General features: G+C 43.0%; 1 protein-coding gene across 1 annotated transcript; it reads left to right on the top strand.

Annotated features, from left to right (window-relative positions):
* The first annotated feature begins 1,140 nt into the window (after positions 1–1,140).
* ipmkb (inositol polyphosphate multikinase b) lies at positions 1,141–24,373 on the top strand. The gene is made up of 6 exons (XM_014179330.2): positions 1,141–2,031; positions 3,408–3,493; positions 4,338–4,434; positions 4,836–5,008; positions 20,010–20,091; positions 20,315–24,373. The coding sequence occupies exons 1-6, from the start codon at positions 1,827–1,829 to the stop codon at positions 20,959–20,961; spliced, it is 1,290 nt and encodes a 429-aa protein (XP_014034805.1). The 5' UTR covers positions 1,141–1,826; the 3' UTR covers positions 20,962–24,373.
* Positions 24,374–60,948: the final 36,575 nt, after the last annotated feature.

Genomic DNA, 60,948 nt, shown 5'->3' with positions numbered 1-60,948 from the left:
CACACACGCACACACAGACACACAGACACACAGATACACACACACACACACACACATGCACGCACACACACACACACACAGACACACACACACACACACACACACACACACACACACACACACACACACACACACACGCACACACACAGACACACAGACACACACACACACCTTTAAATACCTTTATTCCAATTGCACCGTTGACACAAAACGAGGGACACAGGGAGGGGAAGAGAGAGGAGAAAAGGAGGGGGAACGGGAGAGAGAAAAGGCAAAGAGGTAGGGGGAGAGAGAAGTGGGGGGCTGGGAGATTGATGCAGCGTTTCTTCCATATTGATACAGATTGCCCTGGTCTCCTCTGCCACCTGGTGGACAAGACACCACATTGTTCTTTACGTGTTGTTTTCATGGTTTTTTTTTTGGGGGGGGCTATTTTGTGTTGTTCCATGATGGGATTGTTCAGCCTACTTGATTAAAATCCTTACATAATCTAAACATTATGATTAAATTAAATGACTATTATGCATTATGGGTGGGTCTATAAACAGTATACTAATTATCTCCAAAGTTATGATTGTTGAGTGGAAATCTCGAATGCAATTAACTTGTTTAGAAACCAACCATGTTTACAAGATGTGGCTCAATTACGAAGATTTTATAACAGATAAGGCCTATAATTACCACTATAGGGGCAGTGTGATTTGTTCTTGAGTCTTAGTTACAGGATGTGACGTCAATCAAAGCGCTGGAAAGAAAACTAGTGATAACGTACCATGACTCCTTTTACTTTATGTTCGTATTCATATATTTTATTATTTAGTTTTTGCATTGAAGAGAAGAAACCGGCATGTAAGCGTTTAGTTTACCATGAGTGTATATCATGCGTATCTCCGTACATACGACGAATACAACTTGAAGTTTCAGAATGATAAAGTCATCAACTACATTAAATTCATTTGTGCACAGTGATGATAAACCTCATGCAAATGTAAAACATTAAATCAAATCATGGTTTTACCTTACTCATCTAGAATGTAGGCGTAGTCTACATTAGAATTTGTAGGCATTTTTTTTCGACAGTGATGGAAAAGCCACTGCACTGAAGCTGTTGCCAGAAGTAGACAGAATTGCGACAGTAGGGGCAGTGTCGCAAGTGTAGGTTAGGTAGGTAGCCAGCAAGATGACATATTGATAGCCTCCCACATTGGGTACTGTTCGAATGTGAACGTCATTGCAACTATTTAAATATATCGATAGTGTGTCCGTCATTACATTGTTTCCCATGCTTGTTTTTGATTGAGAAACAATTTCGCGTTGAGGAGCCTGTGTGTCAGATGTGATGTTACCGCTAGCAGCCTGTATTTTAGCATTGTGGGACGTGCAAATGTAAGCAGACAACAACGGGGCTTGTTTGTGTGTGTATCCCAAATACCCAACGATACGGTCGCGCTCGAGGTAGTTTCGAAGAGACAAAACATTTTTCGAGATTGCATGCGGATATCGGTCTTGTGTCATCAGAACATTTTTTTTTTGTGAGAGGAGTGTGTACGTCTCCCTTGTGAGGAAGTGGGATGTGGCCAGAGTGTATTAATGTTGCCGACGAAGATATGAAAATCATTGTAGCAGTGCTTTTGGAGCCTCGCTACATTGTAAATACTAGGTTAGACTTGGCGCTTAACGCGAGCCCATTTGACGTATTCGATGAAGACATCCCTCGGTGTTCGGAATCGTGCTGGGGTCGCTCTGATTACATAATATCAACATGTGAATTATAGATTGACTATATTTTTATTTTATTTTTTTGGTTGAAAACCATTGAATTGCTAATGTCAACTCAACGTCAGATAGTGGACTCGTCTTTAGCTTTGGGAAGACTGGAAATCAATAGTCCCATGCTGAACCTGGGAACTTGCCTCTCCGGCTCAGTGAAAGAGAACACCGCTCAGGGAGGATCGCAGGCGGCGCACCTGAACGGATGTGTGCCACTCTCCCATCAGGTGGCCGGTCATAAGTATGGCGTTGATAAAGTAGGTCAGTGACTGGACTTATCAGATATGTTCTCCTTTCGCCGCCACGGTGCATGTTGTTTATCCACCACTGAGTTACATTTAATTGTGCAATCTTGGTCTGCATGGTAGAATAGCTCCCTTTTTTTTTTTGTTCAATGACAATACCTCAGAAAAGCTGACAGAAGTAGGCTAAACTTTCCCCCCAGGATTCTTTATCACCAGGACAACGCTATGGAGCAAACAAGCCATGGTGATAGTTTTCATAATGTCAGTCAATAACAGAATAGACCACCTGCTTGTAGCCTTTTGTGTACTTTAGTTGAAGCCTGTAGTATCTGCTCTCCTATTGTAATCAAGCAACTGAAATCCAGTTTGGCTTCTATCACCGCTATCACTCTTGATCATCCACTTAGTTGTAGCCTACAAACTCACCGAGCAACTTACCCGTGGCTATAGCTTAAATCATGAATTAGGCTCACAAATCCAATGTTTGAAGTAACACTCCCTTAGCTGAAAGGGCCAATGTATTATTTCTGTCCTTGGAGACAGTGACAGAGCGCCAGTGTCAGTCGGATGTAATCCTTGTTGTCTCTCTGCTAAGAGCCGTTCAGTTGAATCCTACCCTCAGCCAGGGCTTGGGTGTCAGACTCGTATTTAGGTCAAGACTCTTGACACACGTTTAACCTCTGCGTTGATTAAACGCTGACGCTCGGAGTGTTCGTTTCCTACCAGTGGGAAGGCCAGGCCGGGGTAAATTCTTTGTCATAGACAGTATCGCTAACTGTAATCCCCAATCCCACAACCAACCTGAGCGTATTCTAATCAGCATAGCCTACTGTATATGACGTAATGTACAGAAACATGCCGGTGCTTTCTTCTCAGTTTTTCAATTTCACTATTTCAACTGATTTTAGTTGGAAGGTTCAATCTGTGCCTGAGGCTGTAACATTTAGTTGAGTGGATTGCATTCTTTCCCCACTCCATTCTATCTAATATTGGAGCCAAGTCTCTGAGTGAGTGTAAAGTGTCTTACTATATATGATACTGGTGCCCAGGCGTCTTTGATAAGGTGCATCGTTTTTTTATGACTTCACGTTAAATACGAGTTAACCTTTGCACTTCTCAGCTGGGTATTACTGGCAAACTGTTTGGCCCTGTCTGAACACTTTAGAAAGGCCTCCTTCCTTTCTCTCTTGAAGTAACTACAATTCGAAAATGGTTGCACAATTGTGAAAGCTAGGGCCCTCTCGGTCACATTCTCCAATCCAGTCATGTCTGATCATTGATTATTTAGCTGGAAGGATGTCCTTTTGAGATATTCTGACTTGACCTTTATGCTGCAACCAGGACTAGATCTTTGCTAAGTGTCAGAATGGCCCACACCTTTTGTTTCAACAGGCATATTGCAACATCCTGATGGCACAGTACTCAAACAGCTACAGCCCCCTCCCAGAGGTCCTAGAGAGATGCAGTTCTACAGCATGGTAACCATCCACCTTTTAATGCAAAAAATAAATAGATATACATGTTATTGTCTGAAGGTACAATCATTTTCACTGTACAGTGTGCGCTCTATGAAATTGCTGTTCTGCATCACTTTCGATTCATTTCATTTTTTACTAGGGAGCAATTCTCCCATGTCAGTTTGAACAAAGTTTATGTTCAAGTTGACGTGCAGATTAAATGAGTAAACGAAAAGTGAGCGATTAGTCCTAAACCATTCTATCGTTCGATCGCCCAGAATAGTTCTTAAGGAAGCCTAGCAGTCTGTCCCCTTTACAGTGGCCCTGGGGGCCTTTGTTATGGCAATACTGGGCACAGTAATGTAGTCCACATCTCTACTAGCTCAATCAATGGGCAAGGTCAGCACACTCCCCACGTATAAACCAGAGGGCTATCTGTTTATTTAAGGGCTTAAGAAAGGTGTTTGCCTCAGCATGTCCACTGCAACAACATTTAGCCAAAGCATTATCAGAGATTTCCACTGGCACCGCTTACTCTACTATTGTTAAAGTGGACTGAATGTACACAGGATGAAATGGTTGCTTTGGAAATACTCTCTTACAGAGGAATCACGTATTACAAACTTGGCTACTTTCACCACCATCATTTCACTGTAGTGAACGATAAAAGGGAAGGAAAATAATGTTTGTTTTGTACTATCGCATTACTCTTAATATTTGTTCTACATGCGACATGTTGGTGAAACAACATCCCAATCAATGAAGACAGACATTCCCACATAGAGATGGTGAATAGTTCCCTCAACAGAGCTGATATGATTCTTCAAGTATAAAGTATGTCCTAACCATCCTTTGCTTCTGACAGGTCTACGCCGAGGACTGCTGTGATCCGTGTCTGTTGGACCTTCAGCGTCACCTCCCCAAATACTTTGGCACCTGGTCCTCTCCTGAATCTCCTAACGGTAAACACCGGCACATAGAAAAATCCTTAAACCTACCTGGGATATTATTTCAACATGTACCAGGGCCTGTATTCACAAATAAACTCAGAGGAGAAGTGCTAATCTAGAATCAGGTTCCTCCCTGCCCATAAAATGTTAGTCATTATGGTCTAAAGGGCTAAACTGATCCCAGGTCAGCACTTCATTCAAAAAGACTTCTGTCATTCTGATGGTTTCACAGCAGAGCTCTCTATCTGTTAAATGTAAACAATCATGTCAGTGTTCTGCTTTGCTACTAGAAACATGACACTGTAGTGGTGAAACAAAGCCTCGTCTATCATTCTGGTGGCCAAATGTGTTGATTTATTTCGAAATGTCTCTCCCACGCCTTATTTCTGCGCCGCCCTCTGATGACATCACAGAGCTGTACCTGAAACTTGAGGATGTCACTCGGCGGTTCCAGAAGCCCTGTATTATGGATGTGAAGATAGGCCAGAAGAGCTACGACCCCTACGCCTCCTACGAGAAGCGGGACCAGCAGATCAAGAAGTACCCGCTAATGGAGGAGATTGGCTTCCTGGTTCTCGGAATGAGGGTGAGTCTCCCTATTCAGCCTCATTATGAGCCCCTCCCATTGGGTTGGAAAGGCCTCTCTAACGGCTACTGCCATTCATGTTAATGAGAGGGGCTATATGAGACCTTGGAGGCAGTACCTTAGGCCGTTTTTACGCTGCAATTACATTTACATTACATTTTAGTCATTTAGCAGACGCTCTTATCCAGAGCGACTTACAGTAGTTAATGCATACATTTCATTTCATGCATATTTTTTTTTTTTCCTTTTGTACTGGCCCCCCGTGGGAATCGAACCCACAACCCTGGCGTTGCACACACCATGCTGGCGTTGCAAACACCATGCTCTACCAACTGAGCCACAGGGAAGCAGGGAGCCGGGAGCCACGGCATCGGAAAAAATACTCGCGACTACTTATTACTGAAGTGTAAAGCTGAGAAATTCTCCCGTCCTCTATGCCACCTGTGGAGGTTGTGGGTGAGACTCGGCCAAGAGTAACCCCTCTCCGATGTAAACATGATTGTCTCTTCAAGCGAAGTACTCGTACAGTAAAAGATCTTAATAGCAGAGCAATGTTTTTAAAACAGCTGAAATGTATTCCTTGTTTTATTGAGTTTGTACCTGAAATTGCAGTAAATGCCTATTCCGTTCTGAAGTTGACTGATGAACAGCACAGTTTGTGAAGGAGCGCATGCTTAAAAACATATTTTTTTTCTCCAAAAAAGTAACTTTTTCCAATCTTCCTAAAGAGCCACATGCAGTCCAAGAGTTTTGATTTCTATATACCACCGGAAAGAGCAGATAATACATTTTCTAACACCTACATTACCGTTCAAAAGTTTGGGGTCACTAGAAATGTCCTTGTTTTGGAAAGAAAAGCACTTTTTTTGGCCATTTAAATAACATGAAATTGATCAGAAATACAGTGTAGACATTGTTAATGTTGTAAATGACTATTGTAGCTGGAAACGGCTGATTTTTAATGGAATATCTACATAGGTGTACAGAGGCCCATTATCAGAAATCAATCACTCCTGTGTTCCAATGGCACGTTGTGTTAGCTAATCCAAGTTTGTCATTTTAAAAGGCTAATTGATCATTAGAAAACCCTTTTTGCAATTATTTTAGCGCAGCTGAAAACTGTTGTTCTGATTTAAAGAAGCAGTAAAACTGCCCTTCTTTATACTTGAGTATCTGGAGCATCAGAATTTATGGGTTCGATTACAGGCTCAGGGTTTTCTTACAGGGTTTTCTAATGATTAATTAGCCCACTTTTGAATGGTAGTGTACATTTGCCAAACAACTCAAAAAATGAGGGGTTGGGCTCTGTTTCAGAATATCACTTTTTTTGTAGAATCACCATGTTTACATGTTTTCAACATGTGAATACTAGCGACACTCAGCAATAGCTTGTTTGGGGAAAATATTCATTATATTTTTTTCTATTATATTGTAATTGTAAATTATATGTGTTGATTGTCATAAGGACGGGAATTTAAACGTGTCTTGGCTGCTAAATAAACTAGTTGATTTCATTGGCACGGCACAGCAATATAGCCTAGGCTACTAGCACAGACGTAATAACAGATCATAATTATACTCAAAATATGCTATTCTGTTCTTTTGAAATACATTTTCTTAACATCATAATGTTTCTTAATACATTTTTTATTTTTATTGAATCGTTATTTGACTAGGCAAATTCTGATTTACAATGATGGCCTACACTGGCCAAACCCGGACGACACTGGGCCAATTGTGCGCCGCCCTATGGGACTCCCAATCACGATCACCGGTTGTGATACAGCCTGGATTCGAACCAAGGTGTCAGTAGTGATGCCACTAGCGCTGAGATGCAGTGCCTTAGACCGCTGTGCCACTCGGGAGCCCACTTAAGACCCACCTAAACAAAATTATAATGGGTTTCTTTGTGATGGTGTACAGTTGACGTCGGAAGTTTACATACACTTAGTCATTAACACTCATTTTTCAATCACTCCACAAATTTCTTGTTAAACTATAGTTTTGGCAAGTCGGTTAGGACATCTACTTTGTGCATGACACAAGTCATTTTTCAAACAATTGTTTACAGACAGGTTATTTCACTTATAATTCAAATCAAATCAAATTTATTTTTATATAGCCCTTCGTACATCAGCTGATATTCTCAAAGTGCTGTACAGAAACCCAGCCTAAAACCCCAAACAGCAAGCAAAGCATGTGAAAGAAGCACGGTGGCTAGGAAAAACTCCCTAGGAAAAACTCCCTAGAAAGGCCAAAAACCTAGGAAGAAACCTAGAGAGGAACCAGGCTATGAGGGGTGGCCAGTCCTCTTCTGGCTGTGCAGGGTGGATATTATAACAGAACATGGTCAAGATGTTAAAATGTTCATAAATGACCAGCATGGTCAAATAATAATAATCATAGTAGTTGGCGAGGGTGCAACAAGCACGTCCGGTGAACAGGTCAGGGTTCCATAGCCGCAGGCAGAACAGTTGAAACTGGAGCAGCAGCACGGCCAGGTGGACTGGGGACAGCAAGGAGTCATCATACCAGGTAGTCCTGAGGCATGGTCCTAGGGCTCAGGTCCTCCGAGAGAAAGACAGAAAGAGAGAATTAGAGAGAGCATATTTAAATACGCACAGGACACCGGATAAGACAAGAGAAATACTCCAGATGTAACAGACTGACCCTAGCCCCCCGACACATAAACTACTGCAGCATAAATACTGGAGGCTGAGACAGGAGGGATCAGAAGACACTGTTGCCCCATCCGATGATACCCCGGACAGGGCCAAACAGGCAGGATATAACCCCACCCACTTTGCCAAAGCACAGCCCCCACACCACTAGAGGGATGTCTCCAACCACCAACTTACCGTCCTAAGACAAGGCCGAGTATAGCCCACAACGATCTCCGCCATGGCACAACCCAAGGGGGGGGCGCCAACCCAGACAGGAAGATCACGTCAGTGACTCAACCCACTCAAGTGACGCACCCCTCCCATGGACGGCATGGAAGAACACCAGTAGGCCAGTGACTCAGCCCCTGTAAAAGGGTTAGAGGCAGAGAATCCCAGTGGAAAGAGGGGAACCGGCAAGGCAGAGACAGCAAGGGCGGTTTGTTGCTCCAGCCTTTCCGTTCACCTTCACACTCCTGGGCCAGACTATACTTAATCATAGGACCTACTGAAGAGATAAGTCTTCAGTAAAGACTTAAAGGTTGAGACTGAGTCTGCGTCTCTCACATTGGTAGGCAGACCATTCCATAAAAATGGAGCTCTATAGGAGAAAGCCCTACCTCCAGCCGTTTGCTTAGAAATTCTAGGGACAATTAGGAGGCCTGCGTTTTGTGACCGTAGCGTACGTGTAGGTATGTACGGCAGGACCAAGTTGGAAAGATAGGTAGGAGCAAGCCCATGTAATGCTTTGTAGGTTAGCAGTAAAACCTTGAAATCAGCCCTTGCCTTAGTAATTTCACTGTATCACAATTCCAGTGGGTCAGAAGTTTACATACACTAAGTTGACTGTGCCTTTTAAACAGCTCGGGAAATTCCAGAAAATGATGTCATGCTTTAGAAGCTTCTGATAGGCTAATTGACATCATTTGAGTCAATTGGAGGTGTACCTGTGGATGTATTTCAAGGCCTACCTTCAAACTCAGTTCCTCTTTGCTGGACATCATAGGAAAATCGAAAGAAATCAGCCAAGACCTCAGAAAAAAATTGTAGACCTCCACAAGTCTGGTTCATCCTTGGGAGCAATTTCCAAACGCCTGAAGTTATCACGTTCATCTGTACAAACAATAGTACTCAAGTATAAACACCATGGGACCACGCAGCCGTCATACCGCTCAGGAAGGAGACATGTTCTGTCTCCTAGAGATGAACGTACTTTGGTGAAAAAAGTGCAAATCAATCCCTGAACAACAGGGATTGATTTGTGAAGATGCTGGAGGAAACGGGTACAAAAGTATCTATATCCACAGTAAAACAGTCCTATGTCGACATAACCTGAAATGCTGCTCAGCAAGGAAGAAACCACAACTCCAAAACCGCCATAAAAAAGCCAGACTATGGTTTGCAACTGCACGTTGGTACAAAGATTGTACTTTTTGGAGAAATTTCCTCTGGTCTGATGAAACAAAAATAGAATTGTTTGGCCATAATGACCATCGTTATGTTTGGAGGAAAAAGGGGGAGGATTGCAAGTCGAAGAACACCATCCCAACTGTGAAGCATGGGGGTGGCAGAATCATGTTGTGGGGGTGCTTTGCTGCAGGAGGGACTGGTGCACTTCACAAAATAGATGGCATCATGAGGCAGGAAAATGATGTGGATATATTGAAGCAACATCTCAAGACATCAGTCAGGAAGTTAAAGCTTGGTCGCAAATGGACAATGACCTACATACTTCCAAAGTTGTGACAAAATGGCTTAAGGACAACAAAGTCAAGGTATTGGAGTGGCCATCACAAAGCCCTGACCTCAATCCTATAGAAAATATTTGGGCAGAACTGAAAAAGCGTGTGTAAGCAAGGAGGCTTACTTGACTCAGTTACACCAGCTCTGTCAGGAAGAATGGGCCAAAATTCACCCAACTTATTATGGGAAGCATGTGGAAGGCTACCTGAATTGTTTGACCAAAGTTAAGCAATTTAAAAGGCAATGCTACCAAATACTAGTTGAGTGTATGTAAACTTCTGACCCACTGGGAATGTGATGAAATAAATAAAAGCTTAAATAAATCATTCTCTCTACTATTATTCTGACATTTCACATTCTTATAATTAAGTGGTTATCCAAACTGACCTAAGACAGGGAATTTTTACTAGGATTAAATGTCAGGAATTGTGAAAAACTGAGTTGAAATGTATTTGGCTAAGGTGTATGTAAACTTCCGACTTCAATTGAATATTAAATAGATTATTATTAGTTAAATTAGGCATTGGTGGCTATTGGTAGTGTTAAATAGGCTTACAATGCATTCGGAAAGTATTCAGTATTCTTTTTTCCCACATTTTGTTACGTTACAGCCTAATTCTAAAATGGATTAAATAAAACATCTCATTAATCTACACACAATACCCTATAATGACAAAGCGAAAACAGTTTTTCTTTACATTTCTGGGAATTTATAGAAAATTAAAAATCTTACCTTATTTACCTATGTATTCAGACCCTTTGCTATGACTCGAAATTGATTTGGAGTCCACCTGTGTACATTCAACTGATTGGACATGATTTGGAAAGGCACACACGTACAGTATCTATATAAGCTCCCACAGTTTGAGGGGGAAAAACTATTTCATCCATTTTAGAATAAGGCTGTAATGTACCAAAATGTGGAAAAAGTCAAGAAGTCAACTTGATCATCATGGCGCTTTGAGGTAGAAATGCTCAGAAAGTTTGTCGTTTTTATGCTGTTGGATCTCAAAGTACTGCTAGACTGTAAAATACAGATATTTAGGAAAAGTCAGCGACAGGTGGGTTCAAAGTTATTGACATTACTAAATTGCTAATCGTAAGTGGTTACTTGGCATTAGTAACCATTTTGAGAAAGTAAATGCAGAGAGAAGGGCAGGATATGAGGTTATTTCTATATGAAGGGGAGATTAGAGCGCTATTGATATTCACTGTCTTCATTATATTAATAGTTTATCTGTTATGTCAAGGTTGTCATGGTCAGAAAAATAAAGTTCAAGGAAAAAACGTTTGCCAGACCCTCAATACGCTGAGTGTACTGAACACTAGGAACTGACTAAGTGAATCCAGGTGACAGCTGTGATCCCCTATTGATGTCATCTGTTAAATCCACTTGCGTAGGTGAAGGGGAGGAGACAGGTTAAAGGAGGATTTTTAAGCCTTGAGACAATGGAGACATGGATTGTGTATGTGTGCCATTCAGAGGGTGAATGTGCAAGACAAAGGATTTAAGTGCCTTTGAACGGGGTATGGTAGTAGGTGCCAGGCGAACTGCAGCGCTGCTGGCTTTTTCACGCTCAACAGTTTCCCATGTCTATCAAGAATGGCCCACCGCCCAAAGGACATCCAGTCAACTTGACACAAGTGTCGGAAGCATTGGAGTCAACATGGGACAGAATCCCTGTGGAACATTTAAACACCCGGTAGAGTCCATCCCCCGACAAATTGAGGCTGTTCTGAGGGCCGAAGGGGACTGCAACTCATTATTAGGAAGGTCTTCCTACTGTTTTGTACACTGTTGTTTTGTACACTCACTAGTATTGAACAAGTAGAATCAATACCCGATGACCTCATCTCCGCCATCAGACTAGTTGTTTTCCGTTAACATTGTAATCACAGGAACGCAATGTCAATAATCCCTCCAAGGGCTTTCACCAGGTGTTGATAAACCTGCCTGGGCAGCCGAACCAGAGCTAGAAGGACGATTCAAAGATTGTTGTGTTTAGGTCAAGTGTTTTTGCAACAATGCCTTATGTTTGGAGTCAATGTAGAAGTGTGCCCTCTGCTCGCCCTTTTTGGTCTACCACCTACTGGTTTAATGGTGCCCGGGCAATGCAGGATGCAATCGCTTTTGCTAGTATCCTATCCAAGAGACGCATAGACTTTGAGTGGGAAAATGTTCACCCGCCATAACACAGTTGATGGCGGCAGGATTTGGTTCACTTTGTAAAACTAGTGAACCAAAAGTGTATTTCATTCCTTCTCCAGAGGCCAGACCTCCCCTTTCGACTTGTAAATTGCTTGCTTGACTGTTGATGCTGCTTTTGTTATTATTTATTTTTAAATATCTGATTTGCCTCCATTCTGTATGGCTGGCTTGGTCCTGCTGAGAATCTGCTACCATACTTGTCCATGTACCTTTTGAGTGGGGTTTCTTTGCCCTGGTTCTGACCCCTTTAAGTCCCCAGGACCAGGATTGAGAAACACTACCTTTTGAACAATGTGCATGCCCTAGCTCTCTCACACATTATTTTTATTGAACTATTCAACATCATCAAGCCTTTCGTTGGGGTTGGGTGTGTGGGGGTGTGCACCCTTTTGGGTCCCGGGACCAGGATTGAGAAACGCTGCCTTTTGAACAACGTTAAACTATCCATGACCTTGAGTGTACCTGATCCTCTGACCCATCTAACTGTACAAGTACAGTCCACCTCCAGAATTATTGGCACCCTTGATAAAGATGAGCAAAAAATACTGCATAAAAGAACCTGATGTTCACTTTGACAGAGTTCCTGAAGCATTGGCCTGAAGCATCACCTCTGGAGGAAACCTGGCGCCATCCCTACGGTGAAGCATGGTGGTGGTGGCAGCATCATGAGGTGGGGATGTTTTTCAGCGGCAGGGACTTGGAGACTAGTCAGGATGGAGGGAAAGATGAACAGAGCAAAGTACAGAGAGATCCTTGATGAAAACCTGCTCCACAGCGCTCAAGACCTCAAAATGGGGCGAAGGTTCACCTTCCAACAGGACAACAACCCTGAGCACACAGCCACGACAATGCAGGAGTGGATTCGGGACAAGTCTCTGAAAACTTATACAATTGCACGGATAAAGAGATTTTGTTTAACAAGTAATATTTTTTTCTCAAAGATATACTCCCCTCCATATTTATACAGTGAAGCAAAAATGTGTTCAAATGTTTCATACAGTATGAGGCAACAGTACAGAATGTCACCTTTTTATTTGAGGATATTTTCCTACATACAGTGAGTTACAAAATTATTTGGACAGAGGCTCATTTTGTTGTTTTGGCTCTGTACTCCAGCACCTTGGATTTGAAATCATAAAATGACTGAGGTTCAAGTGCCGACTGTCAGATTTCATTTGAGGGTATTTTCATCCATACTGGATGAAATGTTTAAAACAGCACTTTTTGTACATAGTCCCCCAATTTTACAGAACCAAAAGTATTTAGACAAGTTCACTTAAACTATGTTTGTAACAAAAGTTTAGTATTTGTTCCCATATTCCAAGCACGCAATGACTACATCAAGCTTGTGACTCCACAAACTTGTTGGATGCATTTGCAGTGTTTTGTTTTTTAGATTATTTTGTGCTCAATAGAAATGAATGGTAAATAGTGTATTGTGTCATTTCGGAGTAACTTTTATTCTAAATAAGAATATAATATGTTTCTGAACACTTATACATTGAGGTGGATGCTACCATGATTGCTGATAATCTTCAATGAATCGTGAATAATGATTAGTGAGAAATGGAGAGACACAAACATCATACCCCAAGACATGCTAACCATTAACAATAACGGGAGGCTCGCTTTTTTTGGGGGGGGGGGGGGTTATGATATTTATGCCTCTGCAAGGCATAGTCTAAAATAATATAATTTAGCTCAATATTTGTATTTTTTTTGCTCATTCTATATCAAGGTTGCCAATAATTTGAGGTAACTAACTGTATGAAGTAATCTGAAATTGTAAATCATGACTTGTAATAACCTGATGAAAATGGAACATTGTGTATATGTGCATATATGTGTGTGTGTGTGTGTATATGTATGTATATATATATATATATATATATATATATATACATACTGCTCAAAAAAATAAAGGGAACACTTAAACAACACAATGTAACTCCAAGTCAATCACACTTCTGTGAAATCAAACTGTCCACTTAGGAAGCAACACTGATTGACAATAAATTTCACATGCTGTTGTGCAAATGGAATAGACAACAGGTGGAAATTATAGGCAATAAGCAAGACACCCCCAATAAAGGAGTGGTTCTGCAGGTGGAGACCACAGACCACTTCTCAGTTCCTATGCTTCCTGGCTGATGTTTTGGTCACTTTTGAATGCTGGCGGTGCTTTCACTCTAGTGGTAGCATGAGACGGAGTCTACAACCCACACAAGTGGCTCAGGTAGTGCAGCTCATCCAGGATGGCACATCAATGCGAGCTGTGGCAAGAAGGTTTGCTGTGTCTGTCAGCGTAGTGTCCAGAGCATGGAGGCGCTACCAGGAGACAGGCCAGTACATCAGGAGACGTGGAGGAGGCCGTAGGAGGGCAACAACCCAGCAGCAGGACCGCTACCTCTGACTTTGTGCAAGGAGGAGCAGGAGGAGCACTGCCAGAGCTCTGCAAAATGACCTCCAGCAGGCCACAAATGTGCATGTGTCTGCTCAAACGGTCAGAAACAGACTCCATGAGGGTGGTATGAGGGCCCGACGTCCACAGGTGGGGGTTGTGCTTACAGCCCAACACCGTGCAGGACGTTTGGCATTTGCCAGAGAACACCAAGATTGGCAAATTCGCCCCTGGCGCCCTGTGCTCTTCACAGATGAAAGCAGGTTCACACTGAGCACATGTGACAGAGTCTGGAGACGCCGTGGAGAACGTTCTGCTGCCTGCAACATCCTCCAGCATGACCGGTTTGGCGGTGGGTCAGTCATGGTGTGGGGTGGAATTTCTTTGGGGGGCCGCACAGCCCTCCATGTGCTCGCCAGAGGTAGCCTGACTGCCATTAGGTACCGAGATGAGATCCTCAGACCCCTTGTTAGACCATATGCTGGTGCGGTTGGCCCTGGGTTCCTCCTAATGCAAGACAATTCTAGACCTCATGTGGCTGGAGTGTGTCAGCAGTTCCTGCAAGAGGAAGGCATTGATGCTATGGACTGGCCCGCCCGTTCCCCAGACCTGAATCCAATTGAGCATATCTGGGACATCATGTCTCGCTCCATCCACCAACGCCACGTTGCACCACAGACTGTCCAGACTTAGAAGACTCAGGAGCATGCCCAGGCGTTGTAGGGAGGTCATACAGGCACGTGGAGGCCACACACACTACTGAGCCTCATTTTGACTTGTTTTATGGACATTACATCAAAGTTGGATCAGCCTGTAGTGTGGTTTTCCACTTTAATTTTGAGTGTGACACCAAATCCAGACCTCCATGGGTTGATAAATTGGATTTCCATTGATTATTTTTGTGTGATTTTGTTGTCAGCACATTCAACTATGTAAAGAAAAAAGTATTTAATAAGATTATTTCTTTCATTCATATCTAGGATGTGTTGTTTAAGTGTTCCCTTTATTTTTTGGAGCTGTGTGTGTGTGTGTGTGTGTGTGTGTGTGTGTATATATATATATATATATATATATACACACAGCATGAAAATTCCTTCGACCTCATGGCTTGGTTTTTGCTCTGACATATTAAAAAAAAGCGACTGATAGGATAACTTACAGTGCATTTGGAAAGTATTCAGGCCCCTTGACTTTTTCCACATTTTGTTACGTTAGAGCCTTATTTTCCATCATCAATCTACGCAAAAACAGGTTTTTAGAAATGTTTGCAAAAAAAACGGATACCACATTTACATAAGTATTCAGACCCTTTAGTCAGTACTTTGATGCACCTTTGGCAGCGATTACAGCCTCGAGTCTTCTTGGGTATGACGCTACAAGCGTGGCACACCTGTATTTGTGGAGTTTCTCCCATTCCTCTCTGCAGATCCTCTCAAGCTCTGTCAGGTTGGATGGTGAGCATCTCTGCACAGCTATTTTCAGGTCTCTCCAGAGATGTTCGATCGTATTCAAGCCCGGGCTCTGGCTGGGCCACTAGGACATTCAGAGACTTGTCCTGAAGTCACTCCTGCGTTGTCTTGGCTGTGTGCTTAGGGTTGTTGTCCCTAAGCACACAGGTCTTGAGTGCTCTGGAGCAGGTTTTCATCAAGGATCTCTCGGTACTTTGCTCCGTTCATCTTTCCCTCCATCCTGACTAGTCTCCCAGTCCCTGCCGCTGAAAAACTTCCTCACAGCATGAAAATTCCTTCGACCTCATGGCTTGGTTTTTGCTCTGACATGCACTGTCAACTGTTGGACCTTATATAGACAGGTGGGTGCCTTTCCAAATCATGTCCAATCAATTTAATTTACCACAGGTGGACTCCAAGTTGTAGAAACATCTCAAGGATCATCATTGGAAACAGAATACAGCTGAGCTCAATTTCGAGTCTCACAGTAAAGGGTCTGAATACTTATGTAAATAGGGTATTTCTGTTTTTTTAATTTTTAATACATTGTGTCGATTGATGAGGAAAATGTTTCATTTAATACATTTTAGAATAAGGCCGTAATGTAACAAAGTGGAAACCGTGAAGCGGTCTGAATACCTTCTGAATGCACTGTAGATGCATCTCATTAGTCCAACGTCACCTGTTCCAATGCCCTACTTCCCAGTTACTGTCTGACTGGCTTCACACCTAACATATGTTTAGGTTAATGTTTATGTGAAGAGTTACATTTCTCATCCGGTTCCATTCTGAAGTCTCTCTGTTTGAACACAGGGTTGGTCGTCACTGACCAATCAATCACACAGGGCTAAAACCAACATACCACTATTCTTCCATTCCATAATGACTTACAGGAGAGTCTTCATCTCTACCCCAAGGACCAAATCCAGCCTATAGTAATATAGTTGAATGGCCCCCTCAACAACAGGATTGTTATGCTTTTACATTGACATCATGGATTAAGTATAGAGCCGCTTTCAGTGTTGCCTTGGTATATGGAGAACTCAACGTGTCTCTTTCCTCAAACTTTGTTAAACAGTCATGCCATTCGCAAGATTTCAATACAGCTGGACTGCAAAATACAACCACGTGCTATATAGTTTTATTGACCAATTCATTGAACTGAACATGGCCTTACACGTCAGCATATTTACACTGCATTCGGAAAGTATTCAGACCACTTAAGTTTTTCCACATTTTGTTACGTTACAGCCTTATTTTAAAATTAATTAAATGAAAAAATATATTCTCAATCTAGACACAATATCACGTAATGACAATATGAAAAAAGGATTTTAGAAATTTTAGCAAATGTATTAAAAGTAAATGAACTGAAATATCTTATTTCATAACTATTCAGACCCTTTACTATGAGACTCGAAATTGAGCTCAGATGCATCCTGTTTCCATTGATCATCCTTGAGATGTTTCTACAACTTCACTGGAGTCCACCTGTGGTAAATTCAATTGATTGGACATGATTTGGAAAGGTACACACCTGTCTATATAAGGTCCCACAGTTGACTGCATGTCAGAGCAAAACCAAGCCATGATGTCGAAGGAATTGTCCGTAGATCTCCGAGACAGGATTGTGTCGATGCACAGATCTGGGGAAGGGTACCAAAACATGTCTGCAGCATTGAAGGTCACCAAGAACACAGCGGCCTCCATCATTCTTAAATGGAAGAAGTTTGTAACCACAAAGACTCTTCCTAGAGCTGGCTGCCAGGCTAAACTGAGCAATCAGGAGAGAAGCCTTGGTCAGGGAGGTGACCAAGAACCCGATGGTCACTCTGACAAAGCTCCAGAGTTCCTCTGTGGAGATGGGAGAGCCTTCCAGAAGGACAACCATCTCTGCAGCACTCCACCAATCAGGCCTTTATGGTAGAGTGGCCAGACGGAAGCCACTCCTCAGTAAAAGGCACATGACAGCCCACTTGGAGTTTGCCAAAAGGCACCTAAAGGACTGTCATACCATGAGAAACATGATCCTCTAGTCTGATGAAACAAATATTGATTACTTTGACCTGAATGCCAAGTGTCATGTCTGGAGGAAACCTGGCACCATCCCTACGGTGAAGCATGGTGATGGCAGCATCATGCTGTGGGGATGTTTTTCAGCGGCAGGGACTGGGAGACAAGTCAGGATGGAGAGAAAGATGAACGGAGCAAAGTACTGAGAGATCCTTGATGAAAGCCTGCTCCTGCTTTGGGACAAGTCTCTGAATGTCCTTGAGTGGCCCAGCCAGAGCCCGGACTTGAACCTGATCGCACATCTCTGGAGTGACCTGAAAATAGCTGTGCCGTGACATTCCCCATCCAACCTGACAGAGCTTGAGAGGATCTGCAGAGAAGAATGGGAGAAACTCCCTAAATGCCAAGCTTGTAGCGTCATACCCAAAAAGACTTGAGGCTGTAATCGCTGCCAAAGGTGCTTCAACAAAGTACTGTCTAAAGGGTCTGAATACTTATGTAAATATGATATTTCAGTTAATAAAAATGAAAAACGTTTTGCTTTAATCACTGGTTACTGTGTGTGTATATTGATGAAGGGGGGAAAAACAATTTAATCCATTTTAGAATAAGGCTGTAACGTAACAAAATGTGGAAAAAGGAAAGTGGTCTGAATACTTTCCAAATGCACTGTACATACCTGAAAAGTACAAGCAGACAAAGGTATTTGAATGCATGGCAAATAGTCTAATCAGTTAAACGGCCCACTTTGCTGGTCTATTATCTTGCCTGTGTGACTAATTCTGTAGTACTAGTTGTTTGTAAAAATGTAAGCCTTGTTCAGTGTATGTAGTGTTACAGGCTAGGGTTTCGTTAGTCAGGATTTGTTTCACCTGCGCAAGCCCAGCTGGTATTTAAGACCTGCTGGCCCAGTGCATCAGTTGGAGAGGAGATGTTGGGAGAACTACACCTCACGTTAGCTCTTCCATCTTGGAGAGCCGAACAAAGCCTTCATCTGGCAGTTTTTCTTCATATCCATTGGTACTTCCTATCTTTTTTGTTGTTGTCTTTTCTCCGGCAAATCTAGTGGGCGTCCACAGTGGGTGTTTTTTATTAAGACCCTACTGGAGTTGCTTGGCCAGCACCCAGTAGTCACCCACATTGATGCCTTTTAGAACCCCTTCTAAACCACACCTGTTTTGTGTTTGTCAGTGACTCATTTGTTCCCTTTCTCTGTGCGCGACGACATTTTGAGTTTGTCTTTTGGTTTCCGAACAGCAGCCTCTTGGGAGGTCAGTAATAGGAAGCCTCTAGCCATCAGTAGAACAGGATGGAGCTTGCTTCTATCTGACTGATCTCAGATCTGTTGACTAGGACCTTTCCTTTACCCCAATCACCATTATGCCCTCCCCTCCTTTGGGTGTTCCTCACAGGTCTCTGAGGGTCATGATAACATAACTGTTCTTCTCCTTTAGTCCCACGCTGTGGAGTAAACAGGGAATATGCTACAATTTTGTCTCTTTTCAAATACAAACTATATAATATTAACTCAAATGTCAATCAGCAAATGAATGAGTATTGGTGCCTGTCGCACTCTGCTTTGGGAAATGAATGTTTAGGACCACCGGTGTATTTTTCACTTCTGGAATATTTGCCTCCATGGCCTAGGACCTGCACTGGCAAGCTCTGTCATACCAGGTTGTCTTCTCACCCATCTTACAGCTCCTCTTAATAGGTAGACTAGTAAGTGAATGAGATTCATCATAGTGTAGGCTTTGTAAGAACACAGACCTTCAGCACGAGGGTCATCCACTGACATGCCCTGTTTTTGCCCCAGTTTTAAAGGCTTTCTGGCACAGAGCATGGAAAAATCTGCTTATCACCACAGAGTGATAAGACTAATTACTGATAATGATGTTCCAGATTGCAGTGATAGAGCGAGGAATCCCTCTGGTGTAGACAACAGTTTTGCTCCTCTCAGCGTGGGAATGGAATTATCTCAGAGTCCTCACAGACTTCTGGGTTCTACTCGCATTGCTATTAATATCACCGGAAAAAATATGTATCATATTATGTCACATATATATGTGCATCATATTCAAAATGTTTTGAGCAAATTGTGTGTAAAAATAATTTCACCACCAGAGGGAGTATTCCACCCATGATTGTTATCACTTTGAGTTTGTTATATGGAGACGGGTCATCTCCTTTTGAAGTTAAGCATTGCTTGTTAGTGCTTCCATATGAGAACAAACAATAGGCCTATGTGCTGCGTCTGTTTCTTGGCCGCCCGAGCGGCGCATCAGTCTAAAGCACTGCATCTCAGTGCTAGAGGAGTCATTGCAGACCCTGGTTCGATCCCGGGCTGTATCACAACCGGCTGTGATCGGGAGTCCCATAGGGCAGCGCACAATTTGGCCCAGCGTCGTCCGGTTTAGGGGATGGTTTGGCTGGGGTAGGCCGTTATTGTAGAATTTGAATTTGTTCTTAACTGACTTGCCTAGTTAAATAAATGTAATTCTTCCTTTCTGTCTTTCGAACCCTCCAGGTGTACAAGGTGAACTCTGACGGCTATGACTCGTATGACCAACATTACGGACGAGGCCTCCTCAAGGACACCGTCAAAGACGGTGAGCTCCTGAGACAATAATAACCCCGGCACAAAATAAACAACGTCTACCCTTCTGTCTATTTGGGTTTCACTTGTAGTTGCTAGCCAAACTTGCTCTCAATTAGACGATGCCCGACGTGGTTTCCTAAACAGATTAAATCATCGCCGTCATTTCTTATCAGAAAACATTGTATTCCTCAACAACAACAATAATTGCCTCTCCCGTTCCTCTCCTCTCCCAGGTTTATCAAAATTCTTCCATAATGGGACGAGTCTGAGAAAAGACGCCATCACTGCCAGTATCCTCAAGGTCCAGAACATCCTGAGATGGTTCGAGGGCCAGATCCAGTTAACCTTCTATGCCAGCTCCTTGTTGTTTGTATACGAGGGCCTGCCTCCTCCCAACCCGGAGGGCCACATCCCCAGGGGCCTCCCAGAGAAGACCACGTATGCCGCCTGCTGCGAGCCCAACGAGGACGTACTGGAACACAACAATAACGTCTGCGTTGCCGTGCCGCTCGACTACAGCCTGTCCACCATGTACACCATGCACAAGAAGGGCTGCACCCGGGGTCACCATGGCAACGTCACCGCCACCGGCGGCAACGCCACGACAGACCCCAACCCCCAGGCGCACAACAGCACGTGGAAGTGCCCAGGTCTGGTGTCGTCGGAGCAGCCCAACGGCAACGGTGTCAAAGCCCAACTGGAAGAAGAGGAAGTGGGGGAGGGAGGCCGGGGTGAGCCGCAGCCAGAGCAGAGGGCCAGCGAAGTGGAGGTGAGGATGATTGACTTTGCTCACGTCTTCCCCAGCGAGAGCCAGGACCAAGGCTACATCTACGGCCTGAAACACTTGCTGGAGGTGCTGCAGCAGATCCTCCACCAATAACCTTCTCTCTCCAGTGGTTTGTCTTGTCTCTCATTGGTCAAGTGTACCTAATCTGTGTTTTACAGTCCCAGTCCCTCGTCCCCTTGCCCCGTGATTCACTGCACTATATGCACTATATCAATGAAGTCATTTCTCCGTAACTCTTTGTCCGACGTATGTGCTTCTTGATTTCTAACCACTGTTAACAGGTATCTAACTCAGGTAAACTACTGTAATCAATACTCAAATGATTATCCCTCGTTTTGTTGGCTTGCATATGATATGTTGTAGGTTTTATATAATTTGCTTAAGTGTATGTCTTTTTGTTTTATTTCAGATCCTTTTGTATTTTAAATTGTCCCAGAATGATTTGTATTTATCCATTTTTAAGTTATACTCAGTAAAGGGTGAGTACTTTTAGCATTGCTGTTCTCTATCTAGCTATATGTTTTGCTTCCAAATTGCCTTACCTGTTCTTCTTAACCTGTATCCTTGCAGTGGTACTTGTTCATGATTGACTTTTAAGATTATATTAATCTCGGAAAACAAGAACTAAAATGTTGTTTAATTATGTCAGATGCTCTGTTAAGTTCTCGGGGGAGATGTTAAGAGATACTAACGCGACTTGTGAAGTCGTCGTCGCCCCCCCCGTCCCCAAGTTTCAGGCAAGTCTATGGGCCAAATCTCCCCTTCCCGAAATTCGAAAGATCCGAGCACCTGTGAAATCGTGATTCGTCCAAACGATTAGTGACACAAAATCAGCATAGCACAAAAGAGTTCCTCGTAAGTCATCACATCCCACAGTCTGTCGACAGATGCTACTACCGTTTATGTTACGTGCGTCTTTCCAATGAGAGCTGAAGATGATCTGTATGACGTAGATTGTCCTCCCTCTGCCCACTACACTGTGTGTCATGGTCTGTTCAATTGTGAAGAAATGCAATACGCTGCTGTGATGACAATGAATGAACAAACTGACCAGAGAGAGATTTTGAGTTTGTTTTATCTAGTGATTCATGTTCAGAGGAATAGAATGCCAAAGTACTGGTCTTTTTTTTTTGTTGGAGAGGGAGCAAGGTCTGGATAGAGTTCTAAACCTGAAGGCCTGGAGGTAGATTAGATTCTCGTGGTGTTGTCTCTACCCCGACGATGCTTCCGCAGTGTGATCTCCATCAAGATATTGTCAAATCGTTTTAAGTGAAGAGAAATGTTGTTTTCATTTGCTTCTTCTTAACCCTGATAGCTATAGAATGTTTGATTTTGTGTTATTTTTAACAGAAGATATGCAGATATTTTCACAGATACGCTGACCGCGCTACGTTTTTATGTTCGATTTTGAAACTAATACCAAAAGACAAATGATTTTGCATGATAATCGTATCAGTCAAAAGAACTTGACGATTTAGTACATATTTTAAATGGTAAGGAGGAACAACCTTTTTATGAGAGATGTTTACAGTCTTTTGAAGATATTTTGACTGTTATTATCACTGCCTTATTTCTTTCTACTCCGTATATTCCTTTCAAAACGTTCGTCATTCTGGCAGCTTTACATTTACTCAAAATGTCTTCATGTTATTGTTCCGACAACTCCTTAGCAAGCGACCGGCTTCAGCATTTTGCAACAGGGCGTTGTTTATTTGAGTCAAATTCTCCAAACTGTAGGTAAAGAACGGGTGGTAATGATTTACATGAGTGACACGATCTTCATTAAGTAACTCGTAACCCATCTATAAGCACTTTCGACTTTTTGAACATTTCATAACATTTCGTGTTTTATAAGTGGTCTGTTTCTGGAGGTACAGTAACGTCCATCGTTACTAAATAAGGTACCTCCTAAGATGGTTGTTTACTATTGACTCCCTCTGCAGCTCTTTTGGAAGTTGTGACACATTAGAGCCACAATGGGTAGATAGGACTCTGTACAAGGAATTTACGTTTCGTCTGGCTGAAGTCAAATTACGACTTGTTCTACAATGAATTGAAATCTCTTGTTTACACACCGGTTCTATTTTCTGGGTGAACGGTGTCTTCACATAGTTAGTGGGCAAGAAGTTAACAAAAATGGTTTTGTGTTTGCTGAAGTCTGCTATTCTTTAAAAACATAAAAATACAAATAATGCACTGAAAAACAAATGAATATAGTTAATGTATAAAATCTGTCCCTTTGCTGTGAGCTAACCAATGGCTTTCCCATAGTGGAAATGTTTTGTTTATCCACAAAGTTGTTTTCTATAATACCTGACTGAAATGTTTAAGTTGGTGTATTGAAACACTCATGGGGCATTTGGCAAGACTGGATTTTGTCTGTAGACTTGAGCTAATCAGAAGTGAGTTATCGTTATTGTATATACAGGACAAACTCAATTTCTCTCCGATTTTTTTTTTGTTGCAACAAACTGTAGCTAAGTAATCAGATTGATTTGGTTAGTGAATCAACATCTTATTTTCCAGCTTGTTGTAATTATTGTTCTGAAGCCTTATTTACAAAGGCTGCATATAGACAGGTAGCCCAATTCAGAATTTTAATTACAAATTTGGTCTTTTAACCAATCAGATCAGTCCTGAAAAATATCTGACGTGATTAGTCAAAAGACCAGTTGGTGGAAAAACGCATCTGAATTGGGCTGCCTGTTTAAACGCAGCCATATTCTCAGAGTATGAGTGCAGAGGCGTATTCAGTTCGCTTCAACGTTTGCTACGTTGCGTAACGGCTTGTACTAAACGACACATTTCCTCCAAACATTCTTGTACGCTTTTGAAAAGACCGGTACGTTTGCTCCCATTTTGGTGGGTGTGGTGAGGTGTGGCTTGTAGCAATGAGTGACGTATTTAAAGAGCAGTGGCCATGCTGACAGCATTCCACAACCCAACCCCTCCCCGTTTCAACTGGGCGTTCAGTACAGCACCGTTTCCGTTCAATTGGACGTTCCAAAACGTAAAAACCTGCTAAACGCAGCCCTGACATGGGATCAGTTCTGCCTACATTTGGCATCATTAATACGATTATATGGAGAGGTGGGACCTGAACCTAGATCAACGCTCCTACTCTGAGACACTTTGTAAATACGGGTCCTGGGTTTCATTGAGCCTTGACTGGTCTCATGCTTCTTCCTGTGGTCTGGAGTAATATGGGGTATAGTATCAGTGCTGTCAGAATGTTCCATCTCCTACTCCCGTTGGTTCTGCCGTCTGTCCATCCCGGGGGAAGGCTGATCATCTTCTTCAGTTCTGACGTATCCAGTAACATGAGATGCAGGGAAAATGATGACGTGTATCTGCTGTTTCTCTCTCATATCTGATCGGATTGAAATTGATGACTAATTACTACTTTTTGTAATTGACTTATATGAGAATGTATAATAGGTAGAGAGATTCTATAATGGCTGTATATTTGGCAGATTATTATTACTAATAAAATTCCCAATTGAAATTCGGGTTCTTTTTAGCGTTTTCTTGTGGTCTTTGAATCCATGTATGTTCTCCCCAGACTGAATAAAGAATAACCTGTAGCTTACAGTATAACGGAAGTGCCGAAAAAGAGGGAATTGTCGACTAGAGCCTCGGGTTTGGCTTGTCTCTAGCTCAATGCCATTTTTTTATTTACTGCTATTACCTTGTCTCTATAGCTACCATTATAATACAATATAGCAATTCTCTGGTTTCAGCACCATAAAAAAAAAAAGACATGAAATGAAATTACACGAATGAACAGTGAGAGAGAACCGTGAATGTGACAGAAGTAGACTACCGCCGGAGGAGTTGGTGCTCCTGAAGGTTGAATAGTCATCTCGCAGCATGTTAAGGGTCAGAGGTGAACATGTTTCCTCCAGACAGCCAGGGTCTTACCACTGAGGGGGGGGGAGGACAATCTGGGTCTTAGCCCTGACATGTCGCTGGGAGGAGAGAAGTGACAGTGACACGCACCCTGCTTTATGTCACCACGGCCATGCCACGGCACGCAACCCCAGAGCAATGATACGATCCCTCTCTTTCTCTCAATTCACTGAGCAGAGATGTTTTAAGTCCCAGACGAGTTATGCTTGGAAGCCATGGAATCCGGATTGTGACAGAACACAGACAGCACAGACATGACTGTTTGAGGTAGAATAGTTGCACCCAATGACTGGGTGATCCTTTTTCAATGCATGCGTAGGCTCATAGTCATATAAAGACATGATCCTAAATGGATTCTCACAAGTGGGTCGGTCAGTGAAATACGTCACCAGATACAGTACCAGAGAGCTGTGGAGGTTAATGGTTAGCCAGACTTGTGAACCCAACTTGAGGCTGTGGCTGTCGAACTGTCTGGCCTTCTATAGGCACCGTCTGCAGGTGCTACCTGCCTGCCTGTTGGGGTTTAGCTATTTATGAGGAGCAGAGATTAAGGTGAATATTTCATCGTACCAGTTTCATTTGGCCCTTGATGCAACACACGAGTAAGCTTAAATAGAATTGCCATGTAATATTTTTGAATCTGTTAATTAAATCTGTCTTTAGTACTTGCTGCGTGCGCCTTTTACTAGCGCTGTAATATCCGTTTTTAGCATGAAGTCAGCTGTTCTGAAATTCCCCTGCAAAATGTTTGTTGCCGTAGGCTGCCTTGAATGACGTTGCATCATAGGACTTGTCTTCAAGTTTTTGGTTTTCTTTCCCGCCCCAGACTAGGACGAATACTGCAAAGTACTCCCATTCAGTCAGAAGAAATAAGACGCTTTTAGGGAGACAAACCACAGTTCAACTGACAGTTAACTGCTTCCACCGTTCAGACGAGATGCTTTCTGAAGTGCTATTGCAATGTTAATTATAGCCTAGTGCATTCCTGATACACAAATTTGGGTATACAAAGTAACTAAAACCCACAAATAGTGCCATTGGAATACTTACCTTTCCGTAATTCTAAATTATGTCTGTATTCAGAGACCAGATTGGATGTTTTTTTTCCTCCTGTAAAACAGTTCTGATAACTGTCCACCGGATTCAGACATAACTTTAATATTCTGTCTGGAAATTATATTTTTGCACAAATATTCATGTCTCTGAACCCCTGGGTCCTGGACTTCCTGACGGGCCGCCCCCAGGTGGTGAAGGTAGGAAACAACACCTCCACTACGCTGATCCTCAACACAGGGCTGCCCCACAAGAGTGTGTGCTAAGCCCCCTCCTGTACTCTCTGTTCACCCATGACTGCGTGGCCACGCATGCCTCCAACTCAATCATCAAGTTTGCAGACGACACAACAGTAGTAGGCCTGATTACCAACAATAACGAGACAGCCTACAAGGAGGAGGTGAGGGCCCTGGTGGAGTGGTGCCAAGAAAATAATCTCTCCCTCAACGTTAACAAAACAAAGGAGATGATCGTGGACTTCAGGAAACAGCAGAGGGAGCACTCCCCTATCCACATCGACGGGACCGCAGTGGAGAAGGTGAAAAGCTTCAAGTTCTTCGGCCTACACATCACTGACAAAGAGATTTGCTTGGCCACTAAGACCCTCAAACTTTTACAGATGCACAATTGAGAGCATCCCGTGGGCTGTATCACCGCCTGGTACGGCAACTACACCGCCCAAACCGCAGGGCTCTCCAGAGGGTGGTGCGGTCTTCCCAATGCATCACTGGGGTCACACTGCCTGCCCTCCAGGACACCTACAGCAGCTGATGTCACAGGAAGGCCAAAAAGATCAAGGACAACAACCACCCGAGCCACTGCCTGTTCACCCCTCTATCATCCCGCAGGCGAGTTCAGTACAGGTTCATCAAAGCTGGGACCGAGAGACTGAAAAACAGCTTCCATCTCAAGGCCATCAGACTGTTAAATAGCCATCACTAGCCAGCTACCATCCGGTTACTCAACCCTGCACCTTAGAGGCTGCTGCCCTATATACATAGACATGGAATCACTGGCCACTTTAATAATGGAACACTAGTCACTTTGATAATGTTAACATACTGCTTTACTAATTTCGAATGTATTCTACTGTATTTTAGTCAATGCCAATATGACATTGCTCGTCCTAATATTGATATATTATATTAATTCCATTCTTTTACTTTCAGACTTGTGAATTGTTAGATACTACTGCACTGTTGCAGCTAGCAACACAAGCATTTCGCTACACCCGCAATAACATCTGCTAAATATGTGTATGTGACCAATACAATTTGATTAGACTTGATTTTATAATGCATCATGTGGGGAGGATTTCTGTATTTTGAAAGTGCTCTGTAGGGTGTATCCACATGATGGCGCCAGAACACCTGAAACCAGAGTAAACATACAGTATCAATCAGACCCAAGATAGTTTATTAGTTTAGTCAGTGCCAATGGAACATGTAATACACTTAAGAGGTTTTTAAATGCAGATGGATGGTGATGTGTAGTCTTATTGGCCTATTCACAACCTAACTGTGAGCACAAATAGGCCTTAAGAATGCACATATTAGAATCCTTATGCTGTCTCTGTGAGGGGAAAGGAAATATCTGTACTGTTGGGGAATGATTCCATCTACTGCAAGCCTGGCTAAATGGACAACAATGAATGCATATGATATAGCTTAGAAATTCACTGTGGGGGTAATATTTTATTCCCCTGCTCTGAAAAGCCAAGCGTTTTAATTCACTCAGTGTGCCCTCTGAGCCCCCAAGAATGACATTTGACAAATGCGTATCACCTCCTGACAGCTCTCATGTAATGATTCTGTCTGGTTTAATTGAAAGTTTCAGAATTATGGAGGCCGTCCGCCGCCTGCATTCCTCTCAGGCGCGTGTCTCCAGGGGACCATCGTACTGCCTGTGACTTTGTACAATATCCCAACTCCCTCCCCTTGCCTTCAAAATGTGTTGACAAACATGCTCAGGAATTTAATCTCTTAAATGTGTTTTATGTTGTGTTTTTGTTTTGCGGCGAGACCTTGAATCTTCATGGGGAAACAAATGCAACAGTCCAATTACTGGCTCTGTGTCAGTCTGTGTCTGGAAAGGTAGTGGTGGTGATCTCACTATGTGATCTGAACTGCTGGAGCATTGTTGTATTAGCCTACTCCAAAAAAAGCTAACTAGGCACACTTTCAATGATTCTTGGTAGATCAGCATCAAGTAATGGTGTAAAATGTCCAATTGAAGTCATACCATACAGTCAATGTTTTGGACAGTTTTTTTCTCTACCCCAATCTACACGTCATTGTGTTGAAAGGCAATTTATGGGTTTCTCCAGCGTTAACTGTCGAAAACCAACATGGCCACCAATTGAAAATCCAGAAGTTGCCTTTCAACACAATGGCAGGTAGATTGACTTTCATCGAAGATGGTCTATTATATGGACAAGATATTTGAGTGACTACTCTAACAATTAAAATACATGTCCTCAAAGATGGAAGGCAGGCGGGAGGAGGCAATATTAGGTAGGACCATTCTAGTCAATGAGAGGGCAGATACGTGAACAACAGGTCATAAAGGTCATAAAGCAGCGCTGTAGATACTAATACTTTACAACGGAACGATTTGACTAGTGCAGTGTTACCTAGCTAGCTACTTAGTTGTCTTTGTCATAGCTTGATAATTGTTAGCTAGCCAGCCATCGAGGTTAGCTAGCCAGCTATTTCCGTCCCCCGCGACGCCATTTTTCCTAACCCAGCCAACTATTACCGACGAGCAGCATTGTTGAAACTAAATACACTACAAGGAACGTCTTGATTAGTGTTATGTTAGCTAGCTAGCTACAAAGTTGCTTTGTATCATGACAAGGTGTAGTACTGAAACTACCGAGGTTACCTAGCCAGCTACACGTTCAAAGTCAACAACGCAGCCACTGCTAGCTAGCCTACTCCACCAGCCAGCAGTACTGTATCATTTTAGTCAATAAGATTTTTGCAACGTAAGCTTAACTTCCTGAACATTCGAGACGTGTAGTCCACTTGTCATTCCAATCTCCTTTGCATTAGCGTAGCCTCTTCTGTAGCTTGTCTACTATGTGTCTGTCTATCCCTGTTCTCTCTCCTCTGCACAGGCCATACAAACGCTCCACACCGCGTGGCCGCTGCCACTCTAACCTGGTGGTCCCAGCGCGCACGACCCACGTGGAGTTCCAGGTCTCCGGCAGCCTCTGGAACTGCCGGTCTGCGGCCAACAAGGCTGAGTTCATCTCAGCCTATGCTACCCTCCAGTCCCTAGACTTCCTGGCGCTGACGGAAACATGGATTACCACAGATAACACTGCTACTCCTACTGCTCTCTCCTCGTCTGACTACGTGTTCTCGCATACCCCTAGAGCATCGAGCCAGCGGGGTGGTGGCACTGGAATCCTCATCTCTCCCAAGTGGACATTCTCTCTTTCTCCCCTGACCCATCTGTCTATCTCCTCATTTGAATTCCATGCTGTCACAGTTACCAGCCCTTTCAAGCTTAACATCCTTATCATTTATCACCCTCCAGGTTCCCTTGGAGAGTTCATCAATGAGCTTGACGCCTTGATAAGTTCCTTTCCTGAGGATGGCTCACCTCTCACAGTTCTGGGTGACTTTAACCTCCCCACGTCTACCTTCGACTCATTCCTCTCTGCCTCCTTCTTTCCACTCCTCTCCTCTTTCGACCTCACCCTCTCACCTTCCCCCCTACTCACAAGGCAGGCAATACGCTTGACCTCATCTTTACTAGATGCTGTTCTTCCACTAATCTCATTGCAACTCCCCTCCAAGTCTCCGACCACTACCTTGTATCCTTTTCCCTCTCGCTCTCATCCAACACTTCTCACTCTGCCCCTACTCGGATGGTATTGCGCCGTCCCAACCTTCGCTCTCTCTCTCCCGCTACTCTCTCCTCTTCCATCCTATCATCTCTTCCCTCTGCTCATACCTTCTCCAACCTATCTCCTGATTCTGCCTCCTCAACCCTCCTCTCCTCCCTCTCTGCATCCTTTGATTTCCTCTGTCCCCTATCCTCCAGGCCGGCTCGGTCCTCCCCTCCTGCTCCGTGGCTCGACGACTCACTGCGAGCTCACAGAACAGGGCACCGGGCAGCCGAGCGGAAATGGAGGAAAACTCGCCTCCCTGCGGACCTGGCATCCTTTCACTCCCTCCTCTCTACATTCTCCTCTTCTGTCTCTGCTGCTAAAGCCACTTTCTACCACTCTAAACTCCAAGCATCTGCCTCTAACCCTAGGAAGCTCTTTGCTACCTTCTCCTCCCTCCTGAATCCTCCTCCCCCTCCCCCTTCCTCCCTCTCTGCGGATGACTTCGTCAACCATTTTGAAAAGAAGGTTGACGACATCCGATCCTCGTTTGCTAAGTCAAACGACACTGCTGGTCCTGCTCACACTGCCCTACCCTGTGCTTTGACCTCTTTCTCCCCTCTCTCTCCAGATGAAATCTCGCGTCTTGTGACGGCCGGCCGCCCAACAACCTGCCCACTTGACCCTATCCCCTCCTCTCTTCTCCAGACCATTTCCGGAGACCTTCCCTACCTCACCTCGCTCATCAACTCATCCTTGACCGCTGGCTACGTCCCTTCCGTCTTCAAGAGAGCGAGAGTTGCACCCCTTCTGAAAAAACCTACACTCGATCCCTCCGATGTCAACAACTACAGACCAGTATCCCTTCTTTCCTTTCTCTCCAAAACTCTTGAACGCGCCGTCCTTGGCCAGCTCTCTTGCTACCTCTCTCAGAATGACCTTCCTGATCCTAATCAGTCAGGTTTCAAGACTGGGCATTCAACTGAGACTGCTCTTCTCTGTGTCACGGAGGCTCTCCGCACTGCTAAAGCTAACTCTCTCTCCTCTGCTCTCATCCTTCTAGACCTATCTGCTGCCTTTGATACCGTGAACCATCAGATCCTCCTCTCCACCCTCTCCGAGCTGGGCATCTCCGGCGCCGCCCACGCTTGGATTGCGTCCTACCTGACAGGTCGCTCCTACCAGGTGGCGTGGCGAGAATCTGTCTCCGCACCACGTGCTCTCACCACTGGTGTCCCCCAGGGCTCTGTTCTTGGCCCACTCCTATTCTCGCTATACACCAAGACACTTGGCTCTGTCATATCCTCACATGGTCTCTCATATCATTGCTATGCAGATGACACACAATTAATCTTCTCCTTTCCCCCTTCTGACAACCAGGTGGCGAATCGCATCTCTGCATGTCTGGCAGACATATCAGTGTGGATGACGGATCACCACCTCAAGCTGAACCTCGGCAAGACGGAGCTGCTCTTCCTCCCGGGGAAGGACTGCCCGTTCCATGATCTCGCCATCACGGTTGACAACTCCCTTGTGTCCTCCTCCCAGAGTGCTAAGAGCCTTGGCGTGACCCTGGACAACACCCTGTCGTTCTCCACCAACATCAAGGCGGTGACCCGATCCTGTAGGTTCATGCTCTACAACATTCGCAGAGTACGACCCTGCCTCACACAGGAAGCGGCGCAGGTCCTAATCCAGGCACTTGTCATCTCCCGTCTGGATTACTGCAACTCGCTGTTGGCTGGGCTCCCTGCCTGTGCCATTAGACCCCTACAACTCATCCAGAACGCCGCAGCCCGTCTGGTGTTCAACCTTCCCAAGTTCTCTCACGTCACCCCGCTCCTCCGCTCTCTCCACTGGCTTCCAGTCGAAGCTCGCATCCGCTACAAGACCATGGTGCTTGCCTACGGAGCTGTGAGGGGAACGGCACCTCCGTACCTTCAGGCTCTGATCAGGCCCTACACCCAAACAAGGGCACTCCGTTCATCCACCTCTGGCCTGCTCGCCTCCCTACCTCTGAGGAAGCACAGTTCCCGCTCAGCCCAGTCAAAACTGTTCGCTGCTCTGGCACCCCAATGGTGGAACAAGCTCCCTCACGACGCCAGGACAGCGGAGTCAATCACCACCTTCCGGAGACACCTGAAACCCCACCTCTTCAAGGAATACCTGGGATAGGATAAAGTAATCCTTCTAACCCCCCCCCTTAAAAGATTTAGATGCACTATTGTAAAGTGGTTGTTCCACTGGATATTATAAGGTGAATGCACCAATTTGTAAGTCGCTCTGGATAAGAGCATCTGCTAAATGACTTAAATGTAAATGTAAATGTAAAGATAGATAGAGGACTCATCTGTGCCATTGTAGCTCTGTGATTGCCTCAATGACACTGCTCATGCAATCTCCATTTTAAAGTAGTACATCCCCACCCAGTTGACTACTTTAAAATGGTGGAAGCCCTCAGTGGCATTGTCCATGCTAAAACAGGTTATATCCACGATGAGTCCTCTATCTATCTCTATGACAACAGACACAACTCAGATATAAAGTAGTTTTTTTCTAAGTTGCCAAAATGCCACGTGCCTCCACTTATATCTGTGCTTTCGTAACAACCTAATCGAAATATCTATTCAATCAAATAACCCTCACGTAAGAAATTAGCAATTACAATTTTTTGTTGACCAAGACTCTCATTGACCTCCATACAAAAATTCCTTACTTCATGGGCTTATTTTTATGGACAGATATTGGGCAGAGTAAAACATCTTGCTTCATTAGAAACATATTTTTTTGCATTACTGATAAATTTCAATAATATGTGATTACGGCTCGCAATTTGTGACGTTCCTGCATGTGGGCATTCCCCCTCGAGCATCTCATTGGTTCCTGCATGCTGGCAAAGGACACTGTCTACCGGTGTCCTAGCTTGTTAGCTACTGTTGTCACCCCCACCTCTTCTTCTTCTGTCAAGTTTATCAGCGGTTGGCATCCAATGTTATGGACGGTGCATTACTGGCACGTACAGTACTAGACAAACCAGAAAAAAAGCAAAAAGATATTAAACATGTTTTTTACCATGTGAGGAAGTTCCTTGACACTTTAGCTGCCGCACATCTAGAATTTCCCAGCATCTTTGCAGGAACTAGTAATTTCGATGTGCGGCCACGTGTAGAAGTAGATGACAGCGCGTCACACAGTGCGACCAAAACTAAGATCTGCAAGAGACATTTGTCACTTGATACTAAACATGGATTTCATATCTTTCTTAGTTTTCTCTGTTTTTTGTAGAACCACCTGCAACTGGACACGGTATTGCCAAGGGCAGGTTAGTTGAAAAATCTATGGCGGAGTCTTGTATAAGCTAACCTGTAATGGCTAATGTAGCATCACATTAGCCCGCTACAATGGGCTAGCTAGGTTGTTAGCCTTCAGTTGTACAGCAGGTTAGAGAAAAATGTATTTATGCACATGCACTTCAGTTTTGCAGTCAAATCCTTTCCCAGCAGATGCGCTTTTGACACGCACGTAGGAGACTTTTGAGACATACATTTGTACAAACCGAGCTATATCTTATTGAATAATCATGCAGACCCCTGGAGTACTTAAACTCAAGTTACTCCCCTGTTTCTGTTATCCATTATCCCGATAACAGGCATGATATGACACATGATCTACTGTGTGCCATAAAATGTCCCAGAAGGTTGTGGTGTTATTCATGTGTTGAAGACCTGGAGGGAGCATGATGCTGGGATAGAAGTATGATGCCTTCTATTGGCTGGTGTCATAGGCAATAGAGGTCAGAGGTCAGCCTTGAGCAGTCCTCCCTTCCAGATAAGGGTAATGTTCCACTGCTCAGACGTTGCATGCATCAACCAATGGTTGCGTGCCACGTCATCGCCTGACAGATTGCTATAACATATGATGTGATTAAACTGATACTTAAAATATCTATCCAGGAGTTGTAAGATCTGGCATGTGTCAGCAACTTCTGGGTAGAGGAACGTGCCTAAAGTCATATTAGACTTCTGGTAGGGGTGTCCAGATTGGTCAAAACCAGACACTTTCTTATAAATGTGATTCCCATACGAAACCATGACCAAAGAATTTCATGATTTTCACTATCCATGGAATGGTCCTTTGGAGGAAGGATTGTTAAAGCCCCAATGCAGTATATCTATATTTTATCATCGCTGTATGTTTAATAAATCTGTTTTTTTCCCCCAAAAAGCTCTTACACTAAAAGGGCATTATCAAAATGTTCACAATTTCAGTGTTATTTCGACCTCAGTGTGGAAAATTACATTTTACATTTTATATATTTGACATTTGTCTCTTAAAGCAGAATTGAGAAATAATTAATCAAAGTTGGCATATTTTATGACATTTTGACTTTACCCAGACCTTCTTTAAGAGTCCATGTTTCATCTGCTACAAATGTTTTCATATGAAGCTGTACGCTTTCTCTGAAATATTAGTATTTTGATATCCCCCCAAAAATATTGACATTAATTTATGAATATTGAAATAAATACACATGAATATTGAAAATATAAAATGTTTGATTTGGCACATTTTTCTATATATTGAACATAATATACTCTATGGGCATATTGAAGTTCCAGAGTGGGATCTCTGCTAGTTTTAATTTTATGATCCAATTTGTAAGCATTATCAGAGAAAATGTGAAAATAATTCAAAATATGCCGACTTTGAATAATTATTTCTCAATTATACTTTTATATACAAATGTCAAATATTTCAACAATCCTTCCTCCAAAGGACCATTGTTAGGATTACATTTAGTTAAAGCTGCAATGTGTAACTTTTTTGGTGACCCGACCAAATTCATATAGAAATAGGAGTTATAGATCTGTCATACTCATTGAAAGCAAGTCTAAGAAGCGGTAGATCTGTTCTATGTGCAAAATGTACATTCTTCATGTTCTTTAGTTTCATTTTTCTTTTACTTTCAGTTTCGTACACTGGCTTGAAACGGTGAAAATACAATATTTTTGGTTATCGATAATATATTTCACATTCATGTGTTTGATACCATTCCATCCATTATTCTGAGCCGTCCTCCCTCAGCAGCCTCCAACAGTTGTAACGCCACTTAATCAAGAGTTGTGCACCACCTTGCCATAGACTGGGAGCAGTAATTGAAGTCTGAAAAGACTATTAGGGTGTTTCAAGTCCTGTCTAATGCAGAATTAGATCCCTTCTTCTCAAGTTTCCATATGCTCTCATTGTATATTCCCCTGCTCTTATATGGTGTTAATAAACTCAGTGGTAATTCCGATTGTACGGTACTATGCTCAAACATAGGACACGAGGAAGGTTGTCCAGGATAATAATTCATGGGTAAAAAAAAAAATGTTTCAAGACATGATTGAAGCTTCAAATGCTTTATCTTTTCTTCGCAAATTAGGTCTTTCAACATTTTATATTGATACAAACCGTTGAAAGATCTGTAAGGTATTTATCATGTTATTCTTCAAAATCAACAGAAATGTGGCATATTTCCCGTTCATGAAAAAAAAAGGAAACGACTGCTTGCACGCATACCAAACAGCCCAGTGGCTCAATGCGATCCACCAATCATCCGTTATGCTAATGTCCCGACCTTGAGTCTTTATAATCAGATGGGGATGGTACATGTCATGGAAGGTTGTTCAGATGAATTGAATCACAGCACAGTTGAGGTAGATGATATGCTTGACAGTTGACAGTTCAGTTGACATTAGTCTAGTGATCCTGGTCTTGATTGGCTTTGGTTGGGATTGGCCAGCCGGTGAGTAACGTAGTGTGTCTGCATGTTTTTCTGCAGGGAGACAGAAATAGCAAATAATAAACTAATAATGATAGTACATGAATGTATAACTACATTATCAAATGCTATAATATTAATGAATTGCAATATGAATACAAGTAATATACAAATCAATACCAATATGCAGAAAGCATATATGTGATTAAGCTATGCAAATATAGCATCAAGATAACTGATCAATTAACCAAAATGGCTGTTTTACATGGAATATTAGCATTAGCGGCCGAAAATGCTACACAAAACAATTGTTCTTATTGAGTGAATTCCTTTTCTATTTCCTTTTTCAATGCGATAACATTTTGTACTCACATTTTCATTGACACGTACTTTCTTGGATTGTTTTGGAGCGTTTCATCTGAGCGTTCGGTGTGCTTTCACCTGTCGTGAAGGACACGAATATAAAGGAGGCGACAGCAAACTTGCCTGTTTTTATACTTGACCATAGAGTTTGTTAGAGGGCACACCTGCCACGAATGCCCTCTCTCCACCTCCATGCCTCAGATTGTGGGAATTCTGAACAGTACAGCAGTACAATGTTTGATGTTCACATTTTGCCTTTAATCTAAACATTTGTCTTCTGATATGAAGGTATGAAAAAAATAAAGGTTCAATTTCACAAAATAACATTCTCCCTAGGCCCTATTTAGACATGAGATAAGTTGATTTAACATGGACATTTATATATTTGTTTTACTATAGTAAATGTTTTTATATAGTCCATGTTAAGTCTACTTATCTCAAATCTGAATGGAGCCTCATGTGCTGAGTGTAACAAGGGTGGTTCAACAGTTTAGTCCTGAAGACTGGTTGAATGGACTATGGTAGTGTTTTGATAAGCAGGAGATCCAGGTTCACATCCACCTTCTCCATCAATATATATGCTATAAATCATTTGTAGTTAAAAAAACATTTGATTCTATGAGACCTTTACTGGACATGCACTGAAACACCAACAAGTTTCACAACACTCTCTCATAAAACACTCGTATTCAGATTGAAGAGCCACTTTGGGTGTTTTAGAATACTTCCATTCTGCTTTGAAATACATTTAGTATATCATGACACTTACATAGGGTTTACACTCAAACACCCTCCAAACACTAGATATCAGCTTAGGTGCATTACTTTTCATGGTTTTACTACACAATTATGGTGTTTTTGAGTCTTTCCATCTTAACAGTTTAGTTGTCAACAGCCTCAGCTTCATCCTCAGTCTCCCTCCACCAGGAAGGAACAATGTGATAAGACAGCAGTGACCCAGGGACTGGCACCGCCACTGGCTAAGCAACCCTGTCATGCTAATCAAGCAAACAGGAGAACGGTCGCTCATTGCTTGATCCAAGAGGATCAGACCAGGAACTACACTGTAGAATAGAACAGTCATGCATTGTATATATACTGCTCAAAAAAATAAAGGGAACACTTAAACAACACATCCTAGATCTGAATGAAAGAAATAATCTTATTAAATACTTTTTTCTTTACATAGTTGAATGTGCTGACAACAAAGTCACACAAAAATAATCAATGGAAATCTGATTTATCAACCCATGAAGGTCTGGATTTGGAATCACACTCAAAATTAAAGTGGAAAACCACACTACAGGCTGATCCAACTTTGATGTAATGTCCTTAAAACAAGTCAAAATGAGGCTCAGTAGTGTGTGTGGCCTCCACGTGCCTGTATGACCTCCCTACAATGCCTGGGCATGCTCCTGATGAGGTGGCGGATGGTCTCCTGAGGGATCTCCTCCCAGACCTGGACTAAAGCATCCGCCAACTCCTGGACAGTCTGTGGTGCAACGTGGCGTTGGTGGATGGAGCGAGACATGATGTCCCAGATGTGCTCAATTGGATTCAGGTCTGGGGAACGGGCGGGCCAGTCCATAGCATCAATGCCTTCCTCTTGCAGGAACTGCTGACACACTCCAGCCACATGAGGTCTAGCATTGTCTTGCATTAGGAGGAACCCAGGGCCAACCGCACCAGCATATGGTCTCACAAGGGGTCTGAGGATCTCATCTCGGTACCTAATGGCAGTCAGGCTACCTCTGGCGAGCACATGGAGGGCTGTGCGGCCCCCCAAAGAAATTCCACCCCACACCATGACTGACCCACCGCCAAACCGGTCATGCTGGAGGATGTTGCAGGCAGCAGAATGTTCTCCACGGCGTCTCCAGACTGTCACGTCTGTCATGTGCTCAGTGTGAACCTGCTTTCATCTGTGAAGAGCACAGGGCGCCAGTGGCGAATTTGCCAATCTTGGTGTTCTCTGGCAAATGCCAAACGTCCTGCACGGTGTTGGGCTGTAAGCCCAACCCCCACCTGTGGACGTCGGGCCCTCATACCACCCTCATGGAGTCTGTTTCTGACCGTTTGAGCAGACACATGCACATTTGTGGCCTGCTGGAGGTCATTTTGCAGGGCTCTGGCATTGCTTCTCCTGCTCCTCCTTGCACAAAGGCGGAGGTAGCGGTCCTGCTGCTGGGTTGTTGCCCTCCTACGGCCTCCTCCACGTCTCTTGATGTACTGGCCTGTCTCCTGGTAGCGCCTCCATGCTCTGGACACTACGCTGAGAGACACAGCAAACCTTCTTGCCACAGCTCGCATTGATGTGCCATCCTGGATGAGCTGCACTACCTGAGCCACTTGTGTGGGTTGTAGACTCCGTCTCATGCTACCACTAGAGTGAAAGCACCGCCAGCATTCAAAAGTGACCAAAACATCAGCCAGGAAGCATAGGAACTGAGAAGTGGTCTGTGGTTACCACCTGCAGAACCACTCCTTTATTGGGGGTGTCTTGCTAATTGCCTATAATTTCCACCTGTTGTCTATTCCATTTGCACAACAGCATGTGAAATTTATTGTCAATCAGTGTTGCTTCCTAAGTGGACAGTTTGATTTCACAGAAGTGTGATTGACTTGGAGTTACATTGTGTTGTTTAAGTGTTCCCTTTATTTTTTTGAGCAGTGTATATTTCCACACTATGAGGTTGGAATGAGACTGTGAAATTGTGAAAATTATGATAATGCCCTTTTTTTGTGTAGAGCTGTTTGTCATTCCCAGCTGATACAGATACTGTGCCTATTGACATTTTGTCTGGTGGTACCTTGGCAAACATGTCAGAGTGGTCATACCTTCTTGTGTGGTGTCCAGTATACAACAGGAGTTCTTTGATCCTGCTACAGAATACTCAGGGTTTTTCCTTCCCCATATTGACAGTATCCAGTGTGCCAGTGCTACCACTCATACCACCGCTAGCCACCAGTAGTTTCTGCATGTGCAACAGCAGGAGAACGAGAGCGGTTCGCGCTCGCGTGCGGGAAGAAGAACCGGGGAAGGAGGAATTTCCCAAGATTCTAAAATGAGTAATTAGCTAGTCTGATGGGCAATTCTTTACAGAACAGGAGAGAAAAGAGACTAGAAGTAAAATAAAAATGTATTAATAACAAAAATGCTACCAATCTGAAAGGACACTTTTCTATAGAAAAGCATAAGGACAGGTGCTCAGGCACTCAGGCACCCCTAGAGTCTGATCTATACAATTGCCTGATTGTATAGATCAGGCTATGTTTTAGACAGTAATTTGTTTTCATGTAATGTAAATGTGCTTGAACATGTGTGATATGACATGATGCTATGGATCAGGCGTGCTTGGCCCTCTGCCAGTGACGTGCTCCAGAACTGTCCATCCGTCATCCCGTAAGGGCTTTTGTTTCTGCTCTACTGTACCGTCACAATCCTAGGAGCCATGAAAAATGCATGTAAGCCGGTAACACAGCTCTAATTCAGTGTGGCGCTGACTGAAAAAAAAAAGTTATGTGGACCCAGGCACACCCCTTGAGTTCCCCTCTCAAATGTCAAACAGTCAGAATCCACAATAAGGTCAAAGGCAATCCTCGTGTTCCCGCGACACAAACAACACAGATATAGCCCCAAAGTATTAAAATGGCTTCTTGAGCAGATATTTGGACATTCAAATGATTTGATTGGGATACAATATGAAGTGATAGAGATCTAGGGAGATATAGTCTTTCACTACCCCTCAATAACAACTACAGGTATTCATTTGATGCAGACTCAGGTTTGGTCCTCTAGACAGAGAACCAATCTAACACTTTGAGATGGAATCATACCTAGACTTTCCTATTGTACAGGACTTGGCCTGAGGAAAAACAAGCCATCAACTAATATTTATCGATCCTGCCGCTTTTCTCTGACCGCTCCAATCCATCAAAGTGGTGGTCGTCAATCAGTCCGTATTGAGAGGTGAGGCTGATGTACCAGTGCGTTGCTTTTGTTCTCCTTTCATCACTTTAATCACCCAGCTATGAGGACGAAGTGATTCATTAATGTCTGGACTTAGCAAATCAGCAATGCCAAACTGTCAGGCTGCTATTTGTCTTGGACCGATGTCGCTGAATTCTACAACCCCTTCATCTCCTACGTGTCGTCTGATTTGTGTTCCTGTTTGTGTTTAGTCTGATTGACCTCTCACCATATCGCTTTTAGAAGCCAATTCAAACACTGTATCTGACATGCAAAGCATATCATGGCTATCTGAACATTTCTCACATTTTATGACCCTCTGGTTTATAGTCAAGCACAGCATGCTTGACTATATACAGTATGCATGTATATACAGTATGCATAATGCTATATCGAAGATATGTGAAAAGGAAATTCCTTTTTGTAATATTGTTTCAAGGGTTTTGTGCTTCACCACTAAACTGAAAATATGCATATCATCCTAGGCCAGGAAATAACCCTAATTTAGTTCCCATGAAATGAGAGCAGGCCTACATGTTGTTGTCTGACTCCAGAACAAAGTACATTGAATATATATCATAACCTGACCCTTTCATGTACCTCTAACCACCTGTACTAGCAGGTATGAATTATTATGTGAAATTAAGTTATTTGTTACATTCTGCATTTCAAAATATTACATTCAAGCTCTTGTAAATGATTGCCCCAATGAACTCATGTTCCCCCCCAAATCTCCTTGTTTGGAGACAGAGAGAGCATGAGGCGGTGGCTGCTTCCTTCAGGCTGTTCTGTTGAGACGGGATGAAAAGCAAGGTATGTATTTACCTCACTGATGAGGGGATTTGTCATGAGAAATAAGGACAACGTTCTAATTCTGTCAGAGATTTTCATGTTGAACTTCAAAAACACAGTAAACTGTCAGAAAGAGAGCGAGGCCTTGTGGGGAAACCACAGTGCCAGGGAAAATGTGACAGGAAGAATGGAGTAGACGTTTACCAGTTTTCCACCAAAGATAGGCTGTGGGCTTGTGTTTGCTTCTGAGATGCTGCTGCTGCTGCTGCGTGTGTGTGTGTGTGTGTGTGCGTGTGTGCGTGCGTGCGTGCGTGCGTGTGTGTGTGTTTGTTTGTTGTGTGCGTGATTGGGCATTTCAATGTGTTGTGCAGTTTGTTTTTGTTCCAGTACATTCGTCGGGTGATGAATCGGTTGCCAGACAAAAGGGGAATGATTGTTGGCATAGGATTAGTCAACATTGTTCTCAAATAAATGTGTGCGATCATTTTCAAGACATTGAATGGGAAGCGAGAGGCGATGAATGAAATGGAATTATTTTTGAAGATGATTAGAATGTGAACACCCATAGGTATAGTAGTTCAGCCACAGATGGAATACAGTGAGCTAGTCCCAGTGAGCAAAAAATATGTATTTTCAACATCTTTTCCAGACGTTGACGTCAGGTGCATTTTAGGTGCTGAATGAAAGGTGAAAAGACGTGTTTTCCAGACTTCGAAAATACATCATTTCTGGACGTCGAGAGACATATTTTCCCGGACGTTGAAAATATCTATATTCCGGGCGTCATTAATTCTATGGCCAAATTTAGACTGCACGTACAGGTAACTGCCAAAATAATTGAAACAATTGAGTAAACGAGGGATACAAAGTATATTGAAAGCTGGCTTCCACAAAGGTGTGGGTCCTGAGGTAATTAAGTAATTAACCTCCCATCATTCTTAGGGTCATGTATAAAATTGCTGGGCAGGGCATTATTTTGGCCATTATTTTGGCTACCATCCACAGGGCACAAGTGGCAACTGAATGATTTGACGAGCGTGAAAACAATGTAAACCATATGCCATGGCCGTCTCAGTTACCAGATCTCAACTCAATGGAACACTTATGGGAGATTCTGGAGCAGCGCCTGAGACAGCGTTTTCCACCACCATCAACAAAACACCAAATTATACAATTTCTTGTAGAAGAATGGTGTCGTATCCCTACTCCCGTTGCCTGCTGCACTGCTGCTTGGATTCCACCTGGCGATCTGTTCACTGTCTGCCCAGGTTGTCTCCCCCTGACTGGTACAGGTACCCCCACCACACTACCCCCTCTCTGTTCACCGTCTGCCCTGGTTGTCTCGCCCTGTCTGGTACAGGTACCCCCACCACACTCCCCCTCTCTGTTCACTCTCTGCCCTGGTTGTCTCCCCCTGTCTGGTACAGGTACCCCCACCACACTCCCCCCTCTCTGTTCACTGTCTGCCCTGGTTGTCTCCCCCTGTCTGGTACAGGTACCCCCACCACACTCCCTGAGATTTTGCTTGCCTCCAGCACACAGCACACAGCCCCAAGTCGTTATATTTTTTTTCTTGTGCATTTTGCTATTTTGCTATTTGCCTCAGGACTCCTGCATGCTTTGTTGACTATGAACTTTCTTGTTTACCCAACAGTGGGACAGACAATGTTTGTTCCCACACTCGGGACTCTGACTCTCTATTGGTTACACAGACTTTTGGCCTCCCATCCTATTCTAACCACCTCTCGCCGGCTTTGTATTCATGTTATCTGATGAAATTGCTGTGTAATATGATCTTGTTGCCATCTATTGCACATTCAAATGTCATAAATCAACACTGCAGAGCTCACCATGTACTCTGCCGTGCTTTGATTGTATTACTGTTGATGATATCTGGAAATGTGCATGTACACCCTGGCCCATCTACTGTTGCTAGCCCCAATTCTGACTTGTGCTCTGATATCTGTTTCACTGATTTCTGCTCTCGTAAAAGCCTGGGTTTTCTGCACGTTAACACTAGAAGCTTATTAAATAAAATGGATCAATTGAAAGTGTAGGTCCACAGCTCCAATCCAGATGTGTTGGTCATTACTGAGTGTTTTGAATACTGATGTTAACCTTTCTGGTTATAACCTTTTCGGCAAGACAGATCTTCCAAAGGTGGGGGAGTGACAATCTTTACCAAGGATCACCTTCAATACTCGGTTGTCTCCACCAAGTCTGTCCCCAAACAATTTGATTTGCTGGTTTTAAGCATTAAACTTTCAAATAGCTCTTCATTGACTGTTGCTGGGTGCTATCGTCCTCCATCAGCACCGGCCTGTACCTTACCTGCCCTAAGCTCTCTCCTGGCCCCTTACACTAAGTCTGAATTTGTCCTGCTAGGTCACCAAAACTGGGACATGCTTAAACCACCTGACCAAGTCCTAAAGCAATGGGACTCCCTCAATCTTTCTCCGATTACTACCAATCCCAAAAGGTATGACTCCAAACACCCAAAAAAGGCTTTCAGAGTTACTCCACCTCAAGACTGGCTCTCGTTCAGGCAAATGAGAAATACGTGCACTCAGGCTACCTGGAAGGCCAAAGTTAGTTACTTTAAGGAGCAGTTCTCTCTCTGTGGGTCTAACCCCAAGAAGTTCTGGAAAGCGATTAAAGACCTGGAGAATAAACCCTCCTCCTCACAGCTGCCCATGTCCTTTAAAGATGATGATGTGGTTGTTACTGACAAGAAGCACATGGCTGAGCTTTTTAATCACCACTTCATTAAGTCAGGATTCCTATTTGACTCAGCCATGCCTCCTTGCCCATCCAACAATTCCTCATCTCCCACCCCTTCTAATGTGACTAGTCCCAATGCACCTCCCTCTTTTTCCACTGCCCCGCTACAAAGTTTCTCCCTGTAGGCGGTCACTGAGTCCGAGGTGCTAAAGGAACTCCTTAAACTTGACCCCAAAAAAACATATGGGTCAGATGGTTTAGACCCTTTCTACTTTAAGGTTGCTGTATCATCGGATGGGGCCACAGTGTCTTCTGATCCCTCCTGTCTCAGCCTCCAGTATTTATGCTGCAGTAGTTTATGTGTCGGGGGGCTAGGGTCAGTCTGTTACAACTGGAGTATTTCTCTTGTCTTATCCGGTGTCCTGTGTGTATTTAAATATGCTCTCTCTAATTCTCTCTTTCTGTCTTTCTCTCGGAGGACCTGAGCCTTAGGACCATGCCTCAGGACTACCTGGTATGATGACTCCTTGCTGTCCCCAGTCCACCTGGCCGTGCTGCTGCTCCAGTTTCAACTGTTCTGCCTGCGGCTATGGAACCCTGACCTGTTCACCGGACGTGCTTGTTGCACCCTCGACAACTACTATGATTATTATTATTTGACCATGCTGGTCATTTATGAACATTTTAACATTTTAACATCTTGACCATGTTCTGTTATAATATCCACCCTGCACAGCCAGAAGAGGACTGGCCACCCCTCATAGCCTGGTTCCTCTCTAGGTTTCTTCCTAGGTTTTTGGCCTTTCTAGGGAGCTTTTCGTAGGGAGTTTTTCCTAGCCACCGTGCTTCTTTCACATGCTTTGCTTGCTGTTTGGGGTTTTAGGCTGGGTTTCTGTACAGCACTTTGAGAATATCAGCTGATGTACGAAGGGCTATATAAAAATAAATTTGATTGAATTTGATTGCTGCCCCTATAATCGCCAAGCCTATCTCTGACCTTTTTAACCTGTCTCTCCTCTCTGGGGAGGTTCCCAATGCTTGAAAGGTAGCCATGGTTCATCCTTTATTTAAAGGGGGAGATCAAGCTGATCCTAACTATTATAGGCCTATTTCTATTTTGTCCTGTTTATCAAAAGTATTGGAAAAACTTGTCAATAATCAATTTACTGGCTTTCTTGATGTCTATAGTATTCTTTCTGGTAGGCTGTCACAGTTGTCTGAAGAATGGGACCAAAGCGCAGCGTGTGTATCGTTCCACATTTTTATTATAACTGTGAAACTATGCAAGACATACAAATAAACTAATGAACAAAACAACAAACCGTGATGAAGAAGTGCAACATACACTTACTCAAAATAATCTCCCACAAAACCTAGTGAGAAAACCAACAACTTATATATGATCCCCAATTAGAGACAACGATGACCAGCTGCCTCTAATTGGAGATCATCCCAAAAAACAACAACATAGAAATACAGAAACTAGAACCACACATAGAAATACAGAAACTAGACAAAACCCGGCATAGAAAAAAGAAACTACAACCAACATAGAAATAAATAAACTAGACAAAACCCCCTGTCATGCCCTGACCTACTCTACCATAGAAAATAAAAGCTTTCTATGGTCAGAACATGACAGTACCCCCCCCCAAAGGTGCGGACTCCGAACGCAAAACCCTAAACAAACAAAAAACAGGGAGGGTTAGGGTGGGTGTCTAATGTCGGTGCGGCTCTGGTGCAGGACGAAGAACCTTCTCATCCCGCGGATCCTCCTGCATCGGAGGAGCAACAATCAAAGCAAACAATCAATAAAAAAAGAATCAGAAGAATCTGTCAATCAGTCCGTCAGTCAGTCAGTCCGTCAGTCAATCAGTCAGCCAATCAGTCCGTCAGTCAATCAGTCCATCAGTCAGTCCACAATGTGTCTGTCTTTGTGTTATTTGATGGGAAGGGGTCTGGGCTGGCAGTTGCTCGATGGAAGTGGCTGGTCAGTGCTGTGTCCAGCAGAGACCCGGGCTTGAAACCAGGGGTTGGTGCTAGTAACTGGGGCTGCTGCAGGTGCTCGGTTGGGATCTGGGTCTGAGAGGGGAGGAAGGACAACCTGAGGAGCAAGCAGACACACAAGGGAGCCTTAGACCCAGAGATCAATGGTGGTACTTCCCTGTGGCCTGCTCGCTCCGGGTGAAGGGCTTTTCTGTGATCCCTCCTCCGTGCCTCATCTGGTGGTCTGGTGCTGGGGCTTATGCTGGAAACCGGTCACTGGGTGGATGCTAGTGCTGGGACTGTTGCTGGATCTGCAGAGGGGAAGAAGGACAACCTGAGGAGCAAGCAGGCACAGAAGGGAGCCCTTGACCTGGGGCTCCGTGGTGGAACTCCCCTATGGTCTGCTCGTGCCGGGGGAAGGTCTGTTTTTTGGTCCCTCCGCCACGCCTTTTCCAGTGTTCTGGTGCTGTGACTGGGTCTGGTGCTGGAACTGGTGTTGGACCTGCAGAATGAGCAGACACTTGAAAGCCCAGGACCCAGAGGTTTGTGATGGTACTCCCCTGTCGCCTGCTCCCTCCGCTTGCACTTACGTTAGCTTTTTCAAAAGCTTTAAAACCTACAGCATGGTTAAAACCTACAGCATAAACTAACAGAACACTTTAACTACAATAACATTCTCAGTAACGGTTACAGATATTTTTACTCTTGCTATGACTATGATATGTTGTTTATCTACCTTAGATGAATGCACTGACTGTATAAAAAAACGTGCAAAGCAGTAGAGTATGGTACGGTACAGGACAGGACAATAGAGTTTTATTCAGTAGAGTAGAGTACATACAGTACATTATAGTTTAATTCAGTAGAGTAGAGTACATACAGTACATTAGAGTTGAATTCAGTAGAGTAGAGTACATACAGTACATTAGAGTTTAATTCAGTAGAGTAGAGTACATACAGTACATTAGAGTTTAATTCAGTAGAGTAGAATACATACAGTACATTCGAGTTTTATTCAGTAGAGTAGAGTACATACAGTACATTAGAGTTTTATTCAGTAGAGTACATACAGTACATTAGAGTTTAATTCAGTAGAGTAGAGTACATACAGTATATTAGAGTTTAATTCAGTAGAGTACAGTAGAGTACAGTGCAGTGTAGTTTAATTCAGTACAGTAGAGTACAGTGCAGTATAGTTTAATTCAGTAGAGTAGAGTACAGTAGAGTACATTGCAGTATGGTTTAATTCAGTAGAGTAGAGTACAGTAGAGTACAGTGCAGTATAGTTTAATTCAGTACAGTAGAGTACAGTGCAGTATAGTTTAATTCAGTAGAGTAGAGTACATACAGTACATTAGAGTTGAATTCAGTAGAGTATAGTAGAGTAAAGTGCAGTATAGTTTAATTCAGTACAGTAGAGTACAGTGCAGTATAGTTTAATTCAGTACAGTAGAGTACAGTACAGTAGAGTTTAATTACGTAGAGTACGGTACAGTTTAGTAGGGTACAATACTTTTCTTTACTGTACTGTATTTACTGTGCTCTACTGTACTCTACTGTACCATACTCTACTTTTCTGTACTGTAATGCATTGTACTCTGCTGTGCTCGACTGTACTGTATTGTGCTGTACTGTGCTGTCCGGACGTCTATTTGTCCCAAATGTCTATGTTTGGGCCATATATAGACCGGTCTGGACTGGACCAAATCTGAACCGAACGTGGACGTCTTATGTTTGGTTCAGAAAATCTATATCCATGGACGTTGAAATCTAGGACAGTCAGGACTGCACCAAAAGAAGACAAAAAAAAAAGACTTATGTTCAGTGGTGTAAAGTACTTAAGTAAAAATACTTTAAAGTACTACTTAAGTAGTTTTTTAGGGTATCTGTACTTTACTATTTATATTTTTGACAACATTTATTTTTACTTCACTACATTCCTAAAGAAAATAATGTACTTTTTACTACATACATTTTCCCAACGACACCCAAAAGTACTCGTTACATTTTGAATGGCTAGCAGGACAGGAAAATTGTCAAATTCATGCACTTATCAAGAGAACATCCCTGGTCATCCCTATTGCCTCTGATCTGGTGGACTCACTAAACACAAACGCTTCATTTGTAAAGTATGTCTGAGTTTTGGAGTGTGCCCCTGGCTATCTGTAAATAAAAAAAACAGAAAATGATGTCTTCTGGTTTGCTTAATATAAGGAATTTGAAATGATTTATACTTTTACTCTCAATACTTAAGTATATTTTAGCAATTACATGTACTTTTAATACAAGTATATTTAAAACCAAATACTTTTAGACTTTTACTCAAGTAGTATTTTACTGGGTGACTTTCACTTTTACTTGTGTAATTTTCTATGAAGTTATCTTTACTTTTACTCAAGTATGACAATTGGGTACTTTTCCCACCACTGCTTATGTTCTAGACAGTACCAAAATAAGACACCTTTTGGTAAATGCTTAGAGGGGTGTGTGTCCAGTGCCACCTCCCTCCTCATCCAGAGATCCCAGTGAAACTGTGGTCCTATAATGAGAGAGGTTAATAACATAATTCAGAAGACGGGCCTCTGAGCAGTCAGCTGTTTTATGCCTCTCAAAATTATACTGAACACCAGTCATATCGCGTGGCACATCTCCTTCGCATAGAGTTGATCAGGTTGTTGATTGTGGCCTGTGGAATGTTGTCCCACTCCCCTTCAATGGATGTGCAAAGTTGCTGGATTTTGCGGGAACTGGAACCCGCTGTCATACATGTCAATCCAGAGCATCCTAAACAGGCTCAACGGTTCACATGTCTGGTGAGTATGCAGGCCATGGAGGAGCTGGGACATTTTCAGTTTCCAGAAATGTTTAATTGAATGTTTTATATATTTGCATCAAAGAAAGTCATAGACAAAAATACAGATACAATTTTTTTTTAAGTATGGTGTGCAGGTGTGGTTGGAAGCCCAAGGGCTTATATGAAAACCACACCACAAAAAATATACAATACATAGGTACAAAAATAAAAAAGGTTCATTAAATGTATAACTGTATAAATGAATTGATCAGTGATCGCAAAAAAAGAAGACGTTTAATGTCTGTGTGCATGTGAGTGTGTGAGAGTCAGGCTACGAGAAGGAGATTACTGAATAGTTTGGTTCATCAGGCTGACCCCAAGTCTTTGCTTGAAGATATTGCGGGATGATGATGTTTTGGCAATGTGAAGATAAGAATTACAGAGTATTGTACCTCTGTATCTGACAGACAATTGACTATGTGAGGTGCGACAGTGGGGAGGGTGAAGGTTCTCTCAGTGTCTTGTGTTATACGGATGGATTTCAGAATTAACCTGGAAGAATCCATTGAAGGGTTTAGGTAAACTGTGTAGGAGGTATGAGTATTTGTAGAATTAAGTGCATAATTGGCGTACATTAATGTCATAAATAGACAAGATAGAGTTTCTTAAACAAAGGTGCAGATGGAGCCAGGTAATTAGAGGAGGTCTTGCTAATTTCTTTTGTATCATGAATAATTTGTGTAGGTGTACAGATCCTTGTGACATGGGGCCGTGCATTATCATGTTGAAACATGAGGTGATGGCGACGGATGAATGGAATGACAACGTCCTCAGTGTCACGACTTCCACCGAAGGTGGCTTCTCTCCCTGTTCTGGCGGCGCTCGGCGGTCGTCGTCGCAGGTCTACTAGCTGCCACCGATCGCTTTTCCTTTTTGGTTGGTTTTGTCTGTCTTGTGTTATCACCTGTGTCGAGTTTAGGTTCGTTAGTGGGGCATTTAATCTCGCCCTACCTGTGTGGTTTTGTGCGGGATTGTTTGTGTGTACCTGTCGTTTGAGTTGCGCTTTATTTTGTTCATTTAGACAGGTGTATTTTTTCTGGACTGTGTTCCGGATCGTTTGGTGGGCCGCTTGTTTGGTCCTGTGCCTGTGCTAATATGGACTCTTGAATAAACGCCTTCTCTACGTTTTTCTCTCTCTCCTGCGCCTGACTTCACACCCACCTCTCCTAGGGAGATTTGACACTCAGGATCTCGTCACGGTATTTCCTTGCATTCAAATTGCCATCGATAAAATGCAATTGTGTTCATTGACCATTGCCTGCCCATACCATAACCCCACCGCCACCATGGGGCGCTCTGTTCACAACGTTGACATCAGCAAACCACTCGCCAACACAACGCCATACACGTGGTCTGCGGTTGTGAGGCCGGTTGGACGTACTGACAAATTCTCTAAAACGACGTTGGAGGCAGCTTATGGTAGAGACATGAACATTCAATTATTTGGCAACAACTCTGTTGGACATTCCTGCAGTCAGCATGGCAATTGCACGCTCCCTCAAAACTTGAGACATCTGTGGCATTGTGTTGTGTGACAAAACTGCACGTTTTAGAGTGGCCTTTTATTGTCCCCAGCACAAGCTGCACCTGTGTAATTATCATGCTGTTTAATCAGCTTCTTGATATGCTACACCTGTCAGGTGGATGGATTATCTTGTTCACTAATAGGGATGTAAACAAATGTGTACCCAAAATTTGAAAGAAATACGTATTTTGTGCATATGGAACATTTCTGGGATCTTTTATTTCAGCTCATGAAACATGGAACCAACACTTTACATGTTGCTTTTATATTTTTGTTCAGTGTAATAACATTCTATTCCCTGATGGAAAAAAATAACTGATCATGACATTTTAAAAATAAATGGCACTTGGAATTTCCCCAGATACTTATGGAGCTGAATGTCATTGTAAAGATGATAAAAAATCAATAAACCATTCTTACATGTGGCATTTTCAATTCATTTTCTAGGAGGCACATCCTGCAGGGAGTGACAGATGAGGTTCAAGTTTCGCCGCAGAGAACAAAGGTCATTACCAGGGCCAAAAACAACTGGAAATCAGTAAACCCACCACTCTGGAAACATCTATGGTCACTATGGACACAATGGCAACCGTATGGCCAAATGAAGGAAGAGGTGGTAGCCTCAAACACACATGCACTACATGACAAAAATATGTGGACACATACTCATCGAACATCTAATTTCAAAATCCTGGGCATTAATATGGAGTTGGTCCCCCCCTTTGCTTCTTTAACACCCTCCACTCTTCTGGGAAGGCTTTTCACTAGATGTTGGAACATTACTGTGGGGACTTGCTTCCATTCAGCCACAAGAGCATTAGTGAGGTTGGGCACTGATGTTCGGCAATTAGGCCGATGGTTTTTGATGGGGTTGAGGTCAGGGCTCTGTGCAGGCCAGTCAAGTTCTTTCACACTGATCTCAACAAACCATTTCTTTATGGACCTCGCTTTGTGCACGGGGGCATTGTCATGCTGAAACAGGAAAGGGCCTTCCCCAAAGTGTTGACACAAAGTTGGAAGCACAGAATCCTCTAGAATGTCAGTGTTTGCTGTAGCTTTAAGATTTGCCTTCACTGGAACTAAGGGGCCTGAACCATGAAAAACAGCCCCAGACCATTATTCCTCCTCCACCAAACTTTACAGTTGGCACTATGTATTGGAGCAGGTAGCAATCTGCTGGCATCCGCCAAACCCAAATTCTTCCGTCAGACTGCCAGAGGGTGAAGTGTGACTCATCACTCCAGAGAACCCGTTTCAACTGCTCCAGAGTCTAATGGCAGCGAGCTTTACACCACTCCAGCCGAAGCTTGGCATTACGCATGGTAATCTAAGGCTTGTGTGCGGCTGCTCAGCCATGGAAACCCATTTCATGAAGCTTCCGATGAACAGTTCTTGTGCTGACGGTTGCTTCCAGAGGCAGTTTGGAACTCGATAGTGAGTGTTGCAACCGAGGACAGACGACCTTTACGCACTACACGCTTCAGCACTCGGTGGTCCCATTCTGTGAGCTTGTGTAGCCTCCCACTTTGAGCCTGAGCCGTTGTTGCTCCTAAACGTTTCCACTTCACAAAACAGCACTTACTTACCGGAGCAGCTCTAAATTTGATGAACTGACTTGTAAAGGTGTAAGGTGTTGTAAAGGTGGCTATGACAGTGTCACGTTGAAAGTCACCGAGTTCTTCAGTAAGGCCATTCTACTGCCAATGTTTGTCGATGGAGATTGCATTGCTGTGTGCTCGATTTTTACACCTGTTAGCAACAGTTATGGCTGAAATAGCCGAATCCACTAATTTGAAGGGGAGTCAACATACTTTTTGATATCTAGTGTATATTTGTAGCCTCAAACATAGCAGACGAATGTATTGCTTTGCAAAATCATTGCTTTGCCTGAATAAAAACACCTCCTTATCAAATAACTAAACTCAAAAGGTGCTGAAGTTTCAACTCTGTGACGCTTAATAATAATAATAAATAATAAATGATTTACAGCACAAAATATGTTTACCCACTAGAGAGAGAGAGGCAGGCAGGAGAATTTGAAAACAGCTCCCAAGCTCTGCTCTGCTCCTTTCCCATACAGAAGCACTAATTAGTCTCTGCCTCAGAAGAGTTTTAAAAAGAGAATTGCCCCTCATCTACAAGGGTAATGATAATACAGTGCAACCATACCTTCAGCAATTAAAACAGAAGCTGTAATACCCAGACACTAATGGTCATAAGTTGCAAGACTGTTTATATTAACAGGAACGCTCTCCTTCGGCTGACTTTTCACACTTTTACGACTCATAATAAAACAAGTTACAATCGTCAAGAGGGCGATATAGTGTTTACCAAAGTGAAGAGCGAGACATTGTAAATAGATTTTTGAAAGGTACCGATCATGAGAGAGACAGGGAAGGAGAAACTAAAATACAGAGAGAAAAAAAGCGTGCGAGAGAGCCCGTTTTATTGGTGGCCAAAGACAAATCGTCATCTCTCTTTGGACAGACTGTTTTGTTCTGATGACTCTCTCTGTGCTGTATTTCCTTGGCTTCACAGAGCGCTCCATCAATACCCTCTGCGGGGGCCACTCAGTCAGCTGAGGACAACGGAGCTAAGGGCAGCATCCTGACTGTCACAACCGTGGCAGGTACAGTAAACTCCTTTCCACCAACCACCAGACACATATCACCTCTGATGCATTGTACACCCCCATCCGAAATAACCTTCCAGTGCCCTACTGTAACAATGCCCCCAAACTGGCAGGTCTAAATCTACATATGAGCTATCTGAAATACAGTATTGTCAGGTTATAAATCATTTTAGGACACTGAGGGGCTGTGGGGGTTGTGTTGTGTGGGGTGTTGCATTTTCATGGTCTAATCTTGGGTTTCTTTACAAGCTGATTAGGATGATGGATTTGGTGCTTGGTGTTTTAGTCTGTTACGCTCTACTGGTTGTCATCCGGAGGTCTTGTCACGGCTGTAGACCCAGCCTCTCTGAGAGAATGATGTATCTGTTCAAAAAGGCCCCCTGGAGAAAGAGCCAGAAATATTGAATTATTGCTATGACTCAAAATATGATCTGGAAGAATAACCTAACTGGTAAACTCCCCTCACAGGCAATGTTCCCTCTAATTTTTCTCGGCACTGAGCAAATTGTAGGTCCGCTGAGCGCAAACTTGAACGTTGTGAAGATTCTGTGCAACGTCCATTGCGCGTTTACTGTGAACTGTCCCTGCTTTAAGTTACAGTTTTAACAGTGGCCAAGTAGACTACTGTGGTTATTTGATCATAATGTAGGCCTACCAGTGTCTTACCATCAAAAACAATCCCACAACATTTTAACATGGAAATAGCTGTTCTATCATTCAGCCTACAGTAGCAGCAAATGTGTGGTGTTCAATGTAGGCCTACATTCCATGAGACTTTTGAAAAAACCATGCAGAGCTTGACATTAACCTGTTTATCCACTTGTCCTTCAGACAAGGAGGAGACTGAAAATAGTGTTGTTGTGTTTGATGCAAGAAACACCTTTACAAAATAAAATGCATTATTATTCCTATAGCATTATTACAGAGAATCAGACAAATTATGCTACCCTCTGCCTAAACAAAGCTCTTTACCTGACATGCTTTTCAAAGATTTCTAGAAATGTACACTTTTTGTGCTCTTGTAGGAAGCAATCCCTCCCCTACTGCTGACTAAAAATGATCTACAACTGCGCTAATAACTCACGAACTAGCAAAGGATATGAACAAAATGTGCACACGTGGCTACATGAAGCTCTCGCTTTGAGCTCAAAACAAGCACATCTACTCACGACCACAGCTGTAAACAGTCCAGATCATAGTAAATGGCATAGATACATATGGCAATGATCTATTTGCATATTGGCCAATTGCAGCTCTGATTGGTTATGCCGCACCGGTCTGTGTAGAGTAGGGGCTGAGTCGTGTCAATGCAATAGAATCCTACTCGGATGCGTTATGCCTAGAACAACATCTCTTGCATAGTTCGTTTTCTTTTGATATGTTGCATTCAAAGTGGCTAATATTGCGTTGATTCGATCATAATTGCCACAGTAAAGGGAAACGTTGATAGTGTTAACTAACAGGGACATCTCCAGAAAGTTGAGTTAAGTTCAATCTCGTGCATCTCTCCGTGGGCTGATACAGTATTTATTCTGTGCGACAGTCCCGTGGGCAGTGTTGCCAACTTGGCAACTTATTCAGACCCCTCTAGCGACACATTTTCAAAAAAGCGACTAGCGACAAATCTAGCGACTTTTTCTGGTGTTTTTGGAGACTTTGATGTGAAAGCACGTATCGTTCTTACTCTTCTCAACGAGCAGCGGGTGCTGCCGTGGGCCCCACCCCTGTCCCAAAGCACTCACAGGTGGCCCAGTCCTCACGCAGCAGTTCCTCCCAGCTGCAGTCAGAGCAGGAGATGTTCAACCCTCCATGTCCAGACTGCAAATGAATCGAGCATGCGGCTGCTTTCAGGGCGGGATGTAAATGTAAAATGTTCTTTGTCTAAAATAAATCACTGCATTTAACTCACACAGCCTCAGTCACTTACTCACCAAGTCCACTGTGTGTGTGCCTCTCTGTGACATAAGCTAAACATCTAGCTGGCTAGCTCATCAAGTCTCAGTCTAAACTGTACACTCAAAAATACAGAAAGGAGTGGGAATCAAACCCTGAATTCAAAGGCTGGTTGAAGCCGTTTATTGGAGATGATAGACGGGCATACTGCCTGTATTGTAAGGCTGATTTCTACGCCAAACTTAGTGATGTAAAAAAACACATGACAACTCAAAAACATACTCAAAAGGCAAAGCCTTATAACAGTTCCATCCAAAACAAGCTGCCATTAACGGTTAAAAAATTGACTCTGCAAAAAAGGCTGAGGCCACCATGGCATTAGCTATCGCTGAACACTGTTCCATGCTGGCATGTGATCACATTGGAGAAGCATGTAGGGCTGCTTTCTCGGACTCCACTGCTGCTACCCACTTCAAAATGCACAGGACAAAGTGCACAGAAATTATTAATGGTGTTCTAGCACCATACTTTCTGAAAAAGTTGGTCGCAGATGTGGGTGACCAGCGTTTCAGCCTCCTCCTCGATGAGTCCACGGATATAAGTGTTTCTAAGTACCTGGGGGATGTGATAATGTACTTTAGTGACACCAAGCAGACAATTGTGTCAACATTTCTGGGGCTTGTTGAGTTGGAGGGAGGAGATGCCAAATCTATAGCCCGTGCTGTTGTGGCTTTCCTCGAGAAGTGTTGTCTTAAAAAAGAGAAACTCCTGGGGATAGGGACTGACAATGCCTCTGTTATGACAGGGATTAATAATGGGGTCCATAAAGTGCTGAAGGAGGAGTATTGCCTCAAATATCTGGTTCTATTCACTGTGTGTGCCACTCTCTGCAGCTTGCTGTAAGTCATGCTTCCAATGACACCATCCCCCGTAGTGTGGAGTACTTGGTACGAGAGACTTATAACTGGTTTTTCAGTGTCTCCAAAGCGCAGGGAGGCCTAGAAGGCCATATATGAGACCATCAACTGTGGGGAGAAACCTTTACAGATAACCAAGGTGTGTGCCACACGTTGGCTCTCCATTGAACCTGTGGTTTCACGCATTTTGGACCAGTGGGAGGAGCTTAGGCTGCATTTCGCAGTCACTAAGTCCAGTGAACACTGCTACATGGCTGAGGTTTTATACTCCATGTACAGTGATCCTCAAAACATATTGTATCTGACTTTTTTGAAGTCAGTGCTGGGTGAGGTATAGTTGGCCATCAAGGCTTTTGAGGGAGAGCAAGTAGATCCTCTTAAGCTACTTGACAGCTTGGTTAGCCTGATCAAGTCTGTGAGCAGCAGGGTGCTGAATCCACTGGCAAATGTTGATGTACTCAAAGGGCCAATAGATGGGATACATCAGCCCCAAACCGTACCTTGGTTACCTTTTTGAGTCAAAGGCAGCTGAGCTCCACCTTGTGCCTGAGGATGAAAACAATGTCCGAAAGCGGTGTAGCCTTCACCATCTCCCTCACTAATGAGTTGAGGGTGAGACTGCCGGACAGCATCGAAGCATTACAGTACATGTCAGTTTTCAATGTGGAGGAAACTCTAAAGCACAATAAGAGCCCTGGAGAAATATAAAAAATAGCCAAGCTCCTTGGCTACTCCCCTGCAGAGATAGACAAGATTGCCCAGCAATGGCGTGCCATCCATCTTAGTAAATAGAATGAGACAAAAAACACACTGGGTTTCTGGAGTGAGATTTGGAAGTTCAGGGATGCAGCTGATATCAACCCGTTTCAAGAACTTGCCATGGCTGCTGTGTCTGTGTTGTCCTTGCCACACTTGAATGCTGAAGTCGAGAGAGTATTCAGCCAGATGAGTGTGGTAAAAAGCAAACTTAGAAATGGGATGTCCTTGCAGACCCTTAACTCCATCCTGTACATTCGATATGGACTGAAGCTGTCTGGTGAGGCTTGTTATGAGCACCAGCTGCCTGATAATGTTTTGCAGCTTTTTGGCACATCAGCTGCTTACTCATTTAAGTCAGCTCCCTCAGTTGCTGAACCTGCCATAGAGAGCCTTGACCAAAATGACGATGACCCGCTCTTTCTGTGAGCCAGCACAGCCTGTGTGTGTGTGGAGGGGGGCCTGGGAAAAAAAACAATTAACCTGAATTAGGGCCAGACTAGTTACCATAATTTTCTCACATTGCCATTGACAGTTTTTTCTATTGTCTCTGTTTGGTCCATTTAGATTGTTAATGTAGATTGTATACAAAAAAAATGTTATGGTTAAAAATGTTCATGTTTTACTGTAACTTGTTGTAGGCTCCTAAGTGGACCATAAGGTTAAAAACCAAACCAAATTAAGTAAACTAAACTAAAAAAAAAAAAAAAGGTAACTCCGCCAGAGTGTCTCTTTTGGGTCACTTTTGCCGGTCCCATGCCCGGATAAAGGAGGAGGGTTGGAATTGTGACAAAAACAAGAATCGACAGAAGAAAGTTAATTTGTAGTTCTAAACATATTTATGGTGTTTTTTGCTCACTTTTTGTCTCTCCCACGACGTTATTCCTCTCTCCTACAGCATCCATCACAATTACATGCACATGGCCAATTATCCAAATTAGGTGATGACATCATTTAGCAACTTCTAGCAACTTTTAGGAAAGCCAATAGCTACTTTCCATACTGAGGAGTTGGCAGCACTGCCCGTGGGAGCTGCGCGGCAGTCTCGAGGGAATATTGCTCACAGGTATGCGTGCTTACAGCTGTCACACATTTATGCATGTAAACACAGGCAATAGTATGTAAATGAATGCTGCATTTCCCTGCCGATTGACATAGAATATGGGGGGATTTAGGGACAGATTCAAACTGCTAACTTCTCAGCAGTTATTCCAAAAAGAGCCTAGATAAAACCCTTTCATCACCACCCTTTAATGTACGGAGGTTTTAATTATGAACTTGTAGATTTAGACTTTGCTATTCATTTGTGAACCAATGCTCAAATTATGATGTAATGGAACAGTACTAGTGAAGTAAATCCAATAACTTAAGTTGTATGATTTATTGAAAAAATTATAAAGTGAAAATGCGAAATGCGAAATGATTAGGCCGCTGATAGGCTACACGGTCCCGCAACGCGGCGAACATGTGAGCGGAGCATTATGAGCGACTTAATAGGCGTATGCAGCCCTAAAAGGAAAATGCAATCATCTGCGTTGTTTGTGCAACATGGGCCCCGGTCCACGGCTGTCGCAGACACAATGGATTGGCTTGATGAAGAGTAGTGCATTCCAGCTAACAATCAGGCCACCGGCAATATGTCACACTATTTGAGGATAACACATCATGTAGAGCCCCAAAGAATATTGCTATCTTCCTAAACACAACATTGTTACAGTTTATTCCTGATAGGGTCATGGAGTCTTTTTCCTAATTACGTTTTCCCCTGTTGTTTCAGCTGCTGGTCCTTGCCTTGTCTGTACAAGGAGAAGGCATTATTTGATTGGCTAATGGCAAATAGGCATTGTAAGCATCTGGTGATGGGATTGGTTTGAAGATGAGTATCACAGACTCTGTTGTATGCCTAATATCATGTGCATAAATATCAGCTATATCAGATGAACAGATTATGTGGGTGGTCTCTCAGATGCACGAATTAAACAACGAGATAATGAATCAAACCAACAGGTGCCAAAGAAAGGTTTCAGATTGCAATGATGACCCCAAGACAGATTTTCGAAATTCAACCACCTCCTCATTTGACCCCGGCCAAATGAATATGCCTCACATATTGTTCAGATTCATATTTCCAGTCTCTTGCTGCTGTCCAACAAAGAAGACATTTATGCATTATTAGTTGAATTACCTCACCTCATATCCCCAAGACTCAATAACTTTTCATCTGTGTCTTCAGGCAGGAAAAGCTAAATATTTTTTACCTTCAGGTTTCTCTCTGTCATTTAATTCGTTTTGTTATGAGGTGTGACAAATGGAATACGGATGATCGTTAATATTCCATCCTTGAGACGGTGACACTCACCTTTATATCATATTATTTCCAACAGACATGTAACAATTTCATTCACACTCTGTGAGCAGATTTCTCTCTCAGAGTTTCCAGGGTGCAAACCGACTGAGCCAGTGCTCAGATACTGAGATGTGGAATACTGCTCTACGGCACCATGGTCTTCATTTTGCCCATCCGCTCCGTCTCAGACTAAGATGAAGTCAGATGAAACCAAAGGAAAACATAGATGAAGATGGAAACCATGCGGTCTGATGAGAGAAATCCCATCAGAAGCTTGATCTCTAGTCTTCATTACAGACATGACAGCATGTCAAGGCTCAGAGAGCGTCCGTGATGAATTCCTGTAAGCAACATCTGGAGCCAAGAGCCCCACAGCATGCATGGAAGTGTTAAGATATCAGAGTCAGCGATCATTTTAGTATTTTGAGTAATTCTGACCATCTGTTCAGGATGAGCATGAGGAGGGGTCAATGAACAAGTCATCACTGGCTTCAGGGCAAGGCTGTCGTCAAACTTAGCTTAACTAAGGACTACTTAGCTAATTGGCTGCTCTACAGGTCTACATTAAAGAAGCAACAGTTTCTGTCTGTCGCCCCAGAAGGAAGAGATATTTGAACGGAAATCTATGGGATCAGATGTAAAATCAGGAATGAATGAATCAATATAGACGGAAATGATAAGGGGTGCACACAATCATACCACATATGATTTATTTGTTGCTTATGGAACAAACAGTGAGTGGCCAAAAACTCTTTGGTTTTGTTGTCAGCAAAGGCTATTGGTAAATAGTGCAGTCACAGTCACACTGTCAGTGATGTGAATAAATAGCAGAGATGCCCTTTAACTTAGTGTTGTCACTGTCACAGGCGTCGTAAGGATTGGTTCAAGGTGCAGCGGGAACGTGTATACTCATCTTCTTTATTTATTTAAAAGAATGAAAAAACACGTATACAAAAAAACAACGAACGACACTAAACAGTCCTGTCAGGTGCACAGACACAAAACAGGAGACAACTACCCACAAAATCCCATAGAAAAAACACCCCTCTTAAATAGGACCTTCAATTAGAAGCAACTAGGAGCAGCTGCTTCCAATTGAAGGTCAACCCCATTAACTAAACATAGAACTAGACATAATAGATAAACATAGAAATATACTAACATAGAACATAGCCCAACAAACCCCGAAACACTCTAAACAAACACCCCCTGCCACGTCCTGACCAAACTAAAATAACAAATAACCCCTTATACTGGTCAGGACGTGACAGTCACATCTAATCATATCCGTTATCTCTTTTGTTTGGAAATGTTGTCACATTTTGGCTCCGTATCATTTGTAGTAACAGTCTGTCTTTTTTTAAATAACAAATGGGTACATGATGGTTTCAACAAAACTATTATTGATATACAGTACCAGTCAAAAGTTTGGACACACCTACTCATTCCAGGGTTTTTCTTTATTTTCACTATTTTATACAATGTAGAATAATAGTGAAGACATCAAAACTATTAAATAACACATATGGAATCATGTAGTAACCAAAAAAGTGTTAAGCAAATCAACATATATTTTATATTTGAGATTATTCAAAGTAGCCACCCTTTGCCTTGATGACAGCTTTGCACACTCTTGGCATTCTCTCAACCAGCTTCATGAGGTAGTCCCTTGGAATGCATTTCAATTAACAGGTGTGCCTTGTTAAAAGTTCATTTGTGGAATTTCTTTCCTTCTTAAAAACCTCTTACATCTAGATGTTCCGCTAGCGGAACACCGCTCCAATATCCAATGATAGGGCGTGGCGCGAAATACAAACTCCTCGAAAATCCGAAAACTTCCATTTTTCAAACATATGACTATTTTACACCATTTTAAAGACAAGACTCTCCTTTATCTAACCACACTGTCCGATTTCAAAAAGGCTTTACAACGAAAGCAAAACATTAGATTATGTCAGGAGAGTACCCAGCCAGAAATAATCAGACACCCATTTTTCAAGCTAGCATATAATGTCACAAAAACCAAAACCACAGCTAAATGCAGCACTAACCTTTGATGATCTTCATCAGATGACACTCCTAGGACATTATGTTATACAATACATGCATGTTTTGTTCAATCAAGTTCATATTTATATCAAAAAACAGCTTTTTAAATTAGCATGTGACGTTCAGAACTAGCATTCCCACCGAACACTTCCGGTGAATTTACTAAATTACTCACGATAAACGTTCACAAAAAACACAACAATTATTTTAAGAATTATAGATACAGAACTCCTTTATGCAATCACGGTGTCCGATTTTAAAATAGCTTTTCGGTGAAAGCACATTTTGCAATATTCTGAGTAGATAGCCCGGCCATCACAGGCTAGCTATTTTGACACCCACCAAGTTTGGTACTCACCAAACTCAGATTTACTATAAGAAAAATTGGATTACCTTTGCTGTTCTTCATCAGAATGCACTCCCAGGACTTCTACTTCAACAACAAATGTTGGTTTGGTTCCAAATAATCCATAGTTATATCCAAATAGCAGCGTTTTGTTCGTGCGTTCAAGACACTATCCGAAGGGTAACAAAGGGTGATGCTCCGGCGCGTATCGTGAGAAAAAATTTCAAAATATTCCATTACCGTACTTCGAAGCATGTCAAACGCTGTTTAAAATCAATTTTTATGCGATTTTTCTCGTAAAATAGCGATAATATTCCGACCGGGAGACGTCGTTTTCGTTCAAAGACTGAAAATGTAAAATGGAC

Source organism: Salmo salar, chromosome ssa28 (assembly GCF_905237065.1).
Source record: "Salmo salar chromosome ssa28, Ssal_v3.1, whole genome shotgun sequence".
NCBI lineage: Eukaryota > Metazoa > Chordata > Actinopteri > Salmoniformes > Salmonidae > Salmo > Salmo salar.
This window is presented reverse-complemented; position numbering and strand designations above follow the sequence as displayed.

Bases quoted from the DNA above. Each gene is read 5' to 3' on its own strand.
- ipmkb (XM_014179330.2), top strand. From the start codon at position 1,827: ATGTCAACTCAACGTCAGATAGTGGACTCGTCTTTAGCTTTGGGAAGA. The intron at 2,032-3,407 runs GTCAGTGACTGG...TTGTTTCAACAG, and splicing joins GTATGGCGTTGATAAAGTAG to GCATATTGCAACATCCTGAT. The intron at 20,092-20,314 runs GTGAGCTCCTGA...CTCCTCTCCCAG, and splicing joins CAAGGACACCGTCAAAGACG to GTTTATCAAAATTCTTCCAT.